The sequence below is a fragment of the Tiliqua scincoides genome, chromosome 5, assembly GCF_035046505.1.
Source record: "Tiliqua scincoides isolate rTilSci1 chromosome 5, rTilSci1.hap2, whole genome shotgun sequence".
Taxonomy (NCBI): domain Eukaryota; kingdom Metazoa; phylum Chordata; class Lepidosauria; order Squamata; family Scincidae; genus Tiliqua; species Tiliqua scincoides.
In genome coordinates this window covers 131,093,470-131,155,867 of record NC_089825.1, presented here as the reverse complement: position 1 = coordinate 131,155,867, position 62,398 = coordinate 131,093,470, and the positions used below count along the sequence as shown (strand labels likewise).

At 46.2% G+C, this 62,398-nt stretch overlaps 4 protein-coding genes and 1 pseudogene across 4 annotated transcripts in view; 1 reads left to right on the top strand and 4 right to left on the bottom strand.

The window, feature by feature from the left end:
• Positions 1-16,315: 16,315 nt before the first annotated feature.
• LOC136653543 (vomeronasal type-2 receptor 26-like) lies at positions 16,316-22,983 on the bottom strand. Its single transcript, XM_066630435.1, has 4 exons — positions 22,805-22,983; positions 21,005-21,296; positions 18,215-18,341; positions 16,316-17,217 (listed from the first exon to the last, which is right to left on the bottom strand). Exons 1-4 carry the CDS (start codon positions 22,981-22,983, stop codon positions 16,316-16,318), a joined length of 1,500 nt encoding a protein of 499 aa, XP_066486532.1.
• Positions 22,984-32,855: 9,872 nt separating this feature from the next.
• LOC136651389 (vomeronasal type-2 receptor 26-like) lies at positions 32,856-41,004 on the bottom strand. The gene is made up of 4 exons (XM_066627730.1): positions 40,213-41,004; positions 37,048-37,269; positions 36,544-36,670; positions 32,856-33,757 (listed from the first exon to the last, which is right to left on the bottom strand). The coding sequence occupies exons 1-4, from the start codon at positions 41,002-41,004 to the stop codon at positions 32,856-32,858; spliced, it is 2,043 nt and encodes a 680-aa protein (XP_066483827.1).
• Positions 33,941-34,062, top strand: LOC136654552 (5S ribosomal RNA; annotated as a pseudogene).
• A 5,589-nt stretch (positions 41,005-46,593) lies between the features above and the next one.
• LOC136653542 (vomeronasal type-2 receptor 26-like) lies at positions 46,594-55,026 on the bottom strand. The gene is made up of 3 exons (XM_066630434.1): positions 54,577-55,026; positions 49,316-49,442; positions 46,594-47,495 (listed from the first exon to the last, which is right to left on the bottom strand). The coding sequence occupies exons 1-3, from the start codon at positions 55,024-55,026 to the stop codon at positions 46,594-46,596; spliced, it is 1,479 nt and encodes a 492-aa protein (XP_066486531.1).
• A 4,950-nt stretch (positions 55,027-59,976) lies between these two features.
• LOC136653541 (vomeronasal type-2 receptor 26-like) overlaps positions 59,977-62,398 on the bottom strand; it is a 6,842-nt gene continuing 4,420 nt past the window's right edge. Inside the window, exon 4 of the mRNA XM_066630432.1 lies at positions 59,977-60,878. Coding sequence (XP_066486529.1) covers positions 59,977-60,878 — 902 coding nt within the window. The remainder of the gene's footprint in view (positions 60,879-62,398) is intronic.

The window sequence follows — 62,398 nt, the reverse complement described above, 5'->3', positions numbered from 1 at the left end:
GCGTTCACCCTGCTCTTCACATTCCCCAACACAGCCAGGGACATGACACTTTGGTTCCACCTCCTCCTCTTCTCGGCAGCCCTCTCAGGTAATGCATGTTAATTCCAGGGACTTGCAAACCTCCTGTTCAGGTTTCTCCTGACTATAAACCCAACTCTCCTTGACAGGCTGCCATTCAGAAGTTCAGCTGGTGGAGACCGGAGGAGGTGTTGTGGTGCCAGGAGGATCTCTCCGCCTTTCCTGCAAGGCTTCAGGATTCACCTTCCCTGACTACAACATGAACTGGATTCGTCAGACTCCAGGAAATGGATTGGAGTGGGTAGCACAAGTAAGCCAACCTACAGGAAGCAGCCAATGGTACAACCCCAAAGTTCAGGGAAGTTTCACCATCTCTAGAGACAATTCTCAGACTTCAGCCTTTCTGCAAATGAGCAGCTTGAAGCCAGAAGACACTGCCTTGTATTACTGTGCGAGGAGCACAGTGACAGAGATTCATTTCCTGTTAGTACAAAAACTGCAGAGAGCCTTTTAGAGGAGGAAGCCCAAGACACAGAGCCACCCCATGTGAACCTCCTCCTGCTCAGCCCAAAAGGAACTTCTGATTTGTGCATTTTCCCAGCAAACATGCACAACTCCTTTAAGCTTTTCAAGCTTGACCATGGCCTCTGCTTCTCCCTGTCCCAAGGCACACAGATGTTTGTCTTGGGACAAGGGGAAAGGGGGATGATGGTGGAAGAGGCTCTTGCTTTCTTCAGAGTGCACCCCCACTCCTGGTATTTCACTTCAACAAACCTAAAGTGTTATGTGGTCTGGTTCTTTTTAAAAACCCAAAGGACATCAGACCACAACTTTCACTGAGACCCAAAAAACTTGAACCTGAAAGTATGTTTGAGTCACTCACACTTTTTTCTCCAAAAAATATAGCTTAAGAACATAAGAACATAAGAACAGCCCCACTGGATCAGGCCACAGGCCCATCTAGTCCAGTTTCCTGTATCTCACAGCGGCCCACCAAATGCCCCAGGGAGCACACCAGATAACAAGAGACCTGCAAGGCTTCCTGGGAATTGTAGTTAAGAACATAAGAACAGCCCCACTGGATCAGGCCAGAGGCCCATCTAGTCCAGCTTCCTGTATCTCACAGCAGCCCACCAAATGCCCCAGGGAGCACACCAGATAACAAGAGACCTGCAAGGCATTCTGGGAATTGTAGTTAAGAACATAAGAACAGCCCCACTGGATCAGGCCATAGGCCCATCTAGTCCAGCTTCCTGTATCTCACAGCGGCCCACCAAATGCCCCAGGGAGCACACCAGATAACAAGAGACCTGCAAGGCTTCCTGGGAATTGTAGTTAAGAACATAAGAACAGCCCCACTGGATCAGGCCAGAGGCCCATCTAGTCCAGCTTCCTGTATCTCACAGCAGCCCACCAAATGCCCCAGGGAGCACACCAGATAACAAGAGACCTGCAAGGCATTCTGGGAATTGTAGTTAAGAACATAAGAACAGCCCCACTGGATCAGGCCATAGGCCCATCTAGTCCAGCTTCCTGTATCTCACAGCGGCCCACCAAATGCCCCAGGGAGCACACCAGATAACAAGAGACCTGCAAGGCTTCCTGGGAATTGTAGTTAAGAACATAAGAACAGCCCCACTTGTGGGGCTGTTCTTATGTTCTTATGTTCTTATATGGATCAGGCCAGAGGCCCATCTAGTCCAGCTTCCTGTATCTCACAGCAGCCCACCAAATGCCCCAAGGAGCACACCAGATAACAAGAGACCTGCAAGGCTTCCTGGGAATTGTAGTTAAGAACATAAGAACAGCCCCACTGGATCAGGCCAGAGGCCCATCTAGTCCAGCTTCCTGTATCTCACAGCGGCCCACCAAATGCCCCAGGGAGCACACCAGATAACAAGAGACCTGCAAGGCTTCCTGGGAATTGTAGTTAAGAACATAAGAACAGCCCCACTGGATCAGGCCAGAGGCCCATCTAGTCCAGCTTCCTGTATCTCACAGCAGCCCAGCAAATGCCCCAGGGAGCACACCAGATAACAAGAGACCTGCAAGGCTTCCTGGGAATTGTAGTTAAGAACATAAGAACAGCCCCACTGGATCAGGCCAGAGGCCCATCTAGTCCAGCTTCCTGTATCTCACAGCAGCCCACCAAATGCCCCAGGGAGCACACCAGATAACAAGAGACCTGCAAGGCATTCTGGGAATTGTAGTTAAGAACATAAGAACAGCCCCACTGGATCAGGCCAGAGGCCCATCTAGTCCAGCTTCCTGTATCTCACAGCAGCCCACCAAATGCCCCAGGGAGCACACCAGATAACAAGAGACCTGCAAGGCATTCTGGGAATTGTAGTTAAGAACATAAGAACAGCCCCACTGGATCAGGCCATAGGCCCATCTAGTCCAGCTTCCTGTATCTCACAGCGGCCCACCAAATGCCCCAGGGAGCACACCAGATAACAAGAGACCTGCAAGGCTTCCTGGGAATTGTAGTTAAGAACATAAGAACAGCCCCACTTGTGGGGCTGTTCTTATGTTCTTATGTTCTTATATGGATCAGGCCAGAGGCCCATCTAGTCCAGCTTCCTGTATCTCACAGCAGCCCACCAAATGCCCCAAGGAGCACACCAGATAACAAGAGACCTGCAAGGCTTCCTGGGAATTGTAGTTAAGAACATAAGAACAGCCCCACTTGATCAGGCCAGAGGCCCATCTAGTCCAGCTTCCTGTATCTCACAGCGGCCCACCAAATGCCCCAGGGAGCACACCAGATAACAAGAGACCTGCAAGGCTTCCTGGGAATTGTAGTTAAGAACATAAGAACAGCCCCACTGGATCAGGCCAGAGGCCCATCTAGTCCAGCTTCCTGTATCTCACAGCAGCCCAGCAAATGCCCCAGGGAGCACACCAGATAACAAGAGACCTGCAAGGCTTCCTGGGAATTGTAGTTAAGAACATAAGAACAGCCCCGCTGGATCAGGCCAGAGGCCCATCTAGTCCAGCTTCCTGTATCTCACAGTGGCCCACCAAATGCCCCAGGGAGCACACCAGATAACAAGAGACCTGCAAGGCTTCCTGGGAATTGTAGTTAAGAACATAAGAACAGCCCCACTGGATCAGGCCAGAGGCCCATCTAGTCCAGCTTCCTGTATCTCACAGCAGCCCACCAAATGCCCCAAGGAGCACACTAGATAACAAGAGACCTGCAAGTCTTCCTGGGAATTGTAGTTAAGAACACAAGAACAGCCCCACTGGATCAGGCCAGAGGCCCATCTAGTCCAGCTTCCTGTATCTCACAGCGGCCCACCAAATGCCCAGGGAGCACACCAGATAACAAGAGACCTCATCCTGGTGCATCCTGGAACAAGGAAAGCTTGTTCGTCTTTCCTTCTTTCTTCCAGGAATCCTCTCTGAAATTCAACTGACTCAGTCTGGCGGAGAAACAGTGAAGCCAGGGAACCCCTAAGTCTGTCCTGCACTGTGCCGGGTGCCGACATCACTGATGGAGCTGGTTATAACCGGATCTGCCAGACTCCCAACGAAGCCTGGAATGGTTAGGGAGAAAGTACTACATGGGTTGGATTGCAGAGTGCGGCTTCTACAATGAGGCCAGCTGGGACACCAATGATGCCTCTGGCTTAAGCAGCTGTACAGCTCTCTAAAACCATGTCAAGAAGTATCTCACACCCATTCAAAGCAAAGGGCTCTAGGACCCCCTGTTCCAAGAAAGCTGTGCATCCTTGTGACTTGTAAATAAAGTATTTCTCTGTGAATCTGCTTTGCTGCCCCTGCTTCTGTTTTACTGTTAGCAGCAGATTAGCATTGGGTGATTGGGGGCATTTGGGGAAAAGTCTGCTGCTATGTGGCTCTGCCTGTTTAGATCCCTTTTTCCCACAATCACCACACCTTGTGACAAACAAAGGCCACAGACCTCAACTGGCCTTAAGAGACACACATGTGAGCCTTGAGCCACAGAGGCTCAAGAAAGAACAGGTATCAGGGAGAGAAAGTGGGTAGTCATCCTTTGCACCCAGGCACTTCTATTGCAACTTTTTATCAGACTGAAATGCACGTCCACACACAGAAGAAAGAAGCTGGAAGCAAACCCTTTAACCCTGAGGCCTTCTTCCACCAGCCGCTTTATACTTCATGGCTTGCTGGAGGAAGAATTCAATATGCAAATCTCCCAGGGAAGGCAGTGAGGTGGGGAGAGAGAGTCCCTCTTCAAAAGGGAGCCCCTCAAATTAAGTTGCTGGTCCAAAAACTCTTCTTTCCAGGTTAGCTATAACATTCCCATTAGTGCAGCATGATATTGTTGTCCTTCTTGATTTCCTTGGGGGCTGTTCCAAGATGTAAGCAGAAATTTGGATCCAATGTTTTGTTTGCTTAAGTCATTTCTGCCCAACATTGTATATATGTAACCGGGACCAAACGTGTACACCTGTGGGCTGTGCAGAAATGGGTTAATGATGGATTAGATGATGGATTAGATGATCTAAATTGTTCTTTGTCGTGCTCTCTCTCCAAGGTGCCCTCTCGGACATTCAGCTCACGTCATCTGGACCAGGAATGGTGAGGCCCGGAGAGAATCTCCACCTGGTCTGTAAAGTGACAGGTGTCGCCGTCAATACACGGCATTATGATTGGCACTGGATCCGCCAACCTCCCGGGAAGGGTCTAGAATGGGTTGCATCAATACACCCCTTTGATGGGAACAGGTGGTACGCCCCTTCTCTGAGAAGCCGCTTAGCCATTTCTTCAGACATCTCCAAGAACGAGTTCTCCGTCCAGCTGTACTCCCTGACAGCGGCAGACTCAGCTGTGTACTACTGTACTAAATAGCACAGTGATACAAGGTCAGTGGGGTCTGTGCGCAAAAAGGAAATGATCTTGGAAGATACAATTCCCAGTTATATTCAGTGTCCGAAATCAGAAATTGGAGAAGCCTTCTTTGTTGTGTTTTCAACTTTTCAGGACCACTAATGCTGCACTGGGCTAAATCCTTTGCAGACTTTCCAGATTATAAGGCCCACTGAACTCCATGGACTTACTTTAAAACAATGTGTAGGATTCAGCACTTCGTATTAATTTAGGTGCTGTCTAAAGGCTTGCTATCGTCTTGCCACAACTACAAACGAGAGACACAGAGATCAACTTTGTTTTTGTTATTCCCCCCCCCCCTTAAACCCAATTAGTAGCCCAGTTCTAATTGATTCCCCTACACCAATTCAGCTGCACCACCACATTACAGGCTGCATTCTGCTGTGTGTGTATTGGGGGGGGGGGGATCCTGGAATTCTTCACATAAGGAAATATTAGTTCCCTTGCTCAAGGATAAGCCACCTCTACTCAATGGACCTATTCAGACCTGAACCAGCAAGGTCCCTTCTCACACTAGTTTCTGCCATGTTCTGCCCCATTCTACCCACCCCTGCCTCCTGCCTGCCCCTCCCCCCCACTGACTTACCAACACCAGGGACTTTGCTGGTCCATCCAAGGACCAAGATTGTGCTCTCAGTCTGGCAGAGGAAGCCTGGTGAACCCCTAAACCTGACCTGTTCTGTGTCTAGTAGCACCGTCACTGAAGTGGCTGGTTATAACTGGCTCCTCCAACCTCCTAACAAAGAACTGGAATGGTTAGGGTGTGCATACTACAGTCATTCCACTTGGTACACCTATTACACTTCGGAGTTGGGTCTTAGTTACTCCTGATGCTTCCAAGAACATGTTTTCTCTCCAGTTAAATTCCATGGCAACTTCAGACACAGCTGTATATTACTGCACCAGGGGACACAGTGACAGTGACACTGCACCAAACTGGCATCTGGACAAAAACAGGAAGCAGGGGTTGCTGTTGTTTTAATGGAAGAAGAAGTGGCAGCAGAACTCACAGAATGGACCTCAGTTTCATGTTGTGGGTTCTCCACGCTGTCTGCCAATGAAGGGGGGTGGAATCGCCCATCCTTCTTTTCTTCTGAGCCTAAAGATGGTGAACATAAGAAGTGCCCTGCTGGATCAGGCCCAAGGCCCACCTAGTACAGCTTCCTGAACTTCACAGTGGTCCACCAGATGCCTCAGGGAGCACACAAGGCAACAAGAGACCTGCACCCTGGGGTCACTCCCTTGCATCTGGCATTTTGAGATAGCCTGCTTCTAAGACCAGGAGGTTGCACGTTCCCATCAGAAGACTCCGGGAGTTGGCTTCTCCTGCAAAAGAACATTCCACTCCAACTGTCAGTCGCTCAGCAAGCACAGAATAAAAGAACAAGAAAATATTTTGTTTGGAATATGGGGGCAGTTGCAAGACAAAACGATTCCCCTCTCCCAACCTGCTGATGTGTCCCAACACCACTTCTTCCATCCTGTGTTTTGATAGAGGATGAGAGGATGGACAAAGTGTGGAGCAGTGAGGGATGAGGGTCTACAGTAGCGGTTTTCAACACAACAGGAGAGGAAACTGAGCGCTTTCCACATGCGCTGCCTCCGACGCATCCTCGGCATCACCTGGCAGGACAAAGTTCCAAACAACACAGTCCTGGAACGTGCTGGAATCCCTAGCATGTATTCACTGCTGAAACAGAGACGCCTGCGTTGGCTTGGTCATGTCGTGAGAATGGATGATGGCCGGATCCCAAAGGATCTCCTCTATGGAGAACTCGTGCAAGGAAAGCGCCCTACAGGTAGACCACAGCTGCAATACAAGGACATCTGCAAGAGGGATCTGAAGGCCTTAGGAGTGGACCTCAACAGGTGGGAAACCCTGGCCTCTGAGCAGCCCGCTTGGAGGCAGGCTGTGCAGCATGGCCTTTCCCAGTTTGAAGAGACACTTGGCCAACAGTCTGAGGCAAAGAGGCAAAGAAGGAAGGCCCATAGCCAGGGAGACAGACCAGGGACAGACTGCACTTGCTCCCGGTATGGAAGGGATTGTCACTCCTGGATTGGCCTTTTCAGCCACACTAGACGCTGTGCCAGAACCACCTTTCAGAGCGCGATACCATAGTCTTTCGAGACTGAAGGTTGCCAATACAATATGTCAGCACACTTCAGGGGGAAGTGCACATTTATATTTCGACTGTCCAGATCCAGAGGAAAGCTTAAGGAGGCCCGAAACTAAAATAAAGCAATAAATCAATAGGGTGACTGTGCGGCACCACTGCCTACATTATTCACATTACATCTGGGAACTTCTAGTGACCACCCACTGATCCAGGACAGTGATGCCTTGTGCCAAACACTCACTCTTTCCCATCTCCCACTCTTCCAATCATTTTGGACATGCAGCTTGGTGGGACAAGGCTTGGTAGATCTCGTCCGTTGCCACCAGCCCAAGAGATCCATTTTCCAGAGTGGTTAGGTGGTAAAACCCCTCCCCAAAAATGCTATTTAGGGTTGGTAAAATGCCCTCACACTGGCAGTTGTACCTGCAGAGCAGGGGGGCTGACAAGTCCCAGAACATAGCAGAAGTTTTAAGCATAAAGGTTTTATTAGGAGATTAGAGGGGAAAAAAAAAAAAAAAAAACATGTAAACAGGCTTGGTTTCTTACAGGTTAATGTTCCTCAAATGGTACTGGCTCTGCAGCGAAGCCTCACTCATGCAAGCCCTGCTGGACTAACTGAGAGTCTGGATCCACTCAGCCTGGCATGAGCTAAGGGGCAAGAGCTCCCAACATCTGGAAGGGAAGGACAGAACATCCTTAAATAGAACCTAATGCTCCTGACCACATAGTGGCACAAGAAAGAACTGGTATCAGGGGGAGAAAGTTACATGAATATCAGCCCCAGCTGCAAGGTTTCATTGCTGGGGGGGGAGAAGCCCCCCAAAATTTGACTCCACCCTGAAGCCTCCTTTCACTAGCCCCTTTATACTTCATAGGTTGCAGCAGGAAGGATTCATGCAAATTCCCCTGGGAGGGTATAGGAATTGAGACAGAGGGCCCCTCTTCAAAAGGGAGACCCTCCAATTATGGAGCCTCACACTCTCTCCAGTGCAACAGCTCATCTTTCTTCCTGGCTTGATCATTCCTTCTTTAGCAGTATGAAATTCTTACTGTCCTTCTTGATTTCCTTGGTGGCCGTTTCAAGATGTAAGCCAACATTGGGATCCAACGTTTAATTTGCTTGAGACACAGTTTAGAATAGATTATGTACTTTAATTCATTGCCACGTTCTCTTTCCAAGGTGCCCTCTCAGACATTCAGCTCACATCATCTGGGCCAGGCATGGTGAGACCTGGAGAGAATCTCAACCTGGTGTGCAAAGTGGCAGGTTTAGCCATCTCTACACAGAGCTATGTTTGGAACTGGATCCGCCAGCCTCCTGGGAATGGTCTAGAATGGGTTGCAGAAATATATCCCTATGATGGGAGGACCTGGTATGCCCCTTCTCTTCAGAGCCGTGCAACCATTTCCTCAGACAGCTCCAAGAATGAGTTCTCTCTCCAGCTGAACTCCCTGACAGCTGCTGACTCCGCCGTGTATTTCTGTCTTTTTAAATTTCAGGTCCACAAAGGCTACACTGGGCTAAATTCTTTGCTCACTTGCTGAGAGTAAGGACATAGAGCTCAAGAGACTTGTAGTGCAATCCTAACCCTGGGGTTAGGCCGGCACAAGTCACTTGTGCCAACCCTGGGGGTGTTGCAAACATGCCATAAGGCACATTTGCATTGACTCAGGAACCGGGGAGGCCAGCACAAGGAGTTGCACTGGCCTCCCCACGCTGGATCCAGGCTCAGAGGGGTACGTTTGTGTCGGCCGAGCTTAGCCAATGCAGGCGTCTGGGGGGGGCAGGGGGAGGAGGTGTTTCAGGGTGGGGGGAGGGCAGGCAGTGGGCATTCTTAGGATCAGGCAGGGAGTGGGAGGCAGAACCAGAACTCCAATCCCAAGAGGCACAGAACAGCCAGTGGCTGCTCCACTGTACTCAGTTTTGCCCCACCTCCAGAGGAAGCTCAGATCTAAGTAGACCCATTGGGGCCAGTGCAGCATGACATGGGGTAAGGGGAGAGTTTTCCCTTTGCCTAGGGTTGTGCCAATTCTGGCCCCAAATTGGATGTAGCACAGGCCCACTGGCCTGCCTGCACCAGTGCAAGTTAGGATTGCGCCCTTACTCTCAAGTATTCATACATACAGTGGTCCTCAAACTCTCTGGGAGTCTGAGAAGCACTGGTAAGTCTTGATGGGTGCAAGGACTGGGATGGGGTGGGTGTCCCAATGGTTGACAACCTTCCTTCAGTCTCGAAAGACTATGGTATAAGCCTACAGCACCCGGTATTCCCAGGCGGTCTCCCATCCAAATACTAACCAGGCCTGACCCTGCTTAGCTTCTGAGATCAGACAAGATCGGGCATCTGCAGGGTAACAGTTGCTGCCATGTCCCAATGGCGACATAGTGATTGTGGTACCAAGGGCACCCAGGCACATTTCAACATACCTGTGGGGACTGTGCAGCCCCCCAGAGGGTACTGAAGGCTTTCAGCCGGCTCTGCAAGCCTTCCCGCCACTGCATTGGGCTCCGATCAGCAGTCAGAGCCCACTTGGAGCTCTGGAGCATGGAGTTTCTGAATCAAGAAGTGGGTTCCAACTGCGAATTGGAGACCACTGCAGATTGGAGCCCAGAGGGGATGCTTGCGGAGGGGGCTGCAAGCTTCCAGGACCCTCCAGGAGGCTGCCCCCTCCCCCCAGGTATGTTGAAATGCGCCTGGGTGTCTGCAGCCCCATAATCTCTGCAGCACCATCAGGGCACCCATTTATAAGTCACTCCCCTTAAGGGGAAAGCAACCCATTTCAGTTCCAACGGTGGGTCGTGACCCACCACTTTGAGAACCACTGATGTACAGGATTCAGCTTTTTGGGGACCATCCGACAGTCTATCATCTTGTCACTGCCTTTTGTTTTTTTGCTGAAACACAAATATAACTGAAGAATATTATTGCATATTCATGATGGTGATTATGGGAGTAGGTCATGAATATTCAGGATTGAATTTATGCAAAATGAACAAGTTTGACTTTAAAGCCCAATTCTGTACATGTCTACTCAGAAGGAAGTGTCATTGAACTCAGTGGGACTTACTCCCAAGTACACATATATAAGATTGTAGCCTGAGTGTTGGTTTCGCACATGTGATTGTCAGAGAAAAGATAGCAAGGGCTGATCTCTTGATTTTTCATAAGGTATGAAAACAATCAGTTAGTTGGATAAAGCTTGAGAAAAACAGAAGTCCTTGCTGAATGTTGCAATCCTATATACACTTACCTAGGACTAACAGCTCAGTCCTATTCCCCACCAGCCTGCAAGATGCAGCATCACCATGCACTACATGGAATGATGGTGGGGCAAACCGAAGGTCCAGGAGAATACTCTATTACTTACCTCCCTGTAAGCACTGTGGACCTATACCTTGGGGATGGGAGCATGTCAGGAAAGGGAAGGAAGGACCTTAGTGTGCACTGCTATTGCTGAGATCTTCTCACTTCTGCCCCTGAACTGCACAATTAAGCCCATTTCCCACCCTGATCCTCCTCTAAACCATTCCCTCCTGTACTTCACCTACTCTGACACAGACTGGCTGAGCTATCGACATGTGCGGCAATGCCCTCCAGCTGTGCGCTGGTGGCTCAGAAGTGTACAACAGCAGCATGGCTTTTGTGGAAGCAGACTAGGTGCTGGACTAGATGGGCCCCTTGGCCCATCCTATTTGTTTATTTTAAAACATTATATCCTGCTTGTCTCCTTGAAATAAGGTATACAGCCAGCTAACAATCAATCAGAATTAGTAACAAGAAGAATGATTGAAAAATCCTAAAAGTAAAAGCATTAAAACACAAGTAGCCAAAATAACCATCTTGAAAAAAAAGGAAAAAAAAAAATATTTGTCCCCCACTGGAAGGCGAATAAAAAGGGTTCAGTTAGAAATCAGCAAAGATGAAGTTTCATAGTCGTAGTGGGGCGTATGGCTTTCTTCCATGTGGCATTTATCCCAACAGTGATTTCCCACAGGGTGGGAAGGAACACACAACAGTTGTGTTTCACACAAGTAGTTGCGGACCTCCCATTATGTTCTCTGGTGCAAAAGCACTGGGTGTGAGGTTGCAGGACCCCATGGAAGCCTCTTTGGGTGCAGGGCTGGGGAAATCCACCACTGCACACAAGCACTTTTATATCCAATAACCAAACATGCACAGGATATGCAAATCTTGACTTGTTACACCTCTCCTTAAACAGGAGCTCTTGCCTTTTAGAGCCTATATTGGGGGGGGGGGGAAACAACAGCAGCAGCAATGGAGTCCTCTGTCCTCATTCTATTCCTCTTCACAGTGCTGAAGAATGGTCAGTCTTCATAACAGGAATTCCCTTTCTCCTAATGGAATAAAATGTTGTGGGGGGGGGGAGAGAGAGAGAGAGAGAGAGAGAGAGAGAGAGAGAGAGAGAGAGAGAGAGAATGGGAGGCAAATGGAACCTGTCTAGTTCATTTTGTGTGTAGAATCCCATTGCCCAATTCCAAATATGAAACATTTTCAGATTTTTTCTCTCTCTCTGTGAGAAGATTTAGATAATCTCTTCTTTGTTGATTCCAGGGAAGGATGAGCAACAAGGGCCAAATGTGGGGAATAATTTATAAACCTGAAAAACCTTTTTGAATGAACCACATTTTTTTTTCCTCTTAGAACTTTGCTAATTTTCTCCTCCAAAACATAGCTTTTTTTCCACAAACACTGTTTTCTTTCCTTCTTTCTTCCAGGGGTCCTCTCCGAAATTCAACTGACTGAGTCTGGTGGAGGAATAGTGAAGCCTGGGGAACACCTAAGACTGACCTGCTCAGTGACTGGTACCTCCATCAGCAATGGTTATGCTTATCACTGGATTCGCCAGCCTCCCAACAGAGGACTGGAATGGATTGGGAGGGGATACGGTACTTCCTCCTGGAGCACCAATTATGCTTCAGCTTTCGGCAGCCGGGTCTCCATTACTCGCGATACTTCCAAGAACGAGTGTAATGTCCAGTTAAACTCCATGGCAGCTGGAGACACAGCCACCTATTACTGTGCCGGGGGACACAGTGACACAGAGCCAGTCTGGCATCTGTACAAAAAGGGGAAGCAGGACTTGCTGCTGTTTTAACTGACATCAGTCTGATGGTGTGAGCTCTACACTCTCTGCCAGTTAAGGGGGCTGATATTGCCCATCCTCTTCTTCTGTGCCTAAAGAGGGTACTCCAAGCACAACCATAGTTAAGCCCCAGCAGAAAGTCAAATAGTTCAGTGTGAAGACTGGGGAAATGGGATATCCTGAAACAGAACAACTTCCTTCAAAGTCTTTGAGACCTCTGAATTAGCTCAGTGGCGAACTTCCCCCTCCCCAGTCATGGAACAAAGGTCCACCACACAACATGTCCCACCCCACGCTCGTGAAGCCGTCCCCTACCTCTGGTGCATGACAGAGCCTCACACAACCATCAAAGTGACTGGGGAATCCTTCTGAAGCTTCCCCACGGTCTTAAACTGCATTTCTGAAATAACTGGAAGTGCAATTTCTGACCCCATTGGGAGCTTCAGTGAGGCTTCCCACACGGTCCTAGAGGTGAGTGGACCCAGCACCTGGGCAATTTGCCCTGTTTATCCAGTGCTAGGTCCACTGCTAATCAGCTGTGCATTAGCTATGCCAACAAGAGCAGGCTGAAAAATTCTCATAGCCTTACAATGCAGTCTGACAACTTATATTCAGAGGCAGTCTGCATCCAACCAGGAAAAAAGCCAGCGTGACAAGTGGCCATTGATATACCCCTTCTCCATGAATTGATTAAATTCTTTTACAAGCCACCAAAGTGAAGGGCCATTCCCTCATCTTGTGGTAACAACTCCCAGAGATTGGTTAAATGGCCCATTAGTAGTTGGCAGTTAGTAGTTGGCAACCTTCAGTCTCGAGAGACTATGCTATTGTGCTCTGAATGGTGGTTCTGGAACAGCGTCTAGTGTGGCTGAAAAGGCCAATTCGGGAGTGACAATCCCTTCCACACTGGGAGCAAGTGCAGTCTGTCCCTGGTCTGTCTCCCTGGCTATGGGCCTTCCTTCTTTGCCTCTTTGCCTCAGACTGTTGGTCAAGTGTCTCTTCAAACTGGGAAAGGCCATGCTGCACAGCCTGCCTCCAAGCGGGCCGCTCAGAGGCCAGGGTTTCCACCTGCTGAGGTCCACTCCTAAGGCCTTCAGATCCCTCTTGCAGATGTCCTTGTATCGCAGCTGTGGTCTACCTGTAGGGCGCTTTCCTTGCACGAGTTCTCCATAGAGGAGATCCGGCCATCATCCATTCTCACAACATGACCGAGCCAACGCAGGCGTCTTAAGGGACACATTTTTCAGCAAGAACCACAGAGGCTCAAGAAAGAACTGGTGTCAGAGTGAAACACTTCTTGGTATCTTCCTTTCTGCCTTGGCATCCCAGCTGAAATTTTTTGTCACCCTGAAACAATCTGGAAGCGAACCCTTTAATTCACCAAAAAGCCTCCTTCCACCAGCCTCTTTATACTTCAGAGGTTGCTGGAGAAGGGACTCATGCAGATCCCCCAGGAGATCATGGGGTAGTGAAGAGAGAGAGTCCTTCTTCAAAAGGTGCCCTCAAATTAAGCAGCCTCACACTATCCTGAGTCCAGTTCATCTTCCCGGCCTGACTAGAACACTCCCCCTGTAGCAGCATGAAATTATTGCTGCCCTTGCTGTTTTCTTTGATGGCTGTTCCAAGATGTAAGCAGACACGTAGCTCAATGTTTAGTCTGCTTAAGACAGTTTAGATGATGCACTTTGTTCTCTTTTCAAGGGGCCTCCTCCGAAGTGCAGCTCACGTCATCTGGACCAGAAACGGTGAGACCTGGAGAATCTCAACCTGGTCTGTGAAGTGATAGGTTTTTGCTATCAATACACAGGGTTATACTTGGATCTGGATCTGCCAGTGCCAGGAAAGTGGGTTGCCAGCATATACCCCCATAGTGGGACCACATGCTATGCCCTTTCTCTGAAAAGCCACACTAGTGTTTCTTCAGACACCACCAAGAATGAGGTCTCCATCCAGCTGAATTCCCTGACAGCTGCTGACTCAGCTGTGTACTTCTGTGCAAGGTAAAGCACAGCGAGACAAGGCAATTGGAGATATGTTCAGAAAGAGGAAACTGTTTTTGAAGATACAATTCCCAGTTCTATTCAGTGGCCAAAGTCTGGAAATGAAAAAGTCGTCAATATTGTGTTTTTCAGCTATACAGGTCCACGAAGACTGCTTTGGGCTAAGGGCAGTTAACCAGCTTTCCAGTACTGGTTAAGTTAACCAACTTTCCAGCATTGACTAAAGCTGTGCCAATGTGGTGTGTACTGTATCCTGCAGTGGGGAGGCAGTCAAGGGGGCCTCTTCAAGGTCAGGGTATGTTTTTTACCTTTACCTTAGGGCTGCACTGCAGAAAGGCTAGTTCTGGAAAGTTGGCTAGGATTGCACCCTAAACCAGCTATTTTCAACCTTTTCCATTTCCTGGCACATTGACAAGGCACTAAAATTGTCAAGGCACTCCATTTTTTTTTTAACCATTGACAAGGCACACCGTGCTGCTGGTGGGAGCTCACATCCCCCATTGGCCCTACTAATAAATGAGCATTCCTACAGCACGCCTGTGGACCATTCATGGCACATCAGTGTGCCCCAGCGCAGTGGCTGTAAATGGCTGGGTTAAACCCTTTTCACTCTTTTCTGAGAATAAAGTCCATTCCATTCCATTGAGTCTAAATACTTATGCATTAGATTCCTCCTTTGTTAATTTAGTTGCAGCGCAACAGTCTCTCTCATCTTGCCACAACCACAATACAATAAGTTCACCCTACTAAAAAGACCAAGATAGAAGATGAGAGAGGATTTGGTAACTGCAGAGAAGCTGAATGTATTCTTTGCATCTGCCTTCACTACTAAAGATGTAGGGCAGATACTCTGCTGGAACTGAATTCCTAGGGGAGAATATCTGATGGCTAATCCTAAGGATGCGTTCTTAAATTGCTGCAATGGTGCATGGGGGCAGGCAGTGAGGCGGTAAGAGGCACAGAGGTGAAAGAATTGAGGTGTGTCTGGGCTGGAGTGGACATACATTAGGATCTTACCATAGTTCATTCCCCCATTCCTTCCCCCTTACTGTCCTTGGGTCTGCACCAGCAAATGGCTGGCAGAGGTCCCAGGAGACCCACTGGAGCAGTGGATGCCCTCATGCCAAGTAGACCTGTTCTGGCACTGGAGGTTTACCCCTTACCGAGAAGTGACCTCCAAGCACCACAATGCCTACCACAGCATTGAGTGCTTGCTCTGGAGGTATGACTGCATCGGTGGTGGAGGGAAACAGTAATATTGGCCCCAAGTCTCGTGACTCAATCATCTCAGATCTTTACAGGTCATCTCAAATTCATTCACAATGACAAGGGAAGAGTAAATGGGAACTGCACTAAGCATCCACCCTGAAAGACTTTCAACTAAGTGCCTTTATATATGATATTTATTTTTCTTCTTTATGCACCTTTATATTCTGCCTTTTGCAGATCCAAAGGAAAGCTTAAGGAGTCTTAAAAGTAAAATAAAGCAATGAAACAGTATGATGATAGCACAGCACCAGTGCGTAAATTATTCAAATAACATTCGTCAAAAGGACTTTAAAAATACACTAGTGATGAACAGAGATGCCTGCGTTGGCTTGGTCATGTCTTGAGAATGGATGATGGCCAGATCCCAAAGGATCTCTTCTATGGAGAACTTGTGCAAGGAAAGTGCCCTAGAGGTAGACCACAGCTGCGATACAAGGACATCTGCAAGAGGGATCTGATGGACCTCAACAAGTGGGAAACCCTGGCCTCTGAGCGGCCCACTTGGAGGCAGGCTGTGCAGCATGGCCTTTCCCAGTTTGAAGAGACACTTTGCCAACAGTCTGAGGCAAAGAGGCAATGAAGGAAGGCCCATAGCCAGGGAGACAGACCAGGGACAGACTGCACTTGCTCCCGGTGTGGAAGGGATTGTCACTCCCGGATTGACCTTTTCAGCCACACTAGACGCTGTTCCAGAACCACCTTTCAGAACGCAATACCATAGTCTTTCGAGACTGAAGGTTGCCAATACCAGTGATGAATAACTGTTACAATGGAACACCTGCTTTAATCATAATTTGTTATTTACTTTTATATATTTGTTTCGAGCACATGAAGTGCTTGGGCTGGTATGCACAGCAACTCAGGCTGACTCGGAGTAAGCTCACATTATCCATCCCATATACTGCCCAGAAGGAAAGCCGGCAATGTTTATTTCTTTCTCTTTATCAGCTGCTCCTTCTTGTTCAGCTCAGGTTTCAGCACAATAATGTAGCATTTAGGGAAAAAGATGCACCCCAATAAACCAGCACTGGAAGCTAAGATGGAGAAGATCTCCACAGCCACCATGTATTTCCCTTTGGTGCTCAGGTAGGTGGGAACAAAGGACAACCACACACTGCAAAAGACCAGCATGCTGAAGGTGATGAACTTGGCTTCGTTGAAACTGTCGGGCAACTTCCTGGCCAGAAAAGCCACTGTGAAGCTGATGATGGAGAGGAGAGCCAGGTAGCCAAGAACAAGATAGAACATTACAACAGACCCGGCATTACACTCTGCTATGATTTCCTTGGTCAGTGACTGCATGTCCAAGTTTGGGAATGGGGGAGATGTTCCTAGCCACGCAATGCAGAGACCTGCTTGAACAAGGGAGCAGGCAAGGATGATGGAGTTGCTCAGTCTTTTCCCCACCCATCTCTTCATGATGGACTCGGGTTTGACGGCCATGAAAGCTACAACCACAGTGATAGTTTTGGCCAACACACAAGAAACAGCCACAGAGAAGATGATGCCAAAAGCAGATTGTTGGAGGAGACACATCACCTTATTGGGTTGGCCGAGAAACAGCAACGAACAGACAAAGCAGAAGAGGAGGGAGACCAGGAGAGTGTAGGTGATATCCCTGTTATTGGCTTTGACCAAGGGAGTGTCTTTGTGTTTAATAAAAACTCCCAGTACTAAGACTGTGGTTAGGGTGAAGGAAACAGCAACCACAGCTAAGCCTCTTCCTAATGGTTCTTTGTAAGACAAAAAACTGATACGTTTCGGGGTGCATCGATCATGGTCCTGGCTTGGATACTGATCTTGTGGGCATTCAAAGCAGTCATCCATGTCTGAAAGAAAGGAAGAGGTCCCATTTCATTTCAGAGGCAGATGTGAGATGAGGTTGAGTCTCACTTTTGCTATGATGTGAGAGTTAAGAACATAAGAACAGCCCCACTGGATCAGTCCAAAGGCATATCTAGTCCAGCTTCCTGGATCTCACAGTGGGCCATCAGGGAAGCACACAAGATAAGAGACCTGCATCCTGGTGCCATTCCTTGCATCTGGCACTCTAACCCAAGCTGAAGGTGCTCATGGTGATTTTGCATGTGGAATTTGTCTTGCGAAAAGACTGCTTGGTATTCCCTAGGTATTCTGTTGCTTATTTTTATTACTAGTATTGGTGGTAGAATTATTAGTTGGTTTCAGTGTTTACATTACTTGTTAAATATTTTTATCATATTTTATCTTTAAGAAGTCATAATTTTAACTTACATGTTGTTGTTTTGTTTTGTTTTCTCTATACATTGCCTTAAGCGGGGGCGGGGGGAGGTGATTAACAACAGCTTTAACTTAATCATTAAACAAACGTGCAGCCTTCAATTGATTTGTGCATACCATTCAGAGCATGGCGAAACACAACATATGGAAGCTGAATACACAAGTGTCTCTTGTGCATATCCAGGAATTCAGCCTCATTTTGAAGGTCGTGGAGAGATTCCAATTTTTACAGGCTCCAGAAATGAATTGTGTGAAGGGTCAAACCACAATTCTATATTGTTGCAGTTTAGCAAATTATATTTTTCCCTATTCTATCATCAATTAAAGATTCCTTCCTGCATATCTGAACATCACTCAGTTTGACACCACTTGATTACAGAGGTGAATGTGTGGATTGAACCTATGGAAAATGAGTGATCTGTTTTGCTCAGTTTCTTCTCAGGTAGCATTCTCCTAATCTTTTAGCAGCATGATACCCTTAACAAAATTTTATCTTTAGATAATCCTAAACAAAATTTTATCTTTAGATAATCCTATATTCTGGGAAATCTGTACCATGTCACCCACCCTTTAAGGACGAAACCTTCTCTTCTGGACAATGGACGCAGTCATAGCAGCAAAATTTCTCCCCTTCCTTCATTCTCTTCCGAAAACCAGGTTGGCAGAACTCACTACAGATCGAAAATGGAATCACCTATCAATAGCCATTAAGAGAGTTTAGATTGGGAGAGATTAGACAACTGCTTTTGATTTTCAGGTGATCTACATGATCAGTTGATAGTGAAAACAAGACTATGGTATATGCAACAACTGTGCAGTAGTTCACTGTGCATGGCAGATTTTACTGGCTGAGAGCACACTGGGAGCCAGAGGGGAGAAACCAATTTCCCAGCACATTATCTCATGCCACAAAACCAGGGATGGCCAACTGTGTGGTCAATACACTTACCGTCAGCCACAATGGACTTTGATTCCCTCCTTCTTACCCTTTAGGCATGACAAAAATCACTTGCTAGGTTTTGAATGTGATTCCAAATTAATGACAAACCCTAATCACTGATAACAAATCAGCAATGGCAGAGGCAGTTCATGTAGCACTAGAAACTTTCTGACCTTCAGGGAAAAAAAGTTCTTATCCACAAAATACCCTAGAATTCACACCTGGTTAAAACTCCAATGCCACACAATTTTATTTTCATTGAGGATGATTTTTTCCCCTTCGTTAGGATCCACCATTCCGACTTTCACTTTAAGGAAGGAGTTATTTGGGAATATGAGTAGGTTCAGTATATCAAATCTAGCTGCCATCTCCTTATTATCATTAAAGGACACTCTCTCCCCAGCTGAGTTGTTAAAGGACATGCCTTGAAGAGTCAGATGGAGCTAATTGAAAGAGAAGAAAAGGATAACACAATAATTCAGCAACAATTTCATGCTAGTTCTGACAAACCCTTCACCTTGAGGACACACACGTTTGCACAATTTCATTCACAAATTTATTGAAAGCATTAAGCAGTCACTCCCCCTTACATCCAAGGAGGTTCACATCTCCATCGAGATCACAATGAAAAACGGAAAGACCGGCACAAAATCACACTCAGCCGAAAATCAAGCTGTGGAGCACTGAAATGGGACCAGCAATTTCCAGTTATCTTCTTTCAAGAATTCAATAGATGCGTTCATAGCAATGAAGCCATTCTCTCATGGAGACATTTACCTGCCAAGGGCGGAGATCAAGAAGTTCAGCTCTTTTATGCCAATCATTGCTCTCCACTTGTTTCTGGATGAGTACATGGCATTCAAAGTATGTGCCACAACATAGACAGCATTATAGACACTGTAACTGTGGCCTGTCATGGGCAGTTCAAAAGAGACCCTGGAAGGCTCTCCAGCTTCTCCTCCCCAGTACAAGTTTTATTATCTTCCTTTAGAACCCTGGGATTGGGCAACACACAGTCAAAGCTTTGCTCCCAGAACTTCTTCAGAAAACCATTCTTATGGGACCAGTGAGGTTTTACATTCTGAAGGTATGTCTGGAACCCTGGGGGTTCATTGGAGTGAACGGCAACGGAAAAGGTGCCTTCAAAAATGTCCAAATCCCAACTTCTTATGATGGCCGCTACAGCAAAATCAATCTGGGCTGTCATAATCCACACCTTTCCAACAAATGTGTTTTGCTCATATTCAGGAGCAGCTGCAGCAATTAGGACACACAGCCATATGAAGGTCATAGTTTCACCGTAGAGGACAAATGTCCTGGTTTTCTTATCCATGATAGGCTTATGAACTGTTTGGGCCATGACTCCAAGTTTAGTCAACTCATGGAAATGGCCTTGGTTTGGGATTCTTTCTGTGAACGCTGAACAGATTCCGCTCCGGGAAAGCAGAGGCTCCAAGGCCTGCAAGAAAAGGTCTCCACTTTCATCATCTGCAGCAAAGAGCCCAACCCATGTCCATTCAAAATACCGAAGCATTTGGACAATCCCATTGAACTGGTGAGCTTCATTAGGGACCATGCGGTAGAAGGACGGAAACTCCATCATGTCTTTCTCTTCTTGGGCAAATGAACCATACGTGAGCTGATAGGCATTGTAGAGATATTTAGAGATGGGTTAGTGGAAGTACCGGAGTCCGTTTTAATGAGATGAATATCTGGTGAGCTAAAACCTGATTGGAATGTTCAGTTTTTGTCAAAGTAACCTAGGGCAGTGGTTCCTGAACTTCTTCAACTGGTGGCTCCCTTGACCTACTGGGTCATTGGCTGCGATTCCCCATTAGGGCTACAATTCTATACATTGTATAGGGTGATGCGTTGTGGTGTGTTTTTTTTTTGTGTGTGTTTTTTTTGCAAGATTCTGCATCTTCCCTGGCTGATTGCCATAGTTCCCCAGGGATCCACAGAGTCACAGTTTGGGAACCACTGATTTAGGGGATTCCCATCTAAAATGTTACTATATGATACAATTTCAGGGAAAGGGACATGTTCAGGGAAAGGGACATGATCTGTCTGTGACAGATCAGGAGAGAGATCTTGGGGTTGTGGTGGACAGGTCGATGAAAGTGTCTACCCAATGTGCGGAGGCAGTGAAGAAGGTCAATTTTATGGCCTGATCCAGTGGGGCTGTTCTTATGTACAGTCTCTGACTTCAGCCGGTACTTCCTGTTCTCAACCCTGCCCCAGATTTTAGCTGTTCTCTATTTGACTTTGTTCTGTAAACCTCAGATAACAATTTGTTTTCCAAGCACTCATCTCTCTCCCTGTCTAAAAAAAGTCACTCTGTCACTTCCAGAGTGAGGGGAAAGAGGGAATGAGAGATTGCTGAAAAACCTCCAGAATCCCATGCAGAGAGGACTTACTTGTGGAATCTTGTAGAGACCGAAGATGTCTGCCATGTGGAAGGAGATATCAGAGCCAAGCCCCCCAATGATAGCTAAGAGGTTTTTCCGAGTGCCACATTCATAGCTGGGGACAAATCTCTGCTGTTTGAAGAGCAGGTCCAGCATGGTGCGATAAGTCATCCTCTTGTTATAGCAGCTGTCACAGATGTGGAACCCAAGTGTGATATTGGGCAAGAATTGGGGGTTCTTGTTCACCTCGTAGACGGCAAACGCAAGGGCCAAGACATGCTGGTAGAACTTTGTGACCATACTGCAGAAAGAGTCAGACCCGAAACAAAGGCATCAGGACATTCTACAGTGTACATCATTGCTGGATCACAGCACTGGACCACCCGGAACACAGTTGACCCCTCTCCTTTGAGTGACTCCTTTCTGCCCCCACTCTCAGAATCTCCTCATCATCTCTGATTAACTGCAGTCTTTCTTCCCAGTGGCAAAATCTGCTTTTGCTCTTTTGGGCAGGGGCTCTCAAAATCTGCTCCTGGAGCTTTCCTATTCTTTCTCTATGTTCTTTGTCCATGACTAATCTCACACCACCCTGCAGCTTTCAGTATCGCCTATGTACTGATGATGCCCAAACCTACAGTACGTTTCTACACAAGATCTTTCTTTCTCCATCCAAACCTGTAACTCCAAGTGCCTTTCTGGTATCTCCATTTGAATGCTTCCTTCTCATCTCAAATTTAATAATAATAACAACAACAACAACAACAACAACAACAACAACAACAACAACAGGTATTTATATACCGCCTTTCTTGGTCTTTATTCAAGACTTTATTCAAGGTGGTTTACATATTCAGGCTTTATTTAAATCCCTTATTAAATAGGGGTTTTTACAATTTTGAAAGAAGGTTCTTTCTTTCAAGAACCACTACATTCAGGTGTTTCATTCCGATCTGGCTTCACATTCTGGCCTCCATCCTCCCACGCTCCGAGCAGATGGAATTGCTCGGCTTCAGCTTGTCAGCTGCTCCAAGGTCGCACGGTGCCGGTGGCCTCGAACTGGCGACCTTGTGGATGTTATCTTCAGGCAGACGGAGGCTCTACCCTCTAGACCAGACCTCCTGCTTTGGAAATTTAAAATGTCCAAAGCCAAACTTCTCATTTAACCGCCTAAATCCTCCACTCATTTATGGGATTTCTCACTCTCTCAAACAACCGTTCCCAATTTCTCTTGCCCCAACCTTTGCCAGCAATTCTCTCCCCAGTGATTAGTTATAGATTGTAAACTGCTTTCACACAGGGTGACCAGACGTCATGCCCGCAAAAAAGGATCAGGCACCCCCCCCAAAATGTAGGACATCCAAGAAAAATGTAGGACGTGACAAAATAAAAGCTAAAAACTAATATAAACTGATTTCATATAGTTAATTTGAACACTATATTGCTTATTAAATTTAAAACGATATTACATGTGATTCATTATGTATAATTTATTAAATACAAGAAGGCTATGTGCTGCCTGCAGGGACTGCTCACAGGGAAAAGGAGGGCATTTATTTTCCAGGACATGAGGCTAAAAAGAGGACATGTCCTGGAAAAAGAGGACCTCTGGTCACCCTGCTTCCACACAAACAGGAACATGCCGTCTGCTTTTAAAAGCAGTCTTAATGGCCAGGAGTTAAAGCAATATTCTAAAATTCGATAGCAGTTGCTTCTGTATGTTTGCCAACAATTTTCTTTCTTGCGTTAAGCATGTTCAGATTGCAAAGGTGACATGACACAGGGAGGGCAGGCGAAAGGAGAAGACCTTACATTGGGAGGTCGAAGCCCATTTCCTGGGAAGGGTGCTCCTTGAAGGAAACCTCGTGGAACACGAAAAAGATCTGAGAGGCAATCCCACCGATCAGGACGCTTCCAGGCTGGTACCACTCTTGTGGCACAGGGAGGGGGTTGCTTGGGGGGCAGTTCGTACTGTCTGCCTTGCAGACCATGTGAGGAAGGAGAAGCAGCAGCATCATTAACTCCACCATCAGGAAGCAAAACTAGTCTCTAGTTTTGCACGGGTCTGTGGCCTTATCACCAGAACGAGCAACATTAGAACAACGTGCAAGTGATGGCATCCAACTCTGCTGATACAGTATGGCAAGAGGGTGGCTTCAGCCCTCCCTTCCGCATCAACAAGGTCAGAAAGCAAGCCTTCCAGAGCACTGACTCCAAGTCGGACCTCCACAATGGAGAAGGGGAATTGTTGAGTTCAAGTGGACAGAGCCCCCTCTGCCTCTTGCCATTCATCTCCGCTCTGAAGAGCACAAGTGGAGAGTTTTATAAACACATTCAGGCTTGATCGGGGACTGTTTTCCTACCACCTTCTGGAACAGGCTCAAGGTTATTAAGCAGACTCAATTATTTAAGACAATTGCAGGGGGCGATAATTACCTCTGCCTAGCGTGGTCTCCGACTAGGATCCTTTGCAGGGAAAGCATGTGAAACAACATGTGGAATTGGTGCCACTGGGAAGAAAGACTGCAGTTAATCAAAGAAGTGGCAAACTGCATTCTGGGAAAGTACTTGGTTACACACGCACATCTTGCCAAGATGAATGGCACAGCACATAGTTCAAAGTCACCTTTCTGAGTGTGACTTAAGACACCTGCAACATGTGCACACAGGGGAAATCTGTTGAGTGTGCCAAGACCAAAGCACAGTGGCTCGTGGCACAGACCAGTGAAATGGCACGAAATGGAGAGGGAGGCAAAGATATCTGTGCAAAAATAGAAATGTTTTATCATGGGAATAATACAGTAAAGATGGGGAGAGAATCAGAAAGATAATGCAACGTACTGACCAAGGAGTCCTAGACTCCCACAAACTCAACACATCCACAGGAAAAGAAAAGACAGAACACTAAGCATATCATCAATTGCCCTTGTAGCAGAGAGACCCCCGCAGACCCTGTGGCCAGTAATAAGCAAGGAGGGTGCATAGCAAGTATGATAATGATAGATATTTTAGAGGGTTAACTATCTTCTCTTGTTTGAGAAAAATAACTGAAATTGGAGCCAAGAGAATGACTACTGTTCCCCTTAAAAAACAGGATAGGAGGGTCATTATGTCAAAGTGACCTAAAGAGATCATGATTGGCAGAACATGTAGATCAATTCCAGGATCTTGTGCAACCAAAGTTGTGGGCCAAGAACATTTTGAAATGCAGGGCAGAATGACCTCCTAATTAGAGCTGGGACCATGCACCAAACCTGTCAGAATATGCCCAATAAGGAGGTGGAAGTGACATATAGTGTCACATGGGTAACTTGTTTATCTCACGTTATTTAATGTGATTTTCTGGGTGTGGTTCTTTGAGAAACAGGATGGAAATGAAGAGTGAACATTTGTATCCAAACCGAATCAATTGCCTTGTGTGTAACTATTGTAAATAAAGCCTCCAAACCTTTTTAAAAAGTCTGTGACCGTTTGGCAATGCGTCAGTGAAAGAATCTGAAAACCTTTCCAAGAAATGGAAAGTGGTCTGGAAAGCCAATGCTTTTATTCAGTGGTGCTCAGAATTTTAGCAACAGGATCCACTTTTAAAAAACACTATCTGGACCAGCTGAGCTGTATGAGACTTAAAAAAAATGTTTCAATTTATCAGCCACCAAGAACTACCAAGAGCCCAATTTGTACCCCAGTTACAAGAATTAGGAGCTCCTTTACAGCTTGGAGGCTGGGTTGCTTCTCTCCAAAACTGAATGGAACAACAAAATGAAAACACATTTTGTAGGCCTCTAATTAGATAGCAGAACATCCTATTTGCATCTTATTTATTTCTCTATCACATTTTTATACCTTCTTCCTCCAAGGCAGTGGTTCTCAAACTTTTACTATCAGGACCCACTTTTTAGAATGAGAGTCTGTCAGGACCCACAAGAAGTGATGTCATGATCTAAGCAGGAAAATTAACATCATCAAGCAGGAAAATTAGCAGGACAAGCAGGACATCATCAAGCAGGAAAATTAACAATCCTAGGCTGCAATTCTACCCACACTTACCCAGCAGGAAGTCCCATTGACTATCATTGTTAAAAGCATAGACATAGTAGCCTGTTAAAAGTACAGATCTGTAACATTTCCCCAAATGCAGTCACATACCACGGTAGCACCAAGTCTTATAGATTAAAAATAAAATATTGAAATGAATGGGGACCCAACCGAAATTGGTTCGCGACCCACCTAGTGGGTCCTAAAATTGAGTGTTGGGAGAGTTAGAACAGACAAGAGAAAATATTTCTTTACTCAGTGTGTGGTTGGTCTGTGGAACTCCTTGCCACAGGATGTGGTGACGGCATCTGGCCTGGGCGCTTTTAAAAGGGGATTGGACAAGTTTCTGGAGGAAAAATCCATTACGGGGTACAAGCCATGATGTGTATGCGCAACCTCCTGATTTTAGAAATGGGCTATGTCAGAAGGCCAGATGCAAGGGAGGGCACCAGGATGCAGGTCTCTTGTGATCTGGTGTGCTCCCTGGGGCATTTGGTGGGGCCGCTGTGAGATACAGGAAGCTAGACTAGATGGGCCTATGGCCTGATCCAGTGGGGCTGTTCTTATGTTCTTATGTCCTGTTTGAGAAACACTGCTCCAAGGAGCTCAGAGTGGTGTATGTAGATCCTCCCCTCCTTTTTTCCCCTTATCCTGATAGGGGAGGGGTGGAGACAAATTTCAGATGCAAATCACTAGTGGAAATTGAGGTATGTTAAGACAGAAACACCAAGAACCCAATTTGTTCCCCAGTGGCAAGAACTGGGAGTTCCTCTGCAGCTGGGAGGCTGGTTGCTTCTCTCCAAACATGGACTCTGCATTTACTTTCATGCTGCTATTTATTATCCCTTCATGTAAGTCTCTATGGGAAAAGAGCAGAAGCAAAAGCTTTCTTCTAGTCAATGTAAGGATCAAGAGTACCGAGTCTCTCTCTTCTTCTACTTTCAGGTGTCCTTTCCCAGTTCAAAATGGTGGAATCTGGTCCAGAAATGGCAAAGCTTGGACAGTCCATCAAGCTGAGCTGCACCGTCACAGGATACACAATCACTGGAGGCTATGATTGGACCTGGGTACGGCAGTCTCCTAGCAAAGGTCTACAATGGTTGGGATATGTCACCTGGAATGGGATCATCAACCAGGCTCACTCCTTCAACAACAGAATTTCCATCTCCAAGGACGATGTTAAGAATGAGTTCTACCTGACAATCTCATCTCTGACCACTGAAGACACTGCCAAATATTACTGTGTGAGAGCGTATTTCTACCACAGTGTTACATCTCCATACAAAAAGGAGAAAGATGTTCTTAATGGTCACGGAGCTCACTTTCACAAATCTATATAGCAAAGTCATCTCTCTCTCTGGATCTCTCTCTGAATTCTCCTGGAATGCACCAAAGAATATCCACAGAAAACCATTTATGTTCTAATGCAACAGCAGAATAAGAAGATCAGCTTTTATGCCTAATAAGGTTTGATTGATTGATTGATTGATTGATTGATTGATTGATTGATTGATTGAAGAAGATCAGCTTATCATTGAGCCAGAGAAATGGTCCCTCGATCCAAAGAAGGAACAACAGGAGCTCTCTGAGACTGAAGCAACAGTTCTTCCAAGTCCTGCCCATCCAGTCTTTTTAGAACCCACACACGACTCATTTCCTCCAGAGAAGATGGATACTACTCAGGTTGTTCCCTTTTACCGCACGGTTGCAAATTATGCCTATCGCTACATGGGGATTATCAGAGATTTCACTAGGGTCTGCACTGCCTGGTGCAAGAGCTCATTGCGTCACCACCTTCTCCAATACAAAACCATACAGAACAAACTGCAATATCATCTGTACAACCTAAATGCAGTGACATCACTAAGGTTCATGGAACCCCCATGAACTTTATTTTTTTATAATTATTTTATTATTATTTGTTTACTAATAGCCCAATCCTATTCTGCATTAGGCAGTTGCGTGCAGCCATTTATGAGAGTGAAAGAGGCTTATGCTACCATAAAATGGCTGCTGACAAAGTGCCCAGTGTTCTGTAGGTGCCCATTTGGGGAACACTTCCACCAGAGCAGTCAGTGCTCTCCCCACTTGTTGCTGAACGTGCCTAGACCTATTGGAGAAGGTAAGATGGGTGGGGAGGGGTGGAGGGGGAGGGGCAAAACAGAGTATAAAGCAAAATGGGAAGTTTTATAAGCTCCTAGCTTACATAAGAACATAAGAACAGCCCCACTGGCTCAGGCCATAGGCCCATCTAGTCCAGCTTCCTGTATCTCACAGCGGCCCACCAAATGCCCCAGGGAGCACACCAGATAACAAGAGACCTGCAAGGCCTCCTGGGAATTGTAGTTAAGAACATAAGAACAGCCCCACTGGATCAGGCCATAGGCCCATCTAGTCCAGCTTCCTGTATCTCACAGCGGCCCACCAAATGCCCCAGGGAGCACACCAGATAACAGCTTGCAGCAACTCTGCCTGCTTTTCACAAGGGGGTAGTCATAGCATAAAGAACACCAACTGCTGTTCAACAGGAGGAAGATAAACTAGATAGCTCATCTTGCCGGTTTGCGGTTTCAGCGGCCAGGCTGATTATGTCCCGAGTCCGTTGCCTGATAAGGAGCACAACACTGATCCCTCGAGAATTGGATGCACCAAGAGACCTCCCTATAATAACCGAAGCAGTGTCACTCTCGCTTGCCAGCATGCAGAGTGAATAGAATGCCTGAGGCCATATCAACTTCTCTGTTCAACTTCCTAGATGCAGGACACTCACACCATCTCTGTTCTGTGCTGGAAACATCACAACCAGTCACATATGAACAGGCACTTTTTTGTTTTTGCCCCCCCCCCCGCCCCAGTTTGAACACTGCAGATATCTATAGTGATCTGATCAGTAATGTCAAGCGACTTCTCGACTGATACAATTGAATACAGCTTTCATTCTTGCTGCGTCACATATTAGGAGGGCAAGTTGCCCTCTGCTTGCAAATGGCACAGGGCATCAACATTCTTCCCAAAGAGGAAATACCTATCCTTTATGGCAGTGATTTTCAACCTTTTTTCATCTCGTGGCACACTGGCAAGGCACTAAAATGGTCAAGGCACACCATCAGCTTTTTGACAATTGACAAGGCACACTGTGCTGTCAGTGGGGGCTCACATCGCCCAATGGTCCTATTGATAAATGACCTTCTCCCAAATTCCTCCTGGGAACCACAGCACAGTGGTTGAAAATGACTGCTTTATGAGTATGCAGATGCCACTTTTAATGAAAATGCTCGAGCCAGGACATTTTGCCATGAATTCTTTCATTGTGCATAAATTTAACTTGAACTTAAATCTTCCTTCCAGTTACCAAATTTGAAACCATCCTCCCTGCTCCCTTCTCCACTTCGGTGCGGCCAGCAATTGTTCACCATCTCCCAAAATCATGTGGATTGGACATGCACTAAAAGACAATGGTAGTCTGAGGCTTGTGCCATGTTCTTTTATCTTACAGTATATGCAAATGCAGGGGCAACTGCCTATTTAAATCATGCCGTACACTCTCCCTGCTCCATTGTTGGCCAAGGACACAGGTCCTGTATGCCTAACCACCTTCCAGTCAAGGCCTGCCAAACAATCAGAGAGGAAAAAATGTCTTGGCTTCAGCTTCTATTCGTTTTCGCAGTATTCAGAGGTATTTTCTCCTTGTTTCAGTGCAAAATGGATGTTACACCCTAGAGGCTAATCTGTGGCAAGTGTTTTAGTGGGCAGGAGGTCTGGTCTAGAGGGTAGAGCCTCCATTTGCCTAAAGATAACATCCGCAGGTCGCCCGTTCGAGGCCACCGGCACCGTGTGACCTTGAAGCAGCTGACAAGCTGAGCCGAGTTATTCCATCTGCTCTGAGCGTGGGAGGATGGAGGCCAGAATGTTGCAACCAGATCAGAAAGAAACATCTGAATGTTGTGGTTTCTTGAAAGATAGAAACCTTCTTTCAAATTGTAAAAATCCCTACAGGGATTTAATTAGCCTGCCTATGTAAACCGCCTTGAATAAAGTCTAAGGAGAAATCTGAGGACCAAGAAAGGCGGTATAGAAATACCTGTATTATTATTATTATTATTATTATTATTATTATTATTATTTTAGAGCCAAGATGGTGTAGTGATTCTGGAGCTGAACCTGGATCTTCCAGGTCTCAGTCCAAATCCCTGCTTAGCCATAAAACTTCTTACTTGACCTAGGCTCAGTCACTATCTCTCTTGGTTGTCATGAAGTCAAAAGGAAGGGACGAACCATGGGCACCATCCTGAGCTCCTTGCAGGAAGGGCAGTATAAAAATGTGAAAGTTAGGTAAACATGTCTTTCCAGGTATCCAAACTCAGATTACTCTCATCGAGTCTGGAGGAGGAGTAAAAAAGCCTGGTGATTCACTCCGCCTCTCCTGCCAGGTCTCCGGATTCACCTTCAGCACCTACTGGATGATCTGGGTGAGGCAGACTCCAGGAAAAGCCTTGAAATGGGTGGGCTGCATAAACCAAGGGTCAGTGACCCTTCAGTATTCGGATGCAGTCAAGGGGCACTTCACCATCTCCAGGGATGATTCCAGCAGCCAGCTGTACCTGCAAATGAACAATCTGAAGCCTGAAGATACTGCCCTATTGTATTGGAATTGCGGAAGAACTGTCGAGGAGGTAGATGTGGTGTCAGCAGTGGCCCCTTTAAGGGTAAGGCCTGGGCATCCAGCAGAGTGTGCTGCACAGCTGCAGCCACTGGAAGGTAATAAGGCCCTCAGGGATATAAGGAGCACCTGAGGCAGAAAGGGTTGGTGGGTGATAGAAGGAGTGCAGGTTGGAGAGGAGACTAACTTGGCTTATTGAATTGGGAATCAGACTGTGGATTGTGACTGGACTTTGGCTTTGGACTTTGATTTGGATACCCTGAGGGATTGGACTGACCTAGCTGGAACCTGACTTTGGACTGTAACTTGGCTTATTGGCAACTCTGATTGATTGGACTGGTTTACAAGGCCCAGTGGATTGGGATTTGGCAAAACACCTATGTTACTGCCCAAGATACACAATGAGAGGAAGTGAATCTAAAACCAAGCAGAAACTTTAAAAAAAACAAAAACAAAAAACTATTAACAGATCTTCAGGGTCTTTCATCTGCTGTCTACATGAGTGAGAGTTGAACTAGATAGGAATAGATTCATGCCTTGGCTTTGGCATGCATGCTTCCCCCCCCTTGTATAAGTAGCATAAGGGGGGAGACAGAATAGGACCACAGTGCGGGGCCGTGCAGGATCATTTATCATGCCTCTCACCCTGGTCCCAATTCACATGTGGTCCCTTGCATATTTCCCAATTGGTTCCAAAACGAGATTTTCTTTTGCCAGGGCAAAGAGTATAACTCCAAATAGGTGCCAGGTTCTCATTCTAGGAATAATTGATCATTCGAAAGGATTCCTGCCAGTCCTGCTACATGCCTTAGGGGATCATCTGCATGAAGCCCACAGGGAATCAGAGATGCCTGCAGGTAAAATTCCTGCCGAGTTTCAGAAAGATAAATGCAAGGGTTCAGGAGTGACCTCAGAATGATAGGTACAAGGTTTCCCCGAGGAAATTACTATTGAGTGGGGACATGCACACTTGTGCGCTGGAGTTGAAATGTGGGGCCAAAGCAAAACTAACCCAGGCACAGACATACCAGCTTCCTTCCTGCTTGCTGACCGCAAACAACGTATTTTAGCATGGGAGTTCATGCCTTTTATAGCAATGTGTGACTCAGTTTCTTTAGCTGCTGTGACTGCTCCGTTGTCTATCAACAAGCCTGACACAGAGTATTCCAGCTGCAATGTGATGACTTGACAGCAAGCCTCCCCCCCTTCCATTTCAGCCCGGAATTAAGAGGCACCAAGTCAGATGACAAGCACCAGTCCAGGAATCGCCTGGATGGCTCAGAATTGTTAATTTGCATAACTGGGTATGAACGTGGTCTGAGGTTTGTGGGCTTTTGTTTTAGGGCTCCTGTGGGAACTCTACCCGCTCAGATAGCAGGCTTGCAAAACAGGCAGTAGGCTTCCAGACACCCTTCTGCCAAAAGGAGATGCAACAATGGCTTAGGCTGGGGACTTACACTGGCTGCCTATCATCCAGCCCTTCTAGGCCATTCTGGCATGAAGAGACTCTTGACTGGGCTTGTGCTTGCTCTGCCTCTGTCCGTGACTGGCATAATTTCAGCAAAGAGTCCATCATAAATGAGCATTTTGGCTGGGTGGGTGGGTGGGGAGGCTGTTGAAAATGGAACTACAAAATGCCAGGGAGTAGCTGCACTATGCTCGCACAGCATACTTGACCCTTGGCCAAAAGCCACATCTTGGAAGCTATTGTGCTAATTCCAAGCTTCACCTATAGAAGGTATGCCCACTTTAAGCTCTTTAGTTCCCCTCTTCACTCAAACAGCCCCAATTCTGCAGAAAGCACTGCTGGACCCCACTACCAGAGCAGCTTGCCTGCTTAACCTGCAAAGATCATATTTCCTCCCCTTTCCTGTCAGCAGCTTCTCTGGCCCAGCAACTCCTGGGCATGGCAACCACATGTCAGTCTCCAGCATCTCAACAGTCTCTTTTCCTGCGGTCTCCATGTGTTAAGTCCATCAATCAGTCAGCCAGCCAGCCAAGTCAGCCCATCAGTTAGTTAGCAGGTCCATTAAACAGTTAGCCAGTTCATAATCCATTAGCCAGCCCATTAGTTAGCCAGAAAGTCAGCCTGATAAACTAGCAAGACTTCTCTTTCCAACTACTACTAACCATCTTGCCAACATCCAGGTACTACTTTTATCCCTAAAGACCTTGTTGCTTCAGTGGCTGCAGCTGTGAAGCTCACCCACTGCTGAAAGCCCAGACTTTAACCCCATGTTTCCCAGTTTCACTCGAGCAAAGGGCCATTGCAATCACATCCTATTTCCTTGCAATATCTTCTGCAATTCCACTACAGCTTGCCTGATTTGGAGTAAACAAAGAAGGATCTCCAATCCTAGCTACCCCAACAAATCCATGGCTAAATTCAATCAAGCAATCCATGCTGGTGAAGTGCAAACCCACAAAAACTCTCTTCTGAGGATGCGGAATCAAGGGTCATCAATAAACTCACACCACAAAAGATCCCATGAATTTCTAGGTTATAGAGCAGGGGTCTCCAAACCCCGGCCCGGGGGCTAGATGTGGCCCACAACAAGCCTCTTTCCAACCTGTGGTCAACTTCTTGTCCCCTGAAAGCCTCTGGCCCACTCAACTGAACATGACCACAACTGTTCTCTGACTGTGTCTGGAGGGTGTTCTGAGGGCCAGAGACATTGAATGAATGAGCCCATTCATTCATTGATTCACTCATCTAAGTTCCATCTCTAATTTTTTTTAATTTTAAATTATTTTTCTGGCCCTCCACACCACACCAGATATTTGATGTGGCCCTCTGGCCAAAATGTTTGGAGACCCCTGCTATAGAGTAAGGATATAAAAAGGTGGGCAGTAGACTCTTGTGTCTTTCATTCATTTCCTCTGTCTTCTATGCTGTCATCATTATCATGAGTCTGATCCACTGGTGCTCCATTCCAACAGCTACCCATGAACCACTGTGCACGTAAGTTTGCTTCTGAGCCCTTTCTACAATTTAAACCTTGGTTTCAACCCAGAAGATCTCTTTATCTCGGTGCAGTTTCATTGCAATGAACCTGATACATATTGTTTGTGTTCTCTTGTGACTAGAATGTATTTGATTAGCTCTTTGAGTAGATCCCCATTTCATAGAAACATAGGGGGAAGGAAACAAGGAGGCTCTTACATCATTCATTTCTTTTTCTTTATTAACTGTTCTCTATTGTTGAGCTCAGGCTTCAGCACAATAACATAGCATTTAGGGGAGAAGATGCAGCCCAGCAAGCCAGCACTGGAGGCCAAGATAGAGAAGATCTCCACAGCCACCATGTATTTCCCTCTTGTGCTCAGGTAGGTTGGAACAAAAGACAACCAAACACTGCAGAACATCAGCATGCTGAAGGTGATGAACTTGGCTTCATTGAAAGCGTCTGGCAACTTCCTGGCCAGGAAAGCCACAGTGAAGCTGATGATGGAGAGAAGTCCCAGGTAGCCAAGAACAAGATAGAACATGGTGACTGACCCTTCGTTGCATTCTGCTACAATTTCTTTAGTCAGTGAGTGCATGTCAAAATCAGGAAAAGGGGGATAAATATTTAGCCACACCAAACAAATTCCAGCTTGAATCAGGAAGCAGGAAAGAACAATGGAGTTGGCCATTCTTTTCCCCACCCACTTCCTCATGCTGGACCCTGGTTTGGTAGCCATGAAAGCGACAACCACAGTGATGGTTTTGGCCAGCACACAAGAAACGGCCACTGAGAAGATGATGCCGAAAGCAGATTGCCGAAGAAGGCAGGTCACTTTTGTAGGTTTTCCAAGAAAGAGCAAGGAGCAGAGGAAGCAGAGCAGGAGGGAGAGGAGGAGTGTGTAGGTGATGTCCCGGTTATTGGCTTTGACTATGGGGGTATCTCTGTGCTTCATAAACAATCTGAGCACCCAAGCTGTGATCAGAGAAAAAGAAACAGTAACCGAGGCTAGACCAAATCCTAAAGGTTCTTCATAAGACAGAAAGCTTATCGTTTTGGGGATGCATCCATCTCTGTTCTTGCTTGGATACTGACCTTCTGGGCACGTGAAACAGTCATCCATGTCTGAAGAAAGAATGAAAGAAGGGCTACTTCAGTGTCAGTTCCTATGATAATTGATGCTGATTCCCAGATCTACCTTTGATGTAGGAATCACTTTTCATGATGATGGTCTTGTGAAAGGAGACTTCACTAGTTTCTTACTATGATGTCACTTATATAGTATAACTAATAGTAGCAGAATGATTTGGTTGGTGTATTACTGTTACCCTGCACATGCCTGATCTTGTCGGATCTCGGAAGCTAAGCAGGGTCAGGCCTGGTTAGTACTTGGATGGGAGACCACCTGGGAATACCGGGTGCTGTAGGCTTACACCATAGTCTTTCGAGACTGAAGGTTGCCAACCATTTGTTAGTTCTTAATTGTCTTTAAACCATCTCCTCTTACTTTTATTGTTTAAACAAATTTAAAAGCATATTTAGATGTACAGAAGTCGTCCCCCCCATATCTTCAGACCCCATATCCCTGGCTTCATCTATCCATGGTTCACCCCCCCCCCCAATCTTGCACATGATTCTCTGTTTTTGTTTTATTTGCCCTCCTTTCACCAGGTTGTACATTCAACTGGTAAATATTTTTTTATGACAAGCTCTTCTCTTCAGACAGCATCCATTTTAAAATTGCAGCGGTCATTTTGAAGCTATCCTGAAGCTATCCACACCATTCTGAAGCTATTCTGCAGCCAGTGAAGTTCCAGAAGGCCCCAAAATGTCTCACAGAGGTCGAATTATTGCCCCAGAATGCTTTGGAGCCTGCCATCGCTGCTAAATTATCCTTAAGCCATTTCTGCCCAATGTTGCATATATGGAACAGGGATAAAACGTGCACACCTCTGAAATGGTGTTGACATCATAGTGTGTTCAATGGTGTTGACAATGGCAGAAATGGGTTGACATCATAGCGTCAACCCGAAAGCCTGATGACACTCACAGAGCTCTGCATGCCCTGGTTTTTGGCACACCAACCTGAGCAAGGGCTTTGAGGTCCTTGCAGAGGCAGCATCAAATTCCCTGTGAGAAATCAGTGTGCAACCACCCCTGCCCGGGCTAGAGTTGGTTTTGAAATGTTTGCAAAATACCAGTTTCAGAGATTCTGGAATAATCATGTGAAGAGAAGAAAAAAAAAAAAAACAGCTCTGGCTCACTGACAGAGTTGCACTCTCTGCTGGCATTCACAATTCCCTTTGCTCAAAAATCTTTGCTCAAAAAACTCTCTGCTGGCATTCACAATTCCCTTTGCTCAAAAACCCAAGCAAAATCTTGATGTGAATCTACAGGCTTCTCACAGATGAACTTCTGAACACAACGGATCCTATGGATAATCAATAATTATTTGAAACAACCTTAATTGTGGATTTCAAATCAGATATGGTAGTGTGTGTCTGAGGTTTTCCCTTTTTTTGGCATTAAGATATACTTTATAAATGTCCATCTCTTTGTAAAGGTAGCCAAACCTCAGGATTCTTATGACCGAGAGTATTCAAAGCCACCAAATACAGGCTGAGCAGATATCTGAAAATTCCAAGCAATATACTCCACAGTATTGATTTTAAAAGATATTTATCCCACAAATAACTTCACATATGAGAGAACTACAGGTTCTCAGTAACTAAGTATAAAGATAGGCATAGAGCCACTAAACAGACCAAAAAAAAATCTCTAAAACCAACCCTCTGCTACCAAAGTACTATAGAACCAGATTACTTAAATTTAAAAAAAACAAAACACAAAAACAAAAAAACAAAAACAAAACTCCAGAGTTCAAAAGAGAAGGATGAAAACTCAAAGGATAAATAGAAGACTAGACGAACACTGGCTTCCAGGCCCTTCCTTTTATATTTCTTCCCTTTCTCCTGAAAAGCTCATCTTAATCCCATGACTCAACTAAGGGCCAAATCCTATCCAACATTCCAGCCCTGGTGTAGCTGTGCCAATGGGATGTGTACTGCATCTTGTGGTGGGAAGGTAGTTATGGAGGCCTCTATAAGGTAAGAGTACATTTGTTCTCTTGCCTCAGGACTGCATTGCAGCTGCACTGGTGCTGGAAAGTTGGATAGGATTGGGCTCTAATACTTCAGCTGACAACACTCACCTTCCTTACATTGAATTGGCAACCTTCAGTCTTGAAAGACTATGGTATCGCACTCTGAATGGTGGTTCTGGCACAGCGTCTAGTGTGGCTGAAAAGGCCAATCCGGGAGTGACAATCCCTTCCACACCGGGAGCAAGTGCAGTCTGTCCCTGGTCTGTTTCCCTGGCTATGGGCCTTCCTTCTTTGCCTCTTTGCCTCAGCCTGTTGGCCAAGTGTCTCTTCAAACTAGGAAAGGCCATGCTGCACAGCCTGCCTCCAAGCGGGCCACTCAGAGGCCAGGGTTTCCCACTTGTTGAGGTCCATTCCTAAGGCCTTCAGATCCCTCTTGCAGATGTCCTTGTATCGCAGCTGTGGTCTTCCTGTAGGGCACTTTCCTTGCACGAGTGCTCCATAGATGAGATCCTTTGGGATCCGGCCATCATCCATTCTCACGACATGACTGAGCCAACGCAGGCGTCTCTGTTTCAGCAGTGCATACATGCTAGGGATTCCAGCACGTTCCAGGACTGTGTTGTTAGGAACTTCCTTACATACACCTTCCTTACATACACAGGACAGAAAGGAGGCACCCATCCTAGAAACTTACTGCTCTTCAATCTTCCTTATCTCCTTCAACTGGATCCTGCTTACCAACCATATACCTAATTCCTATATCTTTATAGTCCTCTGCTTGGGATATTTGGTTTGGTACATCACCTACCCTTCTGGTTTGAAATTTTCCCTTCTGGGCACGGAGCACAATCAAAACAGCAAAATTTCTCCCCTTCCTTCTTCCTCTTCTGAAAACCAGGATGGCAGGAGTCAGAGCACACAGAAAGGGGAACCACCTATCAGGAAACACAAGAGTACCTTGGGATATGAGAAATTAGAGGTGCTTTATTGTTCTCCCATGGATCTGAAAAAAAAAAAAAAAAAAATTGTGCAGGTGCCATGAAAGAATGCAGACCATGGCACATGCAACAAGCATGTATACTGAGCATGTATAGCATATTGTTTTTGAAGTCAGATGCTTCACTGAGCAACTTAGTGATGGCCAAGTGGCTACCTCCCCCCATGCAGTTATGGGTTATTTTATTGGGCTCCCTCATTGCTATTCTAAATGTAGCTTCTGAATGTGATACCTGGTAGTGAAATAATTACATAGTGCCCAGATCACACATCCTACTCATGGAGAGCAGTCCACCCCATACCCCAGAATTCCCACCTCATTGAAATGTCGGTGCCACGTGATCCTGTCCTCATTGATTGTGAATTGCTTTCCTTTGCCAGGGTCCACGCTTCCAACTTTCACTTTAAGCAAGGAGTTGTTTGGGAATATGAGCAGGTTCATGATATCAAATCCAGCTACCATTTCCCTATTAGCGTTAAAAGACACTCCTTCTCCCACGGAATTGTTAAACGTAATGTTTTTGAGAAACAGGTGGAGCTAGGTGAAAGAGAAAAAAGAAGAAGCAGATTAATAGCCTATGCATGTCTACTCAGAAGTAAGTCCCATTAGAGTCAATGGGGCTTGCTTCCAGGAAAGTGTGGATAGGATTGGGCTGTCACTCAATGCATGGAAGTCTCTGTGCCAAAATGTATGAACACCTTTATTTAACATAACAACATAAGGGGAGTCCTGGATTAGGTACCCCAAATTCTCTGGGCTAGCCCGAAAGCTAGCCCAGCACCCTGTTTCTCAAAGTGCCAGTTGGGTGCCCTTGAGAAACCTGCCTGTAGAAATTCCTCTTCCTCTCCATCACTGCTGAATCCATGTGATTCATGGGTATGATGCCTCTGAACCTGAAGACAGCTTATAGCCATCATAACTTGTAGCCATTGATAACGTGTCTCTATTAATTGGTAAATGTTCCCCTGTGCAAATTACCCATCCAAGGAAGTAGATCTAAGGGGTAGCAAACTCCACAGATTACTTATGTGCTGATTGAAAGGTTTCATGTTGTCCATCCAAAATTTCCTGCCTATAAGATTCATTGCTTACTGCCTGGTTCTATTGTGGTGGGAGAGGGAGAGAAACATCTCTCTGTCCTCTTTCTCCAAGTGATGCATAATTTTATCAGTCTCAGTAAGTATTTGCTGTTGCAGTTTATATCACTCAAAATGCAATGTAATGACAGCATGCTGAAAAGTTCCAGCTGAGCCTTTTTTTCCCCAGATCCAAGCAGGCATAACTTATAGAACATCATTGCAGCAGTTATTCATAGAAGAAAATGTTGGGTGCAGCAGCATAGCAATTTCAGGGTGTAATGGAAGATCAGAAGATCATCAGGTGGATGATGTGGTGTTGACAGTGATCCCATGTCTTGACAGCTGGCTGACAGCTCTGGGAAGGGCAGGGCTGGCTCCACAGCTATAATCAATCAAGGCCAATGGAGACCTGGTTGGACACCTGAGCTTCATTTGACCTTGATGGGGCTCTGAATGGGCTAAGGAGGTAGCTCACAGCTGAGCTGCATTTGCACTTAATGGGACACAAAGGATAAAAGGCAGCTTCAGAAGGACCAAAGGAGTGGGACACTGACCCAGCCGGAAGCTGGACGCTGACCCAGAGGGAAACGCCACCTGAACCAGAGGGAACCAGACCCAGAGGGCTACCTGACCCAGACCTACAGGAGAAGGGGACTGCCAGGACTCTGCTGGAGGACACAGAAGACTGGGAAGACTGGACTGTGCTGTGCTGTGCTTTGGAGACCGGATTGGACTTGAATTGGAGGCTTCAGACCTTTACCCACTGAGTTAAGTGGAGTTTTGGGGAGGGAAAGCCTCTGGACAAGAGGACTTGTAGGGAGTGTCTGTATTCATAGCAATAAATTTGGGTAGCTGCTATAGATAAGGAGTTCTGCGTTCATTCCTTTGCACACCACAGCGGTTGTTCTAGAGATAAAGAGGGTGTTAATTCGCCAAAAAGCGGGCATTAGAAGGGAGTTGAGATATTTGGACGGAACAAATTGGCGTAGTCGGCAGGATTCGAAAATTAGGATAGGACACAGGGAACCTCCCCATGGTGTGCAAGCGTCACCTCCCCCTCGCCTACATTTTGCTCCCCCTACCCGGAATGGCTCCAACGGGGAGGGGCTGCTTGCACATCATGGAGAGGCTCCCTGAAAAACCTAGCTCTTTGCACCCCCTCTAGCTATGCTACTGGTTGGGTGTTCTTTCAACAAAAGGAGGGAAGGAACTATGTACACCGCTCCTTGGAGGAAGCACAAAGGGCTAAATAAAATGGTTGGCAACCTTCAGTCTCGAAAGACTATGGTATAGGCCTACAGCACCTGGTATTCCCAGGCATTTCCCATCCAAGCACTAACCAGGCCTGACCCTGCTTAGCTTCCGAGATCATGGTAGAAGCCTACAGCACCCGGTATTCCCAGGCGGTCTCCCATCCAAGCACTAACCAGGCCTGAGCCTGCTTAGCTTCCGAGATCATGGTAGAAGCCTACAGCACCCGGTATTCCCAGGCGGTCTCCCATCCAAGCACTAACCAGGCCTGAGCCTGCTTAGCTTCCGAGATCATGGTAGAAGCCTACAGCACCCGGTATTCCCAGGCGGTCTCCCATCCAAGCACTAACCTGGCCTGACCCTGCTTAGCTTCTGAGATCATGGTAGAAGCCTACAGCACCCGGTATTCCCAGGCGGTCTCCCATCCAAGCATTAACCAGGCCTGAGCCTGCTTAGCTTCCGAGATCATGGTAGAAGCCTACAGCACCCGGTATTCCCAGGCGGTCTCCCATCCAAGTACTAACCAGGCCTGACCCTGCTTAGCTTCCGAGATCATGGTAGAAGCCTACAGCACCCAGTATTCCCAGGCGGTCTCCCATCCAAGTACTAACCAGGCCTGACCCTGCTTAGCTTCCGAGATCATGGTAGAAGCCTACAGCACCTGGTATTCCCAGGCGGTCTCCCATCCAAGTACTAACCAGGCCTGAGCCTGCTTAGCTTCCGAGATCATGGTAGAAGCCTACAGCACCCGGTATTCCCAGGCGGTCTCCCATCTAAGTACTAACCAGGCCTGACTCTGCTTAGCTTCCCAGATCATGGTAGAAACCTACAGCACCCGGTATTCCCAGGCGGTCTCCCATCCAAGTACTAACCAGGCCTGACTCTGCTTAGCTTCCCAGATCATGGTAGAAGCCTACAGCACCTGGTATTCCCAGGCGGTCTCCCATCCAAGTACTAACCAGGCCTGACCCTGCTTAGCTTCCCAGATCATGGTATAAGCCTACAGCACCTGGTATTTCCAGGCGGTCTCCCATCCAAGTACTAACCAGGCCTGACCCTGCTTAGCTTCCCAGATCAGACAAGATCAGGGATGTGCAGGGTAACAGTTTATGCTAATGTCTACGCAGACATTTCATTGAGGAGACACTACCTGCCAGAGCCGGAGATGTGGAAATTCAGATATTTTTGCCTCCACTATGGTTCTGCGGTGGGATCTTGATGAATGCATGTCATGTAAAGCATGTGCCACCGCATAGATAGCATTGTAGATACTATAGCTGTGACCAGTCATTCCCATTTCAAAAACAGACCCAGGAAGGCTCTCCAACCTCTCTTCCCCTGTACAGATTTTATCAGCCTTTGCTGACACCTCCTGATTTGGAAATGAGCAGTTGAAGGCTTGCTCCCAGAAGTCCTTGAGAAAACCATCTCCTTCAGCCCAGAAAATATTAAGGTTCTGAAGATAGGTCTGAAACCCTTCAGGTTTATTAGAATGAACGGCAAAGGAAATAGTGCCTTCAAATATTTCAAAATTCCAACTTCTTATCAGAGCTGTTACCGCAAAATCAATCTGGGCTGTCGTAATCCAGACCTTTCCAACAGACACGTTTCCCAGTTCTGCGAGAAGCATTAAAGTGATCAACCACATAACGGTCAGACTGTCTCCATAGATGATGGATGCTCTGGCTTTTCTGTCTTCAAAATATAGGTAGATATTCGAGGCCATCGCAAACAGGTCGGTCAGGCCACGGAAATGGCCTTGGTTTGGGATTCTTTCCACAAAGGCTGCACAGATTCCACTCTGGGACAGCAATGGCTCCACAGCGTGCAAGAAGTGGTCTCCGCTCTCATCATCCACAGCAAGGAGCCCAACCCATGTCCACTGAAAATGTTTAAGCAACTGGATGATCCCCATATACTGATGGGCTTCGTTTGGGACCATGCGGTAAAAGGGAGACACCTTGACTGTATCATTCTCTTCTGGGGCAAATGAGCCATATGTAAGCTAAAGAAAATGATCACATTCTTTACTGATAGGTTATGAGGACTATATGAAGGTCACTCTTCTCCTCCTTTTAGATGGGAGCACTCATCCCCCCCACCACTGTGTATGAGGCAAGATGGGAAAGACACCAGCTGATTGGCTAGCAGGTGGAGAAAGACACCAGCTGGTTGGCTACCAGATGGAGAAAGACACCAGCTGATTGGCTAGCAGGTCTTTGGGAGATGAGTTGGTCTGTCTGTGCCTGCTGTTTCCCAGATGGAGCTTCCTTCCTCTCTTGGATGGGAGGAAGCTTGACACTTCCGCCTACCCTGAAAGCACTCTGAGATTAGCCTTTTGGGGGCTGAGTAGGAATTTTTGACCTGTGTAGGAGTGTTTCTGTCCACTCCAAACTAAGGAAGGGATTTGGTGGGCTAACCCATTGGAAAATGGGGTTTATGTTCAGCCTGCCTGTATAAACCACCTTGAGTCTATGAGAAAGGTGGTATATAAATACCATAACGAATATCAAATTTATAGTTAGAAAGGGGGATCACAATTGCCAGGAATATTGCAGAATAGAGAGTTAAAGATTTGGGAGGATTTGCTCCCAGAGTCAACCAAGTATCCAGAGGTGGGCCCAGAAGCAGACTTCAGGGCTGCCTAGCTTGGGGATATAGGCTGGGAATCTTCAGCCAGAGTTGCAAAGCAAACCTCAAAGGGCCATCCAGCTTAAGTAGGCAGTACAATTCAGCTTCTTCAACCCCCTTTCCAGGAGTTGATGCTGAGAAGCTGTAATTGGCATTTCACAATATATACCTTGAAACCAGGGTGGAATCACTCAAATAGGAGGAAGGGACTGTAGCCAGCTGTTTTCCCAAGTAAGGAGCCTACACTAAATGAGGGTGGGAAATGTAAGGAGCCAGGGCTTGCTGCAGTATATGACTGAACAGGCTATATGTATTATTTAATAAATTGGAGCCCTAGTTAACTCCCTTGACGGGTGTGTTTATTGGGGGGTATGCTGACCATTCATGTTTCAGCATTTTAATATAACAAACAGGTCACACACAATTTGAATTAGTTGTGCAAGCTGAAAATGATAAATGCAATGATTCTTTTTGCTGGAAATGTGAAAATAGGATGCAGTTCTAGGGAACAGGTCAGTTGGCAACCTTCAGTTTTGAAAGACTACGGTATCGCGCTCTGAATGGTGGTTCTGGAACATCGTCTAGTGTGGCTGAAAAGGCCGATTCGGGAATGACAATCCCTTCCACACCGGGAGCAAGTGCAGTCTGTCCCTGGTCTGTCTCCCTGGCCATGGGCCTTCCTTCTTTGTCTCTTTGCCTCAGCCTGTTGGCCAAGTGTCTCTTCAAACTGGGAAAGGCCATGCTGCACAGCCTGCCTCCAAGTGGGCCGCTCAGAGACCAGGGCTTCCCACCTGTTGAAGTCCACTCCCTATCTGTTTGACATGTCCAAGACTACACTATGCTTCTGGGGGGCTCAGTCCTTCAGAAACAATTGGCTTTGTTACTTAAAAATTGATTAAAGGTTAGTCATACCCCTCTCTCTTTCTAAAGCACTAGATTAAACACATCATAGCAGCAGGTTCCATCTGAAATTTGTCTGAGAAGTATCCATGCCCCATGCAGAAACCATACCTGTGGAATCTTGTAGCGAGCTAAGATATCTGCGATGTGGAAGGAGATGTCAGAGCCGAGACCGCCAATAATTGCTATCAGATTTTTGGGGGTGCCGCATTCATAATTAGATATGAAGGTATGCAATTTGAAGAGCATATCGAGGGTGGTCCGATAGGTCATCCTCTTATCGTAGTAGCTGTCATAGATGTGGAACCCCAACGTGACATTGGGCAAGAGCTTGGGATTCTGGTTGATTTCCTTGATGGCAAATGCTAAGGCCAGAATGTGCTGGTAGAATTTTGTGACCATACTGGAAATAAAGTTATATACTTTTTTTTTTCTTCAATCTCTGGCTTTAAGTCAGGCAATCTAACACTGAAATGATCCCATACAAACATAATGACATTGTGAACTCTGAGCTCTCCACTGTGCTAAGCTATTCACCTATTCACCTATTCACCTATTCATTCATTCATTCATTCATTCATTCATTCATTTAAAATATTTGTTTCCCACTTTTCCCTTCCCACGAGGAGGTGCTCATTACCATCAACCTCAGATGTCTTAGGATTTCTTATCCTTCCAAACTCTTGTTGCTTCTCATTGCATCCCAGAATGCCTCTGTAATGCAACATCTTTCAAATCCATCCACAACATGCTCCTTTTTCATAAAGGCTTTGACCCAACACCCTAGTTGACCCAACGCCCTACTGTAGTCATTCTCAAACCTTTTTGACTGCTGGCTCCCTTGACCTATTGAGTCATTGGCTGCAGCTCCCCATTAGGGCTACAATCCTAGCCACATTGTATAGGGTGGTGGGTTTTTTTGCGAGTATTACGTGGCTTCGCTTATTGGTTTCCATGGCGCCCCAGAGAGCCACGGCTCGTAGCTTGGGAACCACTGCCCTACTGCTACTAAGTCTTCCTCTCTCTGCACAATTGCATATTGTAAAGCTCACATGACAGAGAAGGGGAGGCAAAAAAAAATTCCTTACATTGGTAGTTCAAAGCCCAGCTCTTGAGAAGGATGTTCTGCAAAGGAAACTTTGTGGAAAATATAGATGATCTGAGAAGCAATCCCGCCAATCACAAGGTTGCCAGGCTGATACCACTCATGTGGAGCAGGGAGAGGAGAATTTGTAGGGCACCCCTTGATATCTAACTCATGTGCCACTACGTGTGGCCAGAGAATCAACAGCACCACTAACCTCACCATCTGATGGCAAAGCTTCTCTCCAGGTACAAGCACTCCTCAATGTATCTGTGGCCTTAACCCTGACATGAACCTAGTTTACATGAACAGTGTTATAAAAGAACAGGCCATCACCACCACCACTGGGTTTCACTAGTCTGAAGGACAAGTGACAGCGAAGAAACTGACAGCAAACTCTGCCTGCTTGGGGCCTTTCACCCCAGATCGAAACAGCAAAACTGGAGGGATTTATAATCACTTTCCAACTTGCTTCTGATTTGCTCCAGCTTCTGGAAAGTGCTGGAAAGTGGTTGTCAAAGGAAAAAAACAAAAGAGTGATTGCAGATAATTACAGGGATTGATAATTACCTCTGAAAGTTACTGAGACACCTGGGGTTGCAAATCGGTTTGTTGTTCCCTCCTCTGCTCTTCTGTCCTTAGTGGGACAATTATTTGAGATGGATTTAGGGTGACCACAGTCAGCAAACACCAGAAGAGGGTCAAGTAAAGTGGGAGGCTCAGCAAACTGGCAGGGAGTGGTTTACAGCCGACAAGTCTCCAGTCGGCGTCTCCACTGGCCTGCCACCCAGCCAGTCACCTGACCAACTCCTTGGCCCCTTGACCAACCAACCCCCCCCCAGGTCCACTAATGTGAGCAACTGCAGCTATAGATCTAGAGAAATTGGTAGCTGAGACCCTGTTGCAATCACTTCCCTTGTAATAGGATCACACGCACCCCTTGACCGCTACTGCCGTCTCTCCCACCCAGGGATGGGCAAGTCAGGTGCAGCTTGACTCGAGCCACGTCATGAGTCTCTGCCCCCTCCCGTGACTTGAGTTGAAAACAAGTCCTAACAAATTGACTTTGTGAGTTGCCCAGAAGGGTTTTGCGAATCGAAAAGACTTGAGTCACGAGTCTTTTTGATACGTGTCAGGCGTGGGGAAAAAATGGAGCTGCTGCAGGGCTGTATGTTTGTGTCGGAGTTCTCTTTAAACACTCCCCTGCTGCCCCATCCCACCTGTAAACAGAGTGGAAGGGGGTGGGACGGACTGCATAAGAGCGGGGACAGAATTGGGGAGGAGGGTCATGTGCAGCAGCTGGGGGGCTTACCATAGGATCCAATCTTTTGTAACTGTACTCAGAGGCAACCCCATTTCAGCCAGTCATTCAATGGGGATTCCTCCCCCCAAGTAACAACGGAGCTCACAGCAGCCATGCAGTTGGAAAGCGTGATTGCTAAGAACCTCCCCCTCCTACTTCCCTGCCTCCTTTTTCCCTGGGCTTCTCCAGCCAATTCCAAGGCAGAACCCCCTCGGGCTCCTTCTTCTGCCCTCCCTCATCCAAAGAAACAAATCAGATCACCCATCCTTTGTTCAATGACCATTGGTTCCTTCAGAGATGGGCAAGAGAGCCCACTCCCACCTCCCCTCCCCCACTCCATGCAAAAGCCAAACATTAACCTTTCCCTGCCTCCTGGCTGGAACTTCCCTGTTGCTCACCCTGTCCGAATGATGGCCCCATGAGGTTTTTCATGCCATGAAAAAGTAAGCAAGCGCTTACTTGTCTGCATGTCTGCATGCGTGGGGACAGAGTGCCGAGTCAGTGGTTTCAGACTTGAGTCAATTCATTGAGTCACAGTGCAGCTGACTCAAGTGCACAAGAGTCAGCAAAAAATGCTGATTTTCACAACTCTGACTCGAGTCACCTGACTCGAGTTCCCATCCGTGTTACCGCCTCCATTTTTCTCTCCCCTGCAGGAATGACTCCAAATGGGAGGGAGAAGCGCTAATTGCAAGCCCTGTGAAGGTACTCTGCAAAACTTAGTGCTTTGCATCCCCCCTCTAGCTACACTACTGATAGGATTATCTAACTACCGTATTCTGCAAACTATAATTATGGTTAGTAAGAATAATACCATCACGACTTGACTGCTAGATTTGCATTCACCTTTCACTGTTTATTTTCAATATTGAGCAGAGCAATCCTAACTAATCCTTGCTTGGCAATACAGCTGTACTAAAGGGGTGCACACTGCATCCTGCAGGGGCATTTTGGGCTGTGAAGGCCTCCTTGATGTAAGGAATATTACTTCCCTTGCCCCAGCGCAAGCTCTTCCTACTCCACTGAGTCTGCTTGGACCTGTATTAGTTTGCACAAGTCAGAGTGAACCTGGGAAGGTGGATCAAGGCTGGGAATGGGGATAGGATAATGGCAGAACCACTGCTGCCATTACTGCCTCCCCAATACAGGATGGAGGAGGGAAGAGATGGGGTGGATTGGGCTCAGGAGGGAGGAGGGATGGATGGCAGTGGCCCATGCTAAATCCTATCCCCAGTCCTGGAAGTACAACACAGGAAGGGCTTCTTGGGCTTGTGCTGGCCATTTGGCAGGCACAGATCCGAGTAGCCCCACTGTACAGGCTGGGGCTTTATACTTAGGAAACTTAGCTGATCTACAGAGAACTGTTGTCTACATTCTACACGTTTAGCATATCAGTGGAATTGACCAGACACATTAAAACAATTTAGTAATTAAACACACATTCAAAAGTATCATTAACCATTCTTCTTTTCTCTGACTTTGCTGTATATTGGCTTGTTTGCTTGGGTGTTGTGCGTGATGTATGTGAGACAGTCGGAATGGCCATTAACATAGCCCAAGCTGATAAGTCAAGTGGACCCACTCTCTTAGACACCACAAAAAAAAAGAAAATACTAGAACTTCCTCCTTATTATCTGTTCCCGAGTGTTCAGTTCAGGATTTAGCAGAATTATATAGCACTTAGGGAAGAAGATGCAGCCCAGTAAGCCAGCACTGGAGGCTAAGATGGAGAAGATCTCCACAGCCACCATATATTTCCCTTTGGTGCTCAGGTATGACGGAACAAAGCACAACCAAACACTACAGAACATCAACATGCTAAAGGTGATGAACTTGGCTTCATTGAAAGTGTCTGGCAACTTCCTGGCCAGGAAAGCAACAATGAAGCTGATGATGGAGAGGAGTCCCAGATAGCCCAGAACAAGATAGAACATGGTGATAGAACCTTCACTGCACTCTGCTATGATATCTTTAGTCAGTGACTGCATGTCCAAGCTTGGAAATGGGGGAGACATTCCTAGCCAAACCATACACAGGCCCAGTTGTATAAGGGAGCCGAGAAGGACAATATAGTTTGTCATTTTTTTCCCCACCCATCTCGTCACTCTGGACCCTGGTTTGGTAGCCATGAAAGCTAGAACCACAGTGATAGTTTTAGCTAAAACACAAGAAACAGCCACCGAAAAGGTTACACCAAAAGCAGATTGTTGCAGAAAACAGGTCACTTTTGTAGGTCGTCCGAGAAACAGCAGTGGGCAAAGGAAGCAGAGCAGAAGGGAGATGAGGAGTGTGTAGGTGATGTCCCGGTTGTTGGCTTTGACTATGGGGGTCTCTTTGTGCTTAATGAACATTCCAAGCATCAAGGCTGTGACGAGGGAACAGGAAGCAGCAGCTGAGGCCAAACCGATCCCTAAAGGTTCTTCGTAAGACAGAAAGGTTATAACTTTGGGAATACAGTGATCGTGGCCTGTGCTGGGATAATGGTCCTTTGGGCAATGGAAACAGTTCTCCATATCTGAAAAGTAGAAAGAGGGAGAATCTTAGTGACAATCTGTAACTGAAAACAAACAAAAAAACAACAACATCCAGTTCTCATAACTACTGTTGAAAGTGGGAGCCACTGGTGATGCTGCCCTCTTTGTTGGTTCTTCTGTGTGTAGAGTTCATCATTAGTAATGTTTTCAAGCCTGTCTGTCTGTCTGTCTGTCTGTCTGTCTGTGTGATAAGCCCCAAAGCCTTTTTGTATAGTCTGGACACATCACCTTGGGCTGGTAAAGGAAGGCCATTCACAAATGTCTAACACAGATTTTCAACCAGTGTGCCACGAATGGTCTGCGGATGTGCCACAGAAATTTGGGGGAAGGTTATTTATTAGTAGGGCCATTGGAGGGATATGAGCCCCTCATCAGGAGCATGGTGTGCCTTATTTAATTGTAAATTAAATTGTAATGACCTAAACAATGTAACAATGACCTAAACTTAACTGTAAATCAAACCAACGCAGAGACAAAACCGATGGCGTGCTTTGACGGTTTTAGTGCCTTGTCAGTGTGTTGTGAGATGAAAAGGGTTGAAAACTGCTGGTTAACTGCTGGCTCTGTAGGTGGCTGCGAAAAAGGACCAGTCCCCACCATCCACCACCTCATTAGCATTGCATCACTATTTTATATGCAAGTACATCATTTGATCTCTCATTACTCCATGGTGACCTACAGCTGTGTATATGAAATCAATGCATGGGCAGGCATTGTATGTATGGTGATCAACTTGGTCGGATTTCTGATCTGGTACAAAACCATGGTCATTCTTTCCTGGCTCAGTGATTTTCAACATATTTTATCTCACAGTACACTGACAAGATGCTAAAATGTTCAGGACACACCATAGTTTTTTAGGAAGGCGTACCATGTATGCACTGCTGAAACAGAGACGCCTGCGTTGGCTCGGTCATGTCGTGAGAATGGGTGCTGGCCGGATCCCAAAAGGATCTTCTCTATGGAGAACTCGTGCCCTACAGGTAGACCACAGCTGCGATACAAGGACATCTGCAAGAGGGATCTGAAGGCCTTAGGAGTGGATCTCAACAAGTGGGAAACCCTGGCCTCTGAGCGGCCCGCTTGGAGGCAGGCTGTTCAGCATGGCCTTTCCCAGTTTGAAGAGGCACTTTGCCAGCAGTCTGAGGGAAAGAGGCAAAGAAGGAAGGCCCATAGCCAGGGAGACAGACCAGGGACAGACTGCACTTGCTCCCAATGTGGAAGGGATTGTCACTCCCGGATTGGCCTTTTCAGCCACACTAGACGCTGTGCCAGAACCACCATCCAGAGCATGATACCAGAGTCTTTCGAGACTGAAGGTTGCCAACAACAACAACAACAACAACAACAACAACAACAAAACCATGCTGCTGGAGGAGGTTCCCACCACCAGTGGCGCTACTAATAAATTAACCTCCCCAAAACTCCTGAAGCACACCTGTGGACCATTTGAGGCACACTGATGTGCCACACTCGTCCAAATCTCTGCCCTAGCTGCTTGAAAAGGTTACTACTGACTTAACAAGTGTTTATGTATACATCATGGGAAGTTACCACTTGGTAACTTGTCTCTAGAGTCTTATATCGCCTTATAAACCAAGGGCCCAATCCTAACCAGTTTTCTAGTATCAGTGCAGCTATCCCAGTGGGGCATGTGCTGCATCCCACAGTGAGGGGGCAATCATGGAGGCCTCCTCTAGGTAAGGGAATGTTTGTTCCCTATCTTCAAGGCTGCATTGCGGTTGCACTGGCACTGGAAAGTTGGAGATTGGGCCCTAACACATTTATGGCAGCTTCCTACCCTCTCGGTCAGAAATCTCCACTTCTGGGCACGGAGCACAATCGTAGCAGCAAAATTTCTCCTCTTCCTTCTTTCTCTTCTGATATCCAGAGTGGCAAGAGTTACTGCACACAGAAAGGGGCAGCACCTACCCACAAAAAAAGACACGTTTAGGGCAGAACGCACAAGGCAACCGTTCTTGGTTATCTAAATAAGTGACCTGTTGACATAAAATAAATGGGATTGAATAGAAACCAGGTGGTCTTCGGCTGAATGGCCCATAAGTGAATTTTGGCCAATAAAGATATTTTGTCTGGATCTCCTAGAACTCTTTCATATTTAAACAAGGCATGAAAAATATGTAACATGTTTCTGCAGTATAGAAAATATTCAATTATTTTCAAATGTTGTGAAGTTTAGAGTTTGTCTGTCTCCAGGCTAACTTGTCCTCTTGTTCAAGTCATTTTGTGCAAAAAAACAATGACCTGCCCTCTCTGATTTTATCCAGTTTGATTTCCAATTTTGAGTTTCATCTTTCCATGGCAGTGGTTTTAGCTTACAGTTTCCCTACAGTCTGTGTTTCAGTTTTCTGAATAATACTTTCCATTTCTGTCTCCTAGATGGTTCTTTTAACCTCCGTTTCTAAAACTGAACAGAAAAAAAAACACTATTTTTTTTCCCTGTTAGTCATTTCACAGTGCAGAACATAACCCCAATATACAATAAAAAACAAACAAACAAACAAAAACAAACACATCCCTTCATGGAGATATTAAACACTTTAATATTACATTTCTAGTTTTTGAGCTAGCAGTTGGCACCCACATATATGAAGCAGACAATCTACACAGCAAAGGAAATTTTCCACCTCCAAAGAGGTGGAGAGCAAAGGTGTAGAAGTGGTTTGGGAAACTCCACAGTCAGGGAATTAGAGGGCAGGTCCTCTCCTGGATTGAGACCTGGTTGAAGTCCAGGAAACAGAGAGTGGGTGTCAATGGGCAATTTTCACAATGGAGGGAGGTGAAAAGCGGTGTGCCCCAGGGATCTGTCCTGGGACCGGTGCTTTTCAACCTCTTCATAAATGACCTGGAGACAGGGGTGAGCAGTGAGGTGGCTAAGTTTGCAGGCAACACCAAACTTTTCCTAGTGGTGAAGACCAGAAGTGATTGTGAGGAGCTCCAGAAGGATCTCTCCAGACTGGCAGAATGGGCAGCAAAATGGCAGATGCATTTCAATGTAAGAAAGTGTAAAGTCATGCACGTTGGGGCAAAAAATCAAAACTTCACATATAGGCTAATGGGTTCTGAGCTGTCTGTGACAGATCAGGAGAGAGATCTCAGGGTGGTGGTGGACAGGTCAATGAAAGTGTCAACCCAATGTGCGGCTGCAGTGAAGAAGGCCAATTCTATGCTTGGGATCATTAGGAAGGGTATTGAGAACAAAACGGTTAGTATTATAATGCCGTTGTACAAATCTATGGTAAGGCCACACCTGGAGTATTGTGTCCAGTTCTGGTCGCCGCATCTCAAAAAGGGTATAGTGGAAATGGAAAAGGTGCAAAAGTGAGTGACTAAGTTGATTACGGGGCTGGGGCACCTTCCTTATGAGGAAAGGCTATGGCGTTTGGGCCTCTTCAGCCTAGAAGAGGCACCTGAGGGGGGACATGATTGAGGCATACAAAATTATGCATGGGAAGGATAAAGTGGATAGAGAGATGTTTTTTACACTCTCACATAACACCAGAACCAGGGGACATCCACTAAAATTGAGTGTTGGGAGAGTTAGGACAGACAAAAGAAAATATTTCTTTATTCAGCGTGTGGTTGGTCTGTGGAACTCCTTGCCACAGGATGTGGTGACGGCATCTGGCCTGGATGCCTTTAAAAGGGGATTGGACAAGTTTCTGGAGGAAAAATCCATCGCGGGTTACAAGTCATGATGTGTATGTGCAACCTCCTGATTTTAGAAATGTCAGATGCAAGGGAGGGCACCAGGATGCAGGTCTCTTGTTATCTGGTGTGCTCCCTGGGGCATTTGGTGGGGCCGCTGTGAGATACAGGAAGCTGGACTAGATGGGCCTATGGCCTGATCCAGTGGGGCTGTTCTTATGTTCTTATGTGGACTTAGACCTGGAAGATCCAGGTTTGAATCCCCCCTCAGCCATGAAGCTCCCTGAGTGACCTCGGGCCAGTCACTTTCTCTCAGCCTCACCTACCTCACAGGGTTGTTGTGAGAACCAAAGGAGGGGAGCAGCTGTGTGCACTGCCCTGAGCCCTTTGGAGGCAGGGTGGTATAAAAATGTGAAAAAATAAATAAATCATCCTTCCAAAGACTGGAGCAACCTCTGATAATGCTGCAGAATCTATACCTGGTTAAAACCTCCAGGCCACACAATTATGTCCTCATGAACAATGAATTCTTCTCCTTCAAGAGTCTTGAGATTCACACTTCCAACCTTCACTCTCTGGAAGGAGTTGTTTGGGAACACAACCAAATTGGTTATATCAAACCCAGCTCCCGATTCCCTTTTGTCATTAAAAGATACCGTTTCTCCAACTGAATTGTTAAATGAGATGCTCTGAAGAAATGGGTGAAGCTGATTGAAAGAGAAAAAGGAACGAAGGTCAACAAAACAAATGGATGCTGAGATCTAAAGGCTTTTTCTACCATATCCACCAATGTCACTCATTGCCTGTAAAGTAACTCAGATCCCTTGCCACCAGGGTTCCAGATAAGGCTTTCTTGCATCCACCTTGCCATGTCCAGGACAACAAATGGGAAGTGGACTTGGAGCTGGCCATTCATCTACAATAGCTGGAAGAGTCTCCAGAGCCTAGGTCTATTGGGCTTTCCAATGCAGAGCCCAGGTCTTCCTGCCCAGTAGACCTGGCTTCATGGGTTGTCCAGCCTCTGTCTTTCACTCTCCACAAAGCCAGCTAAGATCCCAGGAATCTTCTGGGATCCCTGCTTAGATCCTGCTTGAATTTCTGGCTCCTGCTTGGATCCTCCTTGAATTGGGATCCCTGCTTGGATCCTGCTTGAATTTCTGGCTCCCTGCTTGGCACCCATGTCCCCTTTTTGACCCTGGGCCCAGGTACAATGTAACCCCAGTGTAACCCCTTTTGGAGGCCCTGCTGAAACATGGCAATATGGCTGGGTTTCCCATAACACCTTTTGTAACACATTGCCTGGGAGGCATGAAGAACTGGAAAGTGGCCAGGGGCTTAGAAGTAAGGCAGAGCTAGTCAGTAGGGAGAATGAGGTGGGAGAATGATGCCTACCACCTGCCCAGCCGTAATATGAAGTGGTCCCCACTTAGTGACAGATGGAAATTAGTTAATTACTTGGAGTGCATCCCAAAGGATCTCCTCTATGGAGAACTCGTGCAGGGAAAGCGCCCTACAGGTAGACCACAGCTGCAATACAAGGACATCTGCAAGAGGGAACTGAAGGCCTTAGGAGTGGACCTCAACAGGTGGGAGACCCTGGCCTCTGAGCGGCCCGCTTGGAGGCAGGCTGTGCAGCATGGCCTTTCCCAATTTGAAGAGACACTTGGCCAACAGTCTGAGGCAAAGAGGCAAAGAAGGAAGGCCCATAGCCAGGGAGACAGACCAGGGACAGACTGCACTTGCTCCCAGTGTGGAAGGGATTGTCACTCCCGAATCGGCCTTTTCAGCCACAATAGATGCTGTTCCAGAACCACCATTCAGAGCGCGATACTATAGTCTTTCAAGACTGAAGGTTGCCTACATAATCATGTAGTCAATGATTATGTAGTCAGTCAGGGAGCTACAGAAGTCAATTCCACTGTGATTAATGGGGCTTGCTCCCAGGTACACATGTATACAATTGAAGTCTTGTTGCCCTCTCTTTAACTAAGATCTTATTTCTGATGCTGTTTTTGTCCATATTCAAACAACTAAAAAAAATAAATTCTTTTTAATTGTTAATATTATTTTGGTTGTATCAAAAAATAAATAAATTATTGTGCATTGATAGAGCATCAACATACAGCTTACTGTGTTTAAGTTTCTAGATTGGGGTGGCCAACCTTTCAACTTTAGGGCTCCTGAACCTTTAACAATTGTGTAGGAGAGGGAATATTCCCTGCTGACATTCCTTCGTCTATGCAATTGTTAAAGGTCAAGGAGCCCTAAAGTTGAAAGGTTGGCCACACCTGATCTAGATATAGGAATAAATCTCTCTCTCTCTCTCTCTCTCTCTCTCTCTCTCTCTCTCTCTCAATCAATCAATCAATCAATCAATCAATCAATCAATCAATAACATGAACAAGCTGATAATGCCATTTTGCCAATTATGAATGAATAAGGAAAAGTTGGATGTTGCATCAAAATGTATCAATCAGTCCATGGCAATAAAAGTTATTTCACAGCATGTAGCAGTGCAATGCTACTTGGGAAGCACCCAGGGTTTAGAACCTTGGTGCCTGAGGGAGAGTGCTAAAAGCAGAAGCACTCTGAGGGTTTGAAAGTTAGAACTCGAGCAGCAAGGAGTCAGAGCAATGAGAGACATTCATTCAGAGGGTTGATGCAGGGAGAGCTGAGCCGGAAGTAGGACGGTATGAGATTGAGAGAGAAGTCCGTCATCCCGGCTAGCTTCCTCAGACTTTTATTCATTCTCAAAACACATGATGCAAAACTATGCAATAGGGAAAATTACTGAAGGTTGCTGAAATCTGCACTGCTAAGCAACCTGCTGGCTCTGGCTTGACCGCAATACACATTCCTGAGATATGCGCTTCTTCATAACATCCTCTGTTTACCGGCTACTGGGCATCAGCCTTCGCAACTGGCCCACTCTGGTGTGCCTGAGTGGGGGGGGCAGCAGATTTGCCTGCCTACTGGTTGCCATGTTACTAAGGCTAAGCTCAGCGCCTGTGCACATAAACACTACAACAGCAGAATTATTACCTGCCAGGAGTGGAGATCTTGAAGTTTGAGGTTTCTGGTGCTCCCCAAAGCTCTGTGGTTGTTAGAAAAAGAGTGCAAGGTGTGCAAAGCATGTGCTACGGCATAGACAGCATTGTAAATACTGTAGCTGTGGCCAGTCATGCGCATTTCAAAAAGAGGACCAGGAAGACTCTCCAGCCTCTGCTCCCCAGTACATGCTTTATGGACAGCCACAGATGCATGGTGTTTTGTAAATGAACAGCCAAAGGCTTGCTTCCAGAACTCCTTGAGAAAACCATCTCCTTGGGCCCAGGCAGGTTTTATGTTCTGAAGAAATGTTTCAAAGCTTTGAAGCTCCTTTGAGTGAATCACAAAGTCAATGGCACCTTGCAAGATGTTCACTTCTGCGCCCCTGTTGAGGGTAGTGAACGCAACATCGATCTGGGCTGCCATAATCCACACTTTTGCAACGGATCCCTTTTCTTTCCATTTAGGATTTTCCCAGTGCATGAAATAGCTCAACCATATCAGGGTCCACGTTTCTCCATAGATGATGAATGCGTTGGCCTTTCCATCTGTGGAGCGTAGCTGCATTCTCAAGCGTATATTGCTAGCTCCATGTTTGCTGTACGTATTGGCTTGTTGTGGGATTCTTTCTGTGAAGGCTGAGCAAATTCCATGCTGGGAAAACGTCAGCTCCAGAGCCTTCAAGAAACGGTCTCCGCTGTCATCATCCGCAGCAAAGAGCCCAACCCACGTCCAGCCAAAATGTCCCAGTAACTGGATAATCCCAACAGCTTGATCGGCTTCATTTGGGACCATACGGTAAAGAGAGGAGACCTGACTTGTTTCTGTCTCTTCAGGGGCAAATGAGCCATATGTGAGCTGGAAGTAACCATAAAGATATTTTATGTATAGCTGTACACGTGTACATGTTTATGCAACACACTTTTTTAAGGGAATTTGTAGGTTCAGCAATAATGCCAAGTAGACCCTTGCTGGAAGTTCTCATGTTCTGGCACCATATTCTCCTTTGTCCTCTGCCCCCCCCCCCCGGCGCATACACACCGCTGAAGCAAATCTCCATTTGGCTTTATTCATCACACCAAAGGAACATTTAATTTTCATCAGTTATATTTCTCCCTCCTCCTGAATTATTATTATTTATTAATTTATACCCCGCCTTTTTGCCCAACGGTCACACAAGGCGGCTTACAAACACTTTAAAAATACAACATTAAAAAAAATTATTAAAAACAATTTACAATAATTAAAAAATCTAAAAACAAACAAACCCCGTGGATTTTCATATAAAAAGCAAGAAGCAAGAACGCCAGCCAGCCTGTCAACAATTAAAAGCTTTTTGAAATAAAAAGGTCTTCAGTCCACGCCAAAACGTTAGCAACGAGGGAGCAGTTCTCAGTTCTAAGGGGAGGGTATTCCACAGTTCGGGCGCCACCACCGAGAAGGCCCTCTTCCTGGCCGCCGCCCCTTTCACATCTCTTAGTGGCGGCATAGTCAAAAGGGCCCCCCCAGATGATCTAAGAGCACGGGCAGGATTGTAGGGAAGGAGGCGGTCCCTCAAATACCCCGCACCCGAGCCGTAAAGGGAATCTTTAGATTTACTTCAGGACTGACTCAAGAAGATCATGATATGCAGAGAGAAAATATCCCAAATCTTATATGTGTATTAAAAAATGTCCGCATGCATACAGCCTACCTGATTCTTTTTTAAATCAGTTTAGTATTGATGCTCAGCTATACCAAGATTAAAAGCTTTCCTCATCGTGACTATTAAGAAGAAAGCAGTTTTCATGAGAGGAAAGAGACAGGGCCACAGAGAATAATAGAATCATAGTGTTGGAAGGACACTTCCATAAGGTCATCTAGTCCAACCCCCCCCCCCACCTGTAGCAGGAAATCCTCCCACAGCATCTCCAACAGGTGTCTGTCAAGCCTATGCCTGAAGACCCCCAGTGAGGGAGCATCCAGTACCATAGGTGGAAAAGAAGAGAAAAGAGTGATAACAGAGTGTCAGAAGACATTTGTATTGGCAACCTTCAGTCTCGAAAGACTATGGTATCGCGCTCTGAAAGGTGGTTCTGGCACAGCGTCTAGTGTGGCTGAAAAGGCCAATCCGGGAGTGACAATCCCTTCCACACCGGGAGCAAGTGCAGTCTGTCCCTGGTCTGTCTCCCTGGCTATGGGCCTTCCTTCTTTGCCTCTTTGCCTCAGACTGTTGGCAAAGTGTCTCTTCAAAAGAGAAGACATACCCTGTTGGAAAGTATAGCAGAATGGAGTACAGTGGGAAAATCTAACAATTAATAACAGTGTTATAACAGTGTTTCCTGTGCTCACCTTTCCGAAGAGAAAGAGCACTAAATTGAAGTTAAGGCTGTCCTTGTATACTAGAAATAGAGCACGATGCACAAGACTTTTGAAAAAGAAAACATCTTTTTTTGGTTGAGAAATCGGCATTCTGAGACAGACCATTGCTAGTTCCTTTGAACATCCTAACACTTGTACAATAATTGTTAGGGTTTGTGGTCTGGCTGTGTCAAAAAAAGCAAACAAACCTATTCCTTACATTGGAGTCTTAAAGAAATTTTGAGAAGGGTGTCCACTGAAGGATATTTTAGGGAAATGGTAAATGATCTGAGAAGCGATCCCACCGATGAGGTGGTCGCCTGGCCGGTACCATTCATGTGGAACTGGGATGACATCACCTACGAGGCACTTTATGGAATTTAGTTCACATGCCATGCGAGGCAGCAGAAGCAACAGCACAATGAGCCCAAACATCCAGGCAGCAAAGCTTCTTTGTAGATGCAGAATATACTGCGCCTGTCTATAGGCTGCCCCAGATGGGCCCTGATTCTGTCAATACACAAGGGCAAATTGCTTGGCCTTACTTTTAGCATCTACAGGATTACAATCACATGCCTTACTGGGATCACTGACACTTTGATTTGCGGTTTGGACTGATCAGTAGTGAAACCAACAGAGTCTAGCCTAATCTTTACTCCCAGTTTCTAGTCACATAGTGATTTTATATCCTGTTTCAAAATGCGCTTATTCCTTCCTTTATTGTTCCTTCAGGAAAAAAAGCCACTGAAATTTTAACCAGATGAATAAATTAGAGTGTTTTGGATAATTGCAGGGAAGAGATAATGACCTCTACAGAGGCTGAACTACGTGTGGTAAGTCTTGGTAGCAAACGACTTTTTTTAGTCCCTAGATCTAATTGTCATCTTCCTCTGCTTCTTGTGGAAAAACAAGCCTGAGCTGGCTCCTAGATTTCCATGAGGAACAAACACACCAAGTTCCATTTGTGTATGTCATGAGCCACACACGCTTCATCTCCCAAATGTACATGTAATTACAAATGTCTTAGATCAGAGCACAGCTGGTAACAGCTATAGCAGAGCCAGCCCACAAGGAAAAAGTCACAGTAGCATTATTATGTGTGTGTTTCCTTGAGTCAGAAGTACGTTCCACACTGATTTCACTGGGAATTATTGCCAAGTCATAGGAACATAAGAATAGCCCCACTGGATCAGGCCATAGGCCCATCTAGTCCAGCTTCCTGTATCTCACAGTGGTCCACCAAATGCCCCAGGGAGCACACCAGATAACAAGAGACCTGCAAGGCTTCCTGGGAATTGTAGTTAAGAACATAAGAACAGCCCCACTGGATCAGGCCATAGGCCCATCTAGTCCAGCTTCCTGTATCTCACAGCGGCCCACCAAATGCCCCAGGGAGCACACACGACAACAAGAGTCCTTCATCCTGGTGCTCTCCCTTGTATCTGGCATTCTAAGGTAGTCTACTTCTGAAATCAGGAGGTTGCACATATCCAACATGGCTTGTAACTTGTGATGGACCTTTCCTCCAGAAATTTGTCCAGTCCCCTTTTAAAGGCATCTAGGCCAGATGCCATCACCACGTCCTGTGGCAAGGAGTTCCACAGACTAACTACGCGCTGAGTAAAGAAATATTTTCTTTTGTCTGTCCGAACTCTCCCAACACTCAGTTTTAACAGATGTCCCCATACTGATGTCTGAGTACACAGGATTGCATCCTAAGGAAGGGTCAGTCTCTTGAAGTTCAGAATTTGGAATGCTCCTGAATTAGCACCAGTACCAGTAAATGCTGGCATCTTCTTGCCCACTCATTGTCATTATGCAAGTCTTCCAAAAATAAAGGAAATAAAACAGGAAAATTCATTTATGTGCATTGATTGTGAGACAATGGACAATGATTGCCTACAATAATATATTACTGGAAGAAAAAGCACTCATTGTACTGTAGAATAATCACTAAAAGATAAATTTGTATTTTTAGCTTGGAATGAATATGGGCATAATCCTAACCAGGTCTACTCAGAAGTAAGTCCTAATCTGTTCAGTGGGGTTTACTCTCAGGAAAGTGTGGTTAGGATTGCAGCCTGTATTTTGTTTGATTGGGATGTGTGAGTAGAATTGACCGAACAGGCGTGGAAGCAAAGGCATCCAACTGAGTCCAGGATACTATGTGCATACACAACAATTTAAAAAGACATACATGTGATACGAGAAATATTAATTGCTTGCTATGTCCACTGACATTTCTACCAGGACATTAATGAATTATTTTATGTCACAGGATGAAAAAGAAACTACCTGAATCTGCTCATTTAAATCTCCATCCCCCCCCCCCCATGGTACCATGACACCATTTGAGTTACTAGAGGGGAGTGGGCCACACCAGGTGACACGCACAGGGAGGGTGACACCACTACTGGCCAAATTTTACAAATTTTTGTATTTTTGAATAATACCATCATATGCCGTATTTTTTACTCCATAAGACGCACCTGACCATAAGATGCACCTAGTTTTTAGAGGAGGAAAACTTACTTTTAAAGTAAGCCTGCCCTCCCCCAGTGGCGCCTGCACAAATGAGGACCTTGCCCCCGGTGCGGACCTTGCCCCCAGAACTCGCTCCATAAGATGCACACTTTTCCCCCCACTTTTTTTGGGGGGGAAAAGTGCATCTTATGGAGTGAAAAATACGGTATCGTTCGATGTAAGAGGCACATCTTCAAGTTGGTGCTCCTTCTTTTAGCAGGGGGAGAGTAACTGGCCCACCTCACCCCAGCACTGTCTGTTCTAGTGGCTGTCTGCTGGTATTCTTTTGCATCTTTTTAGATTGCGAGCCCTTTTGGGACAGGGAGCCATTTAGTTATTTGATTTTTCTCTGTAAACCGCTTTGTGAACTTTTAGTTGAAAAGCGGTATATAAATACTGTTAATAATAATGTGTGATTTAATGCGTAATAATAATAATAACTTTATTTTTACCCCGCCTTTCTCACCGAAGGGACAATGAATGCAATTAAACACTGAAACATTGTTTCAATGGGACAATGAATGCAATTAAACATTGAAACATTGAAATATTAAACAATTAATATAATGAAACATTGAAATATCTCTATTCTAAAAAATGTTATAGCCAAAAAACCAGCAGGGGTGAGGCAATGGAGCATCACTATCACTATCTAGTGATGGAGCAGCACAATCACTATCTAGCGCATTGCCCTGCCCACTGTATGGGAGGAGGTCCATAATGGGGGTGATGCACTGGGTGATGCAAACCCTAGTTACGCCACTGCATGACATTTCACATGTGAGTTACTATTATGACACAAAAATTGGCCACAGTGTTGTAGTATAAAAGCTAAAATGAATGCAGTCATTTGGTAGACAAGTAACTATGTGAATAGGTTCCTTAAATCTTTCTCCTTATTAGATATTCTCTACTGTTCAGTTCAGGCTTTAGCAGAATAATATACAACTTAGGGAAGAAGATGCAGCCCAGTAAGCCAGCACTGGAGGCCAAGATGGAGAAGATCTCCACAGCCACCATGTATTTCCCTTTGGTGCTCAGGTAGGTGGGGACAAATGATAACCAAACACTGCAAAACATCAGCATGCTGAAGGTGATAAACTTGGCTTCATTGAAACTATCCGGTAGCTTCCTGGCCAGGAAAGCAACACTGAAGCTGATGACGGAGAGGAGTCCCATGTAGCTCAGGACCAGATAAAACATGGTGACAGACCCTTCATTGCATTCTGCTATGATTTCCCCAGTCAGCGACTGTGTGTTAAAATCTGGGAAAGAGGGAGCTGTTCCTAGCCACACCCCACAAATGCTTGCTTGGGTCAGGGAGCAGGAGAGGACAATGGAGTTAGCCAGTCTTTTCCCCACCCACTTCCTCATGCTGGACCCTGGTTTGGTGGCCATGAAAGCAACAACCACAGTGATGGTTTTGGCCAGCACGCAAGAAACGGCCACTGAGAAGATGATGCCGAAAGTTGGTTGGCGGAGAAGGCAGGTCACTTTTGTAGGTTGTCCAAGAAAGAGCAAGGAGCAGAGGAAGCAGAGAAAGAGGGAGAGGAGGAGGGTGTAGGTGATGTCTCGGTTGTTGGCTTTGACAATGGGGGTCTCTTTGTGCTGAATAAAGATTCCTAACAGCAACCCTGTGATCAGGGAAAGAGAAATGGCTATGGAGGCTAAACATATTGCTAAAGGATCTGCGTATGACAGAAAACTTAAAATTTTGGGGATGCACTCATCTTGATCTTTGCTTGGATGCTGATCTTCTGGGCATGCGGAACAGTCGGTCAGGTCTGATGAAAAGAAAAAGAAACCATCCCAATTCATATTTTTTTTCCTTTATATTAATTTTATTTATTTCTACTCCTTTTTTTGTGGCATGCCAGTTATCAATATTTAGAAATCATAGTGATAAAAAAAATAAAGAAAATAAGAACATAAGAACAGACCCACTGGATCAAGCCATAGGCCCATCTAGTCCAGCTTCCTGTATCTCACAGCGGCCCACCAAATGCTCCAGGGAGCACACCAGATAACAAGAGACCTCATCCTGGTGCCCTCCCTTGCACTGGCAATCTGACATAGCCCATTCCTAAAATCAGGAGGTTGTGCATACACATCATGGCTTGTACCCCATAATGGATTTTTCCTCCAGAAACTTGTCCAATCCCCTTTTAAAGGCGTCCAGGCTAGACGCCATCACCACATCCTGTGGCAAGGAGTTCCACAGACCAACCAATCAAGTATTTATGTAACAATACTGTTACGTAAAACAAACTGAACATACAATTTAAAAAGAAACACCGTATTGATGGTTTGATGGTATGATGGTCTTCAAAGACCCTATGAAACCATCTTCAGCTGATGCTAAAAAGTTGGCAGAGGGTGGCATTGAGAGGGAAGCTTGTGGCAAGCATTGCCACAGCTCTGGCACTGCCACCCAGATGGCCCAGTCCATGGTACATACCCAACAAACCTAGTGGTGGGCCAGAGAGCGGTGTCTGTGCAACCAGTCTGAGGGCTCTGGAAGAGACACATGGGGGAAGATGGTGCTTACGATGAACTAGTCCTAGACCATTTATTAGCAGTCTCTAGCTATTTGAAAGGAACACAGAAACAACTGTTACCCTGAACATGCCCGATCTCTTCTGATCTTGGAAGCTAGGCAGGGTCAGGCCTGGTTAGTACTTGGATGGGAGATTGCCTGGGAATACTGGGGGCTGTAGGCTTATACCATAGTCTTTCGAGACTGAAGGTTGCCAACCAACCAGAAACAAATTGATAGGCACTGCAGCTGACATGGACTGCTGTGGTCTGTGAAGACTGCAGTACCCCTGCCAACACGGTAGCATGGTGTTTTGGTGTTTTGACCCAATTGCAGTTTCTGAACTGTCTTCAGTGGCTACATTAGAGAGACCAGTGGTTCCCAAAGTCCTCTTTAGGAGGAGGGAACAGCCTAAGTGCTTGTGAGGGCAGGGGGATTGCAGCTATGCAATCTCCGGGATTGCGCTGCTGCTGGGGAAAGGGGGCGTTATTGGCTCACTTGGAGCCGGAGATGGTTTCCAGGGGGTGCGGGAGCCCTATGGACACCTCCGCAGGGCTCTCCAAGCCTTGAAAAGTTAAAAAAAAATGCTACTGGATGTCACTTCCTGTTTCGTGATTGGAAACCGGAAGTGACTTCCGATTGTGGGTTGTTGTTTTTTTAAGTCTTGGGGAGCCCTGCGGAGGTGCTCCCCATACCCGCTGGACCCCATCATGTTGCTGCAATCCCGCTGCCTTTAAAGGGCCAAACCTAAGTGCTTCCCTGGCTTGT

Bases quoted from the DNA above. Each gene is read 5' to 3' on its own strand.
- LOC136653543 (XM_066630435.1), bottom strand. From the start codon at position 22,983: ATGGTCTGCAAGGCAGACAGTACGAACTGCCCCCCAAGCAACCCCCTC. The intron at 21,297-22,804 runs GTAAGGTCTTCT...CTCTTTCTGCAG, and splicing joins ATGGGCTTCGACCTCCCAAT to TATGGTCACAAAGTTCTACC. The intron at 18,342-21,004 runs GTAAGTCCTCTC...GGCTATTGATAG, and splicing joins GTCTCTACAAGATTCCACAA to GTGATTCCATTTTCGATCTG.
- LOC136651389 (XM_066627730.1), bottom strand. From the start codon at position 41,004: ATGGTCCCAAACGAAGCCCATCAGTATATGGGGATCATCCAGTTGCTT. The intron at 36,671-37,047 runs GTGGGAATTCTG...GTTTCCTGATAG, and splicing joins GGCACCGACATTTCAATGAG to GTGGTTCCCCTTTCTGTGTG. The intron at 33,758-36,543 runs GTAGGTGATGTA...TTCTTTCTTCAG, and splicing joins GAAAATTTCAAACCAGAAGG to ACATGGATGACTGTTTCACG.
- LOC136653542 (XM_066630434.1), bottom strand. From the start codon at position 55,026: ATGGTCCCAAATGAAGCCGATCAAGCTGTTGGGATTATCCAGTTACTG. The intron at 49,443-54,576 runs GTGATTCACTCA...TTTTGTGGGTAG, and splicing joins TGCAAGGTGCCATTGACTTT to GTGCTGCCCCTTTCTGTGTG. The intron at 47,496-49,315 runs GTAGGAAGCTGC...TCTACTTTTCAG, and splicing joins GGAGATTTCTGACCGAGAGG to ATATGGAGAACTGTTTCCAT.